The sequence below is a fragment of the Metopolophium dirhodum genome, chromosome 8 (genome assembly GCF_019925205.1).
Source record: "Metopolophium dirhodum isolate CAU chromosome 8, ASM1992520v1, whole genome shotgun sequence".
NCBI lineage: Eukaryota > Metazoa > Arthropoda > Insecta > Hemiptera > Aphididae > Metopolophium > Metopolophium dirhodum.
This window is the reverse complement of record NC_083567.1, coordinates 8,170,945-8,223,797: the sequence shown is the minus strand read 5'-3', so window position 1 is coordinate 8,223,797 and position 52,853 is coordinate 8,170,945. Positions and strand designations below refer to the sequence as shown.

Sequence of the window (52,853 nt, the reverse complement as noted above, 5' to 3'; positions counted from 1 at the left end):
AGCAAAAACCCATTCAAAAATTTGCATTATTCTTCGGACAAAAATTAATTTAATATAGATACTTTTTAAGTTAAAAGTTAATTTGAAAAAAAAAGTAACGCGTTAATTAACTTAATTAAAATTCACTTAACGTTTTAACTTAATTTTAACTTTTAACTCGTTAATGCCCAGCCTTGCAGTAATACCTACATATTCAAAATAATTGGGGGAAAAGTAAGGGTACAACAAACATTTTTACAAGAAAAAAAATGTTCAAACCATCAATCAAATATTTCATATTTTCAGGTTATTCTGAACCACCTATTATACCATCGGGGGGTGCATTACGTCAAATAAAATGGCGAAACTTTGCATCAAATAGAAGGCATGAAGACGTATTTACATCATTGGCAATCATGAAAAATGAAAATGAGTATAAAGACATTCTACATGATTTAAGTTGTGAACCATTTTATATTCATTACCATAGTTGCGAACAGATCCATCTCTACAGAAGTTACTGTCAAAGTACTTCTTATCCTAAGATCATAATTGATGCAACTGGATCATTAATTAAGAATTTTAAAAAATTTGGAATGAATAAAACTAAAACAATTTATCTATACGAAGCTTTGGTGTACGATGAATCAAAACTACACAGCTTTTCGGTTTCAAACATGATAAGTGAGCAGCATACAACTCTTGCTATCTATAACTGGCTAGCAAACTGGTTAAATTTTAATGTGCCTTCACCTAGAGAAACTGTTTGCGACCAATCCATGGCCTTGTTGTCCGCATGTGTGAAATGTTTTACCCAGTATTCTTCACTAAAACAGTATATCAGAGTTTGTGCTAAGTTAGCATTAGGTAAGGTATCGCCGGATCCAATTTGGTTGCCCAATTGTTTCATACGAACAGATGTTGCTCACTTTATAAGATTAGTGAGTAAATGGATTCCATTGAAGAATACTCAAGGTAGAGTTAGAGAAGTAATTCTACGCAGCATAGGAGTTATAATTAAAAACCAATCTATATCGGAAATATATTCAATTGTTTTATCCCTATTTGTCGTGTTAACAAATGAAACTGATGGAGTTGATGCAGTGAGAGGTAGAGACACTCCATGTGAGTATCATAAAAAACAATTAATTGATATAACATCCACGGGTTTTATAAATTACGAAGAATGGTATAATCAAGTGTTATCAACTATTGACTCTGAGGAAGACATTCATGATTCAATTGAGGAAGTGGATGAATCACAAAATTTTGATCTTGATAATGAAAAAAATCCATTTCAGAGTTGGGCTGAGGAAATATTTGAAAAGAGCAAAGAATATATTCAAGAGGGTAATGGCATTAATGCTATGTATTTGCCCACATTAGTGCCATTAATAATTAAATGCATGCAGTTTTTACCTTTGTGGTCAGGTTTAATGATACCTATTTTTAAATATGGAAAAATGACAGCCAGTTCTGCAGGAGTGGAATCAAGCTTTAAAAAACTAAAAGTAGTAACTTTCAAAGACATAGACCTTCCTACAAATATTGATTTGTTTTTAGAAAGACACATAATATCTCTACGAGGAAATTCTCTTTTGCGTTCTTCAAATTACACACATACCATTCAAAGTGACAACTTTAAAGAAGTTATGCTGATTGATCAAACTAATGAAGATGACTTTATTGCTATTGACGAAAACAATATTAATGATATTATAATGGACACTGAAAATGAAATCACAATAAACAAATCAATAACAGTTAACTGTGATGAGAATACTGCTAAAGAAGGGTGGGATAGAAAATCTAAAAAGCAACGCATAACAAATTCTTACTTAAACTCTAACACACATTTGCGTCATATAGACTTAAATAATTCACGCAGCATTACATCGTTACCTAATTTAAAAAATGGTTCAAAAGTAACTGATCTAAAAAGTAGGAATTTAAAAGGTTATGGTAAAGTTGCACTTAGTAATACTTGTGCTTTTGATGCACTGGCTTTAATATTCATGGTGTCTTATTGTACAAGTAAGCGATATTCCGAAGAAATAAATTGTCTGGAAAACCCAAATGAATTTCTTTCTTTTGTTTCGTCAATTGTTAAAAAAGGAATCAACCCTACAACTTACAAAGAAAGAGCTCAGATATTATTAACTTATCTCGAACCAGAAGCAACCAAAATTGACTATGACATTACATTAGTTTCTTGCCATGCAACAACAGCATTTGTCATACAAAAGCTATTTCAAGATATACCTACGGCATTTGATTATATATTATGTTCAAACCCTAAATGTGACTACTCAACGGAAAAACAAAAACCAGTGACATACATCACATTCCACACAGAAAATAATCTAGATGGTTTACAAAATTTTTTATTAGAAAGATTATCGATAGACTATTTGACTTGTGGAAATATAAACCAATATCAAACAAACCCATGTAATGGTGATAAAACTATAAGGACCGAAGCATCTACAAAACATTTAATTATAGAAATTTTAAAATGGGAAGGTACTTACAGTAAATACATTAACTAAAATATAACCTATAAACACTATATACATTTATTTATGTTATCATATTTTTTAATTGCAGGAGATATTACTAACTATAAAGATCAATCAACAGAAGCTGCTCCACAGCTACAAATACCTCTAAAGGATATCCCACAAGTTCTAACACATTAGAACACAGCATATGAATTGCGAGGTGTATGTGACTATCGGAAAGGGCTAAGTAGATTGCGCACATCTGTTGGTCACTATGTAGCGTACTGTAAAAGAGGGCCTAACAATTGGGAATTATTTGATGACACTACCAAAAAGTCAAAAGCAGTCAATAAAAATACAGTTGTATTGTGTGAGCTTCTCATTTATACAGTATAATAAAATAAATTATCAAAGCATTTGTATACCATAAAATGTACAAATAAAATATTTTGATTAACTGAATTCAAATTGTATAGGTACTACATTAAAATAACTTAACAATATATTGTTATCTATTAAAAAAAATTCCAACCTCCAAGTGTAACCAATTTTAAAAAATAAAATTTAATAAGATTGTTTACGAAATTTCTATTAAACGTTTGAAAAACTCTGTGTAAAGTTCTAATAAATACTTAAATATAATACTGCAGGAGTGTAATGAGTGGGGAATAAAATACTTCATACCTGTACTTATACAATAGGTGCCTATACCAATGGAGGTATTTTATGATTCAACCAGCTTCAGCTGCCTGAGAAGAGTCCGAAAACTTATTAAATTGGGATAATAAAGCAAAATTATATGTTAATTTTGATTCAACGTGGATGCGTCTGAGTAAAACTAAAGTTAAATTAATTAAAATATAAAATGGGGAACTTTATTTCAAAATTTTCTTAACCAGAAATTACGTTTCGAAAACCTTTAATTTAAAAATATAAACTTGGTGCAACTCAAATTTAACTTTGTACACAGTTTTGTATTATTACCAAAATAAAAATCTTAGATTTAAAAAGAAAAATTTTTACGAATTCTCAACTCAAAATAATTTGCTAACTTTCGTGATTTTTGAACTACCTTTGAAACAATATACTAGGAGCCTTCTATTACATTTTCAAGCTTTTTTAACCAACAAATAAAATTTTATTGACATTTCTAGAAATAAAACTAAAAAATAATGGAAAATGAAAATTTAATAAATAAAAAAGTTTAGATGGTGGAGTGAAGTGGTACGCGGGGTTACCCCACAAAATGTTTGTCCAGTACTCCGCTTGTCTATACTTATAACTAGGGCTGAGATTTCGATGCACTTAGCATTGTTTTTCAAAGCTTACTGTGCAATGCTCGTCTTGTCACAAATTTGTTTTATGTACATTTGAATAAGAATAAGAAAGTTTATTTTGCATTTTTTTGGGCATCTAACAGTAGATTATAAATTATAGAAAACTGAAAAAGTATTATAATTGAGGTAGTAACTAAAATATGAAATTTAATTTTAAAGTTAGATAAAATTGTGGAAATTGGTTACGACAAAATTATATAGGTAGATAAAAACAAGTTAAAACATTTTATTTAAAAAAATATTTTATTATTCCGCAGAAAAAATGTTAAAATGTAAACCTTAAACATTGAATGAATTATACAGTTGTTTATCTTGGGTACCTATGTAAACTTAATAATTATTGGTATATGAATATTTAATATTATTATCTACATTTTCGTATACTTGTAAATTTGACGTTTTTTTTTTAAAAAATTAGTTATATTATTTACTGCATGGGCTTCCACGATAAAAAATTTTTTGTAAATCAAATTGTCTAAAAATATTGTTGTACTTTTATCTTCTTCTGTAATGCCGTTAGTTTTTTTTCTTCGTGTATTTCAATATTATTGTTATGATTACACGGCGTTATGGATAGGCAATTTAGCTATACCTCTGTCATGGTTCTATTTGTCCGGTATCTCCCGTGTTAGGCCTTATTCAACAATAAAATACGACTTATAAATATAATAATCATAAAAATATAAAGTAATTAGTGTTCAAGACGAATGTACACATTAAATTATATTATTTGTTTTATTGTTATTACTTATGATTATGTACATTTTTTTTTATTTCTCACATTTTTATTTTTTATAACAATCAGAAAAAAATTTGACGGTATTCAAAGTAAAAATTTACATGTATAATTAATATTTACATATGTTATGCTTCATTGTTTATTTGATAATATGAGCAAATTAACAATCATTATAATATTAAAGTTTTTCAACAAAACGAAAATTAAACAAAATGAATTTTAATAAATTATAAACTTAAATTTTGGATTGATGACACCAGTCAACATCTCTTTTTGCATCCCTCTTGTCTTCTCAACTCGTTGTCATCTCACAGATGCAATCGAGCGCACCATATGGCGGTATCGGTGTACCTACCACACTATTTGCAACAGCAACAGCAGCATAACGTCCTCCCGAACTTGAGGAGCCGCCTCCCCACTGCCGATAAGAACGATCTACGACGACCTTGCCGGGGTTTTTCTGCTGCTGCTGACTTTGCTTGGACCGCAGTCGTCGCTGGCTCCAACCCATCGCCATCACTTTTGGCCACGGCTATAGGAACTATGGTCGTGCTTTCGGTTGCCTCGTCCGGAACAAAATCGTTAACATCAGCCAGTGCATCTAACAGCTGGATTCTAACCGGTGCCACGTAAGAATCAAGCTGTTCAGTCACCGCTGACTTTACTTGGATCGTAGTCATCGCTGGCTCCAACCCGTCGCCATCACTTTTGGCCACGACTATAGGAACTATGGTCGTGCTTTTGGTTGCCTCGTCCGGAACAAAATCGTTAACATCAGCCAGTGCATCTAACAGCTGGATTCTAACCGGTGCCACGTAAGAATCAAGCTGTTCAGTCACCGCTGACTTTACTTGGGTCGTAGTCATCGCTGGCTCCAACCCGTCGCCATCACTTTTGCTCGAAGTCAATGTCGTCGTCGTCGGTTGTTGATCACGGAGCTCACTGATAGCACATACAATTTTTGGCCTCACGGTCAGTGTAGGGTCGTCTACCGCGTCATCTTTCGTCGTGTATTTATTGTCGTCCACCATATATACGTTGTCTGTCGATGGATAATCGCACTCCTGCAAGATTCCAACAGGAGCTTCCAACAGTTCGTCATTTGGACACAGGGATAGTAGTGGTGCTAAATCTAACGTCCTCTGATCGGCCTCCACCTGCAATGTGGATGTCGTCGCCGACGGTTGTTGGTCACAGAGCTCAGTGATACAGACAATTTTCGGCCCTACGGTCAGCGTAGGGTCGTCTGCCGTATATGCTCCGTCGTCTGCCATCATGTGAGTGTTGTCTTTCAACGGATATCCGCTATGGGTGCGGAACTCGTAATTCTGCGAATTTCCAACAGCCGGGTTATTCTGCACTCGTCCTGACGTAGTGACGTTGTTTTGCAAAACTTTTTTTGATTTTTATAAGGTTGACTCCTCAGCGTTTTTTTTTTACCTCACGCAAGGTTATAGAAAAATTATTAAACAATAAGATATAAGTAATACATTCAAAAGTTGATTATTAAATTATATTTATGTTATAGAAAATAAAATAATTCGTTAAGCGGTTCGTTACGAAATATAAACTGATTCAAAATATGTAATCGGTCGTATGAATAAACATCCAAACGAATATTTCCATGACAACAAAATAATATAATATTGTTCAAAATTTAAAATATAATACACGGCCAATTTAATTCCAAAGACATTACATATGTAAATTTCAACATAATTAATATTAACATGAATACTTGTATTATACAAGTAATATAAGTGGAATACTTAAAAGCACCTTTATTGCACGTCACAATATTTTCAAAATATTTAGATTTATTTTATGCTATTCGCTACCACAAATCTATTAAAACCGTATGTTTGTATTGTATTTACTATTGACTAGGTAATAATAACATCTAGCAAGATCGTATAAAATAATATTATAATTTATAATATAGAAAATTTAGTTTTTGTCAAGAGTTAGTTCAACCTGGTACTACTGATAGAAAAATAAATTACTTACAGAAATACCATATAGGTACCAATATACCTATAGTAAAATATGTTTAGGCTGACAGATCGTTTTAAAACAATGATTTATTTAACCCCGATGGTATAATAGGTGGTTCAGAATAACCTGAAAATATGAAATATTTGATTGATGGTTTGAACATTTTTTTTCTTGTAAAAATGTTTGTTGTACCCTTACTTTTCCCCCAATTATTTTGAATATGTAGGTATTACTGCAAGGCTGGGCATTAACGAGTTAAAAGTTAAAATTAAGTTAAAACGTTAAGTGAATTTTAATTAAGTTAATTAACGCGTTACTTTTTTTTTCAAATTAACTTTTAACTTAAAAAGTATCTATATTAAGTTAATTTTTGTCCGAAGAATAATGCAAATTTTTGAATGGGTTTTTGCTTTGATGTATCATTTTAAATTTCCCCAGTAATTTTCTTGAGCGTAAAGAAAAACTATCTAATAATCTATATTTTGTATCTGGAATTTTTTATTTTTGTAAATTAGCAAATTTTAAATTTAAACTAAGTTAAGTTAATGATATATCATTGTATAAGAAAAACGATTCTGAGCGGAGACGGTATGTCAGTCTAGGTTTAAGACATATTATACATATTTATGGTATTAAAAAAAAAATTGACCTATAATAGGTACCTATACTAAATTCCAAATTAATCATATCACAATATCCATTAGGTACTTATAACGCGTTATACATCAACAACAAACCGTGATACTATCATAGATATATAATAGTACACTTTAGAAGTTTCAAGTAACCACGAATAATATTATACAATCACAACAAAATAACTAAAATAGTTATTCTAGGTTTTTTAATATGTAATTTCGTCCAAATTTGTACTTAAAATTACTATAAAAATAAACTGTGCTTGTGTATTATTTTGATTTTTTGGTAACAGAATAAACTACTTACATGGAATCTTGTTTTAAATTTTGAATCCTTAGCTATAAAAACTGAACATTTTATAATTTATTAATTACAATGATTGATAATTTTCGATATTTTGATAAATTTTGTCAAGATTTGATCTTTAAATGCTTATAAAAAAAACTGTGCCAATGTATTTTTCATATTTTACAACTGCTATTGTAACAATATATCAGGAGCCTTGTATACAATTTTTACACTTTTTGGCACAACAGTCAAAATATTTTTAAAATTGTATGGTGTGTAGGAAATGCTAATATAATAAACATTCAGTGAAATTTTCATGTATCTACAGTTATTCGATTTTGAATTACAACAAAATAAAGAAATCGCTACATGAGAAATCGAGTAAATATTAAATGTTGTAAAAATTTGAATTTCAAACGCTCATAAAACTTTAATTTGACTTTCTCGTACACATTTTTTTTTTGATAAAGGTAGATAATCTTATAAGGAATCTTGTATTACATTTTAAAATCTTAGATTTAAAAAGAAAAATTTTTACGAATCCTCAACTCAAAATAATTTGCTAACTTTCGTGATTTCTGAACTTTAAATGCTTATAAAAAAAAACTGTGACTAAATATTTTTAATATTTTTCATCTACCTTTGAAACAATAACTAGGAGCCTTCTATTTTATATTTTCAAGCTTTTTTAACCAACAAATAAAATTTTATTAACATTTCTAGAAATAAAACTAAAAAATAATGGAAAATGAAAATTTAATAAATATTGGCATAAACATTTTTTTGATTTTCGCAAAATTTCCATTTTGGGCGGTGCTGGCGAGACGCGCGAAATATTCGAACGTGGTTTGTTCGCGGACCAGACACGTGCGAATTTCGGGGTATATCGTGCAAATTCGTGCTAATCACGTGCTAAATATTGGCATAAACATTTTTTTGATTTTCGCAAAATTTCCATTTTGGGCGGTGCTGGCGAGACGCGCGAAATATTCGAACGTGGTTTGTTCGCGGACAAGACACGTGCGAATTTCGGGGTATATCGTGCAAATTTGTGCTAATCACGTGCTAAATATTGGCATAAACAGTTTTTTGATTTTCGCAAAATTTCCATTTTGGGCGGTGCTGGCGAGACGCGCGAAATAGTCGAATGTGATTTGTTCGCGGACCAGACACGTGCGAATTTCGGGGTATATCGTGCAAATTCGTGCTAATCACGTGCTACATTTTGGTATATCGAGTTTGTTATTATTTTTAATTTTTCACGTTGGGCGGTGCTGGTGAGACGTCTCTCCAGCACCGCACATCATTTTTTGTCATAGAGTTGTATATTTTGTCATGCAAATTTTGGCGATAGTCATGCAAATTCATGCTAATTACATGCTAATTTCCTGTAAAAAAAAATTGTAAAATTTTTGAATGGGTGGTGCTGGAGAGAAGTTCGTTTAACCGTCGCCGACGAATTTCGACAATTGACGATTGCCATAGATATTATAAAATATATTATTTACTATGATAAATCCAAAGAACTTATATATTATTATATAAGTACTCAGTATACCTATACGGTATATTTATAAATCGTATGTTCTTTTACAGAAATCTTTGTGATATGCAATGCACCTATTCTGGTTTTCTATTTCAATTATAGTTCGCATGCCAAATTTAACTATACAAACTGGTCCGCAAGTTTATAGACATTCTAATACATTCTCCCGGCAGTGTCAATAGACACAGTGTTTGAGAAGTTATATTTTTTTGGTACCTAATTAATTTACAATATGAATTATTATAAGTTACCTGTGTAGGTACTTGTCCAAAACTCAGCTACCTGCAAATCATTGGTTTTTATGGTATAGCCTTACGAAGTTCACGATTTTCGGTGTTCTACGCACCCGTACAACGCTTAAAGTTTACCGAGCTTAAGTATTACAAATTAATTTTTTTTTTAATCTAGGTAAATCAACGTTTTAAAATTGATGATGCAAAAATAATTCTGACACCCACCCATAGTGGTTGTACATGACAAGTCGAGGGATGTTTTTGATTTTAATTGTTCGAGCAAGCGCAGTGTGGTACACCGGGTACATATGAAAATATCAAACATTTCAATTAATTATAATATAATACATATAACTTAAAAATAAGACTGACCGCCAAGTTCAGACTTCCCTGTCGTTTTCAGTTAAAACTAATGATTTCAGGCAATTATTTTTTGCAATATCGTTCTTAATTCGTTGTTACTTGTAATATATACATACCTATACCTATACCTATACCTATACCTATACCTATACACCATAACATTTTCCAAATATTTTGACTTATTTTGAGCTGTTTACGGACATTTTCAGTTTCCATTTTATTTTAGTTTTTTTTCTATAAATATCAATAAAATGTTAAAAATCCTTAGTCACGGTTTTTATTTATAATCATTTAAAGTTCAAATCTTGTCAAAATACGGAAAAATCACGAAAATTATCAAATTATTTTAAGTTGAGAATTTATAAAAATTTTTCTTTTTCAATCTAAGATTCGAAAATGTAATACAAGATTATCCATAAGTTCATCTACCTGTATCAAAAAAAAAAAATGTCTACAAGAAAGTCAAATTAAATTTTTATGAACGTTTGAAATTCATATTTTTACAACATTTGATATTCACTCGATTTCTCATGTAACAATTTTCTTATTCTGTAGTAATTAAAAAACGTATGACTGTATATACTTGAAAATTTCACTGAATGTTTATATTAGCATTTTCTATATACACGATCAAATTTTGAAAATAATTTGTCTCTTTTTGAGCTGTTTACGGACATAGTCAATTTTCAATTATTTTAGTTTTTTTTTCTATAAATATCAATAAAATTTTATTTGTTGGGTAAAAAAGCGTGAAAATTTAATATAAGGCTGCTGATATATCGTTCTAATAGCAGTTAAAAAATATTAAAAATACATAGGCTCAATTTTTATTTATAAGCATTTAAAGTTCAAATTTTGACAACATTTATCAAATTTATAATTTAATAATTATTTTGTAGTTAAAAAATTATAAAATGTTCAACTTTTATAGCTTAGGATTAAAAATTTAAAACAAGGTTTCACGTAAATAGGTTATATTATATAAATTACTTTATTCACTATAATATCATCAAATATACTTGGTAATATCATAGGCTGACGGACCGTTTTCGCTCAGAATCGTTTTTCTTATACAATGATATTATATCATTGAATTCAAATTTAACACCATCCATTACAGTGACCCACTTGTAACCTACTGTACAGCAGAGCGACATCCACTTACCCACCTATTTTTAATTGACCCCCCTTTTTATTTAATTCCTGATAAACGAATTTTGGATAAGTACCTACCTACATAATAGGTACCTGTCCTGGCTATGTTGTACAATTTTGAACTTCAAACGCTTATCAAAATGTAATTTGACTTTCCGGGAAACATTTTTTTTTTTTTTGATAATGGTAGAAAAACTTATGGGGAATTTTGTATTAAATTTTCTAAATCTTAGATTTAAAAAAAAATATTTTTCGTATTTTGTCAAACTTTGAACTAAATGCTTATAAAAAAAAGATATGTGGCTGTATTTTTCAACTGCCAATGTAACAATATATTATTAAGAGCCTTGTTTTAAATTTTCAAGGTTTTTGACCCAACGAATAAAATTAATAATTAATAAAAATTAATGACTCTATCACAGCTGTAATAACTATAATAAGTTGTTGTCTGTATAGATTGCCAAAAAAAAAGACAAGGGGGCATATAAACCCTAACCCCCCTCCCCACGACCACGCCACTTCTTGTATCAACAAAAACATGGGTTATTTGGTAGGATAACATTTTATTTTTTGCCTCCCACCTACCTCGGACATCACAAATAAATTGTTGAAGAAATAAAAAAAGTATTTAGTTGGTTTTACAACAATGGGTTGTTTTTTTATTAAGTATTTTATCATTTATTTTATTTGAAGCATTACATCATCAATTTCAAGTAGGTAGATCTAAGATACTAGATAGGGATAGGACTCTCTACTCAAAGACTATCTATCTAAAAAAAGATATTTACTTTAGACTTATACAATTATAAAATACTAATAATTTAAGTAAATATATTAGTTATATAGTGACACTGTAGTAAAATAAATAAATGAATGTTGGAAAACTGGTCGAAGAATGGGGTAATATTTAATTTATATATATAATATATTACGGTTACATATATATCGACATTCGACACTAGGATATTCATATTCTACATTGCAGGAAATATTATGATATTATTAATTGCATATATATATATAATACCCCTTATACAACATAATTTGCAGAAAGGCACCTTTATCTTCATACCTAATTAAAATTAGCATTGATACTAAAAATAATAAATATGCTGATGAGTGTTGATAGATAATAATATTGATAAATTATAGGTAATGAGTTATAATTATAGATGTATAGGTCATACATTTCTACTTTTTAGTTAGGTAAGTATAGAAAAAATAAAAGTGATTATAATCTCAATACCTAACGGATATTGGATATGGTTATAAAGTTTTTATTATTAGGTAATATGCATAATATTTTATCGGTTGACCGTCAAGACCGATTATAATATAGTGTCATTGTGATACATATAAACTATCAGTGGCTTGGCGAACTTCATTAACTTATGAGGCACAATAATTTATATTAGTAATTATAAATACTTATATAAATAATTACGTATTTACTTAAATGGTAACTGAGAATGATTGGCTTAGTCTTAGTGTGTACTTAATAAATTATTTATTATATGTGAAATGCCCCTAGTCTCCAGGACACCCACCACCCTTTAAGCTGAGGCTTAAAATAAAGTCCTTCGTCATGCCAATATAAACTATTTAACTGCAGAATATCATATCTCAAAAATCATAATCAATACCTATCTATATAGGTATCAATACCTACCTATTTAGTTCAGAGATCATAAGACGATTGGCTAGATATACCTTTACAGATTTACGTCACGAGAACAACCTCTAGTTAATTAAGGTTTTGTTGGATATTATAACTCATAAATTATAACCACATATTTATAAAAAAAAAATTGATATTGTTTAAACAAATATCATAATATAAATCATAAATCATATAATAACATAAAAAGTTCAATATATTATAAAAATATTTTTATGAACCTATTTATATTTATTAGCTAATAATCTTTTTTTGCGATTTAATTATTATTTAGTTGATTTATTTATTTTCTATAAATAGTAGTAGGTACCTATTCTTTCCAGCTTTTATTAGTTTTCTGGGTAGTTTTTCTAGACTTCTTATATAGCCTTGTTTTCAATTTTCAATCTTTTTTACCCAATAAATAAAATTGTATTGACGTTGTTCATAAAAAAAAAAAAATTGAAAAATTTGAAACTGAAAATCAGACATTAGGGGCATATTAAAACCTCGGTTACACTTAACCCACTGATTTTACCGGCCGAATTCCGCGGTTTAACCTATTGTAATTTGTAATACGGGCCCTCATTCCTTAATGTGTTGGCTTTATTGGCATGTCACCGGTGCTCGATAGGTTATCGATGAACTGAGCATCCAAAAAATTAGAAAACTGAATTTTGTATTAAAACTATTTTTTTTGTTTATCATATTAAACACAGGATTGGCGCTAGTATGAATAATAAATGCTATTAAGTATTAGGTACAATACAGTTTGTGTTAATTCTTATTTCACTTTGATACACACTTACTTCAATATGTAACAAGTTAGGGGATTTCAAAAATGTATATTATGTTCGTATTTATGGGTGTATTATTATATATTTCTTAAAATTTTTAAATATGTCACTACTGAAAATGTCCGTAAACATTTCAATACAAATAAAAAAAAAGAAAAAATTATAGTGTATAGAAAATGCTAATATAAACAACCAGTGATAATTTCATGTACCTACAGTTATTGTTTTAGAGTTACACCAAAAAACCAAATTCGATTTTGGCAAAAACCAATTTTGCGTACAAATTGTACTTTATTTTTTTGTTTGTTTTTATCGACGCTTTTGAAAATTATTGGGTATTTTGAATTTTGATTTCCCCGATGCACCATCTATATTCACTTTCCCATCAAACAAGATACCGAAGTTGCAAATCGAAGCAGTTTTACTGTCACCGACGGCGATGATGGACACAGAAAAAAGGTGGGCAAGTGGGTGTTGCTCTGCTGTACAGTAGATTACAAGTGGGTCGCTGTAATGGATTGTACTATATACAAATTATATTATATAGTTTTTAAAAAAATTAAAACGATATTTTAAAATCAAATTTATAAATGTATGTACCGTTGGTGGGAGTTTAGAAATTATCACAGGAGGGGATAAAATAAAAGTTAGGGGGCTTAGCCTCCCCAAAGCCCTCCCTTGTTACGCCTATGATAATCCCCCTTAATCTGATCCAATATGTAAAACAACTTTATTAAATAAAATATTACAAAGCGGACCACGTGAGTTGCCAATCAGTCAAAACTTACTATTCAGTACAATGTTAATGTATATAGTTATTTGTTAGAAAATACATATAGAATCGTAACAAATAAAAATGAGAAATATCTAGATAAAATAAAATAACTATACTGGCTATTGCTCTTAGTAGCTTTAAGATTTTTCAAGTTTTTTCTATGCAAGTATATTAAAAAACCTTAATTTTGGTTAATGTTAATAGCCTTCTGCCTTTTAGGAACTATTTTACCATGCATGGGTTTATAATCCAGTGAGTCCACTCGTTCCGTTTGGATCCACAGGACACTCACACGTTTGTTCATAGTTCATACTATCCTATCTTACAGTGTTGGGATTAGATAAGTACTTTTTTATCTAGATAAAGATGAAGATAATATGATGATAATTTATCTAGATAAAGATAAAAGATAACTAAATTCAAATCTATCTAGATAAAGATTAAAGATAAATACATGTTTATCTAGATAAGATATATTTTTTTTTTAATACCTACTATAAAGTCTAACTTTTGAGAGTACAGCTTAGATACTACTTAGGACTTCAATATTATATAAGCACCGGCTATATTATATTTAGTTAGCAGTGAACATTATTATTAATCAATAACTAAGGTATAACTGAAAAAACATTTTCAAAATTAGGTATAAATATCAAGAAAAAACTATTTTAAACAACTCGTCATGGTAAACTTTAATTATTATGAACCAGTTTTAGTATGTATTTAAATTTTTTTTAGTTATTGTTATCATATAAAGTACATCTAATATCATATCTATGTACATTGCACAAGTACAATAAATAAGAGAACATTTTATTTTACGTTATGATCATGTCATAATGATAATATAATTTTTACACATGTGACAAGTGATATGAATTATTTATAAATATAATATTTATAACATTAACTATACAACAAAGATCAATTATTTATAAAATTAATTTATAATATTATTTATTCAAACATCTACAACACAACACAATTTCAAATGTGCAGAATTCCGGATAAACGATATAGACTGTTACTACTCATTAGTTATTAGTTTATTACTGTTAAAGTGATAAATAATAATTATATAAAGATATATTATATTATAGCTTCGATTACTTAAAATATCAATCGTACCCAAACCTAATTAAAAATTCAAGCCCATTGCAGTTGGTTGACACAGTTGACCCGTATTGGCCGTATTAGTACAATACACGTCGGAACTAGGAAAACACAATTAAATAGGTACGCGGTATAAAGCTCTGACTGAGTAGCTTACTCTACCTAAAAATAATTTATAACTTATAAGTTATAAATTAAATCATTATAATCATTTTTCTACTAATTTACTGTTGACAAGTCACCAACATAAAATAACAATGAAATGTAGGTATATTTGAGCACTATAAGGGGCCCCTAACGAAAATATCAATAATAAATAATAGGGACCTAATATATAATATTATTATGAACATAACATTTTTTTACTGAGACGACAATTCAAATTTAAAGTATTAATTATCAAAAAAAATAAATTGACAATAAAAAGTGTATTTCATTTTTTTATATACATATCGATATAACGATATCGAATTTATTACTTATAACTTCTGGTCTTTATAATTGATAATAATTATTACGACCAATGACCAGTGCCGCAATCACCTTCGTGGGGTAAAACTGTGTGACTCCCTGAAAAATCGGCATAATAAAATACATTTAGGGGCTCTAAGTACTTTATGAACTGATTTGAAAAGTGTAATATCTTTTAACCCTGGGAAATAAAAATCCTAGTAGAGATAATATCTACTGACGAGGTATAACACATTTACACACAATAACTACCTCCCAAAACCACCCAACTTTGAGGAACAATATCTCATCAACGGATTAACGAAAAATGAAAATTTGAACGTAATAATTAATGAAAAAAATAGTTTTATTCAATTATGAAATTTTAAGTATAGGTTACCATTTGAAAATCAAAAGTTGATGGTGGTTTACCTAATAAATATAAGGGTGAAAAATATAAAAAAAATATTCAATTCTAGAACAGCGTAAATCTACAATTTTGAAAAAAAAAAATTTTGAAAAAAGTCAATACTTTTTCAAATAATAAGTGTTGTTTGATAAAAGAATCACCCTGTAGAGATGAATTTTATTTATCTAGTTAATTTATCTAGATAATTCTCATCACTACTTATCTACATTTTATATAGGTACCCACCTATATTAGATTCGTTAGTAACAATATTATGTTCGTTATAAGTTCTTGTTGACTATTGATTAATATATAGTAATTTCAAATCAATAAATTAATTAAGTTACCTATAGGTAGGTAGGTATCCAATATCTAGAAAAATAATACTTTGTACCTAGATAGTGGATGGCTGCTTTAGTGATTTCCCTTAATTAAAATACCTATATAGGACATGGGTAATTAAAATGTATTTTTAACACCTAATTTAAAATATAATGGTTTTATGAAAATACAACAAGATTAAAAGACGAAAATAACAAGTTACTATAAGCATGCATATTGGTGCACACGGATTCCTATATTAATATAGGTATATTATATTATGTACTAGCCGACCCGTCACAGCTTCGCCAGTGATTGGTTGTTTATTTTGCCTTCGGACGATGATATGACGTATAATTTTTTATTCAAATTTTATTGTTCAATGTGATCAGCAAATAAATATAAAAAACGGTTAATGAAAACGTATTGAAATGTTTCTAGCAGTATTAATGGTAAATATATTTTTATAGCAGAACCCGTGCACTTCATTACCCGTAAAAAATCGAAAATCTTAAAAAAATTATGATTGTTCAACTACTTTTTGGTAACTTGCTGCTATAAGTGCAACTCAGCTACCCTGGTTACAAAGGACAACTCTTTCACCAATCACCTTGGTAGGCAATGTTCAATAATTAGATTTAATGCAAACTAGCTTGTACTCGATCTGCCCAAATAACCAATGGTAACCGATACTAAATAAACACTGATTTCTACTGTTAACTGTAACCGATGGAAACTATTAATAAATAAAAATAAAATTTGAGGAACCTCAATGTCCCTGTTTAAGCACCTCTTTAAAATGAAAATTTAGGCAAATCCTTTCTTATTGCACGGCGAAAGTATTAGAAGAACCACTCTTCCAAATTGCAAGTTCATACGTTGAGTAGTTTTTGAGATACAGCGATCAGTGAGTCAGTGGTATTACTGGTATTTGGATTTTAGGTATATAATATATAGATTCCCTTCTCCCTCCCCTCCGACAAAAAAAAAATGAAAAATCGGGCGACGTGGTGACACTCATGAAGGTATTTGGAACAACTCTGTGAAAAAAAATTGGAAAAATATTAATTAGTGTAGTCATAAAATTGGAACATAAAAAAGGCCTGTTCTCTTCAGTGCCGCAACTAGGGATAAAAGGGCCTAGGTGCGAGTCAAATTTTGGGGCCCCCTATTCCAAACTTTTGTCTTACAAAATTGCATAGCACCAAAAGCGCAATTGAGGGTGGTTATTAGCAAACTCTATATATCATAGTATTTTCAAAATATTTTGACTTATTTTGAGCTGTTTACGTACATTTTCAGTTTGCAATTTTTTTTTTTGGTTTTTTTTTTCTATAAATATCAATAAAATTGTATTTGTTGGGTAAAAAAGCTTGAACATTTAATAGACAGCTCTTATTAATATATTGTTTTAAAGACAGATGAAAAATATTAAAAATCTATAGTCATAATTTTATTTTTATAAGCATTTAAAGTTCAAATATTGACAAAATATGTAAAATTCACGAAAATGTTTAAATTAATTTGAGTTAGAAATTCATAAAAAAATTTCGTTTTAAATCTAAGATTTTTTTGTAATACAAAGACCAATAACTGTATAGATACATGAAAATTGCACTGAATGTTTATTTTATCAATTCCTATACCTACTTGATAAAACTTTCAAAATATTTTGACTCGTTTTGAACTGTTTACGAACAATTTAAATTTAAATTATTTTAGTTTTTTTTCTATGAATAATTCTTCTTCAACGATATCGATATCACGAACTTCTTTTCAGAAATTTAGGTATCAATTATCGTACGATATAAAAATACCGATAATCGATGTACAGCAAGCTAAACTGATTTTAATGCCGAAGCTCTTGAATAATATATTTCAAAACAATTAATTGTTAATATAATACCCACTAGTTACTACCTAGTCAATTGAGTATTTGAGTATTGACATTATGATAGTCATAGAGAATAGAGATATCGGAATATCGATATATCGATACCTAAATTTTTTTTCGATATCGCGATTTATTATCGCACAGTTTAAAACGATATCGATATTCAAAAATATATCGTTGAATATCAATGAATATCAATAAAGTTTTATTTGTGGAACCAAGTTATAGTTAAAAATGTATAGTATAAAATATTATCTTAATAAGTATTAAGTATAATCAATAACATAATATTAGATGTTAGACGTAAAACGTAGCAGGTTTCGAAAAATTTCAATATTCATCATACGTTGTAAATTGGCAAAAAAGTTCATATTAGCTTAAAATCCTAAACCCTTTATGTCTGAATAGGCCCCCCTAAATATGATAATAAGGCCCTTTTGGCCAGCACCCCCGCAAATTGCGGCACTGGTTCTCTTTTATATATATAAGGATTAGATAAGTTTTGGTTTTTAATTTTTCAAGAACTTTATACTTACATTTACTAACAAAAGTGGTTCTAAAACCTTCAGTAGTTTTCTTGGTTAGCGCGGTCGTAGAAAACCCCTTACAATTTTATATAGTAGTATATAGATGATATGTAGATCATATAGATTATATGTATTATGTATATAAGTGCATAATATCAAATTTATATTATATATTATGTTGTAAATCTTTTCTATGGTATACTGGTATATTAATTAACATATTATTGATTTGATAAATCACCATCATGATAATGTCAACTATTGAACTATACGTCTATATACAAGCTTTGATCTCATCCAATTAAAATAATTTAATAATATATTTTAGCAGCCTGACTGCATGCATTTTCGTTTCTTAATTTCCTAATTTGTTTCATATTTTAGTCACTAATCAGTATAATCACCAAATCTCTAGATCATAAATTCATAACATTATACATTTATACCTCATAACATCATATACCCTACTTAATACCCTTACTTATGATCTAAGCGCCAAATTAACTTATTGTTTTTAACTTTAAACATAGTAAAATATATATATTTTTTTTCAATAAAGTGCTGATGTTGAAGGATCTAGGAAAAAAAGAACGAATAAATAATGTTTCAAATATAATATAATATATATATGTATAATTTTAATAGCTAAACATTAAATAACTGCTAACTGCACTGTCTGCACTATTGCAGTGTATACTGTTCACTAGTAAAGTATATATATTATATATATATCAGTTAATAATTAAGCTGTTTATTGAACATGCAGATTAAATTTGAGAAGTTGATAATTGATAATTATTTTAAGTTTAATTAAGTACCTATTTGCAAGTTACGACCTTCTTTCTCTTTGCTATTCGCTCCCACCTCACAATTAAAATGTGGAAAACTCGAATTGTGTCCTGAGATATTTGATCTCTATTTCCCTAAATAAAACTTGTAATAATTTGTTAATACTCGAATTGGGCTCGCAGTCGCAACAGGTGTGGTTATTGAAAAATGTAATCTTAAATTATTATATTTATTGTAATATATTATTTACTTACTTAATTTATATTTCACTTCGGAGTTCAGCCACACAGACATACAGCAATGCAAAAACAAAAGAAAAAAAAATATTTTAAGAGAGAAGATGCTTTGTTAATTTGTTAAACAAGTCTTCGTTTTTTTTTTTAGGGGGGGGGGGGGGGGGTTGTCATTGGGCCATCACACTGAGTACGCATATACTAGTTATCTCATCCATGTCAGAAACACCGTGTATACTGTATAGGTACTTCAATAACGTAATATATTATTATTTTTATTATTATTATACAAGTTTTAATTTTTAGAAAGATGTGTCATTTAAATACCTAGCTATCTTCCCTAATTAAGTTATTAATCTAATAAATTATACCTATAACGCAAATTGCAAATATTAATTATGGACAAAAAATGTTATAACTACCTAACCGATACCTATTATGAAAAAAAAATTCAATAATAATTTTATAGGTGCCTAGTACTTACATCAGAGTAGGTAACAGTACATACAAAATTATTTTTGAGGCTTTATAACCAACCTCCAAGTGGTGTCTCATCCTGAGTAACGCTACTACGCTGAACTAACCTAAACTATAGTTTTCCCAAATAAATAAGCATGGACCCACCCAACACATTTACTCAATAAACTATGCAGGGTACAGGTATTTGAAAAAAAAATACTTCAGGACCCAACTACTTATGTCACGTTTTGAATTTGGGACCAACTCGGGGTTATCCACTTATCCCTAATAAATTATCGTCGCATCAGCCAGTCAGCCAGTGTAAAATATTTAAATACGTCAAAAAGTATGACAGGTAGTGAGGTACTTGTTAGTTGTTACGACTTTTATATTATAATTATAATCGCTATTGACTATTGACTTTATGTTATACCTATACAGTAATTATTGGTATGTAATAGTTATTTGTATTATAACATAAACAAGATATCCCCACCATGACAAAATATATATTTTGTCATGATCCCCACCATTCTATGAGAAGACTATGGTCTATGTTATGCATTTATATCTAATTAGTATTTATGTTTCGCCAACCAATATATATACCTAAGTGTGTACTGCAACATGTTCATATTTTGTTCAGTGTGTTTACTGTCATAGTTTACGTTACCTATACTCGTATAATATTAGTGTAACATTCTAACATAAGCCCATAAGTAAACTTAGTTGTAATACCTATAAGACTTTGTTTTGTTCATTTAATCAAATTAATAAATATAAAGATGGCAAATCCAAATGTGAAAATCCAATATAATCAGGTAAGTACCTCTTTTATAATCCATAATTTTATACAAATATTTATTAGATACTTATTATCTTTATACCTAGCCATCATGGCACATCTTTTTAGACTTAATAAGTTTAATTTTATGTTTAATTGGAATAACAATTTGTTTTTATTAATCTTTTAATAAAGAATTTTTATTTATTAGTTAATGAATTCTAAATTATAATACTCACAAGGTAGGTACCTATCAAAATAACTTTTACCAGTTATATTGAAAAATACATACCTACTGGGAATTTTAACCCTCCAAAGTACTAACCAGATCTAATTTGTTACCATAATTCACCCTCAGGCCTCAATGTTGAAAATCAAAGCATTTTACTGCTACCGAAGATTTTTTTAAATATTCTATTAACAAATATACCTGACATAGGTAATAATTATATAGCTATGTGACATGTTTGTATTTCACAAATAAGTCATAACTGTATTTGAGTAATTCTCTATTGTTTAAGATATTTATCAACAACAGTTTTGTAAACTCAGTAAGTGGAAAAACTTTTGCTACAATCAATCCGGCTAATAAAAAGACAATTATCAATGTTGCTGAAGGAGATAAAGTAAGATAATATTATTTAAATCAGTGTAGTAAATATTTTTAATAAAAATATAATTTAATATTATTAATTTATAAACATTAATAGTGTCAATGGTGTGTTGGTTAAATTATGTCTAAATGATTGTCTAATCATTTAAAGTCTTTACAGAACATAAAAGACAGAGATATTACTATCTTATAAGTTATAATATAAGTAATGACTAATGGGTACATCCATTACTTATTAGTTATTACCCCAATTATTAAAGATAGTGTACCAGGCATGCCCAACCTTTTTTAACTTGCTGGCCACATTTGAAAGGTAATCGGATAAAAAAGTCCCGAAAAAAACGAATGAAAATATATCAAAATTGAATTATAAATATGTCAAAAATTGTATTAAAAAATACATTAAAGTTACATAAAAAATCATATAATATCATAAAAAATAGAAGGGAGCTTATATAATAATAGTGTATATATATATATTAATATATATATTTAATTTTCAAGTTCCTTATTGAAGATCATATTTTTGGCTTTTGCTATAATTTAGTAATTTACTTTTAAGTTTTAGTGTGATGATAATATGGCATATATCAAATGTATAGATAAATATAAAAAGTTTCAGATTATAAATGTTTTATCATAAATTGAAAGGTAATTAGCAGAAGTAATTTTTATAAAAAATTAGTTTGTTATATTAGGAATTCATTCTGGATGGTTTTTCAAATATAGTAGACTAATAAATACATACAAAATTACTATAGATACTTACATATAATTTGAACTTTGATTAGGAACATTTTTTTTTTGATAAAAGCAGACAAACTTATGAATAATCTTGTATTACATTTTAAAATCTTAGATTTCAAAAGAAAAATTTTAATGAATTCTCAACTCAAAATAATTTGCTAATTTCCGTTATTTGTTAAGATTTGAACTTTAAATGCTTATAAAAAAAAACTGTGACTAAGGATTTTTAATATTTTTCAAATGTCATTGTAACAATTTAGTAGGAGCGTTATACACAATTTTCAAGAATTTTTACTAAACAAATAAGGTTTTATTGACATTCATAGAAATAAAAACTAATAAAATTGGAAAATAAAAATATCCCTAAACACTAAACAGTTCAAAACAATCAAAATATTTTGAAAATTTTATCGTGTATAGAAAATGCGAATATAAAGAACTAGTGAAAATTTCATGTTTATACACGAAATTACATTGTTCATTTGTTTAAGAGTTATACCAAAAACCAAAATCGATTTAGTAAAAGATCGATTTTGCGTAAGATTCCAGTTATTCATTAATTTTGCTTTGTTTTTCACGGCGCTTTTGACCCTCCAAAATACCAACTAGATTAACTTTCCTATTAGAAAAGATACTTTTGAAGAAAATCCAAGCACTTTTGTCTTTTACTATCCTAAAAGGTGATTACAGACAAACAAAAAAAAATAAAAAACACACATCATTCATCATTGTAAAATCAATACATTCATCGTTTACTCAGAATCTCAAATTATTGAATATCTTGTTTTACCATAGGAAGATGTTGATTTGGCTGTTAATGCAGCAAGGGCTGCTTTTCAACCAAATTCTGAATGGCGTACAATGGACGCATCTGCTCGAGGCAAACTGATCTATAAATTCTCAGAATTGATAGAAAAAAACAAAATTAATTTGGCAAATTTAGAATCGTTAGACAATGGTAAACCGTATAGTAGTTCTTTATTAGACGTACAGTTGGCTGTTTCAGTTCTTCAATATTATGCTGGATTTGCTGATAAAATTCATGGAAAAACTATACCATCAGGTAGGTAGTTATTTATATTATAAATATATGAATCAAGGCTAATTTATTTTTAAAGGGGTATCAAGGGAGGGTGACTTACAAACTTTGAATGTATGGGCGTATATATTTACTGACACAGTTATACCTCGTTAACATTGATACTATTACATCGTAGACTTTTAAAACCTAGTGTTTTGTACGATACAAACATTTCATTATAATATTGTTTCTATACTTTGTATATAATTGAAATCAACCTTGCATCTAGTGATATCGAAGCTGGGCAAGTAAACCATTTTTTAACTAGTTAAAGTTAAGTTATCCTAAAATAAAAAATAACTAAGCTAAGTTAATGTTAGTTTTAAAAAGTTACTGAATTTGAGTAACTAAGTTAAGTTACAAATTTTCATGAAAATAATAACTAAGTTTAAAAAGTTCTTGGCAAACTGTTGTTCAATTGTTTGTTAATCTGAAAATAATATGCATGGGTATGTATTAGAAACCAAGTACTAACTAGGGACACAACTGAAATTAGTGAAGTTCTTCAGTACCTACTCCGGCGGCAACGGTGTTTTATATTTAATTTTGGGACAAAGCCGATAAGGCGATAAGGTATAGTAATCGATATATCTAGAAGAACCCCACTCCCCTATGAGCGTAAACCAGCTATTCCCGGTCAGCCGCCGCTAATATTACACAGGCCTATGCCGTGGAACGATATTAATTGATCTATTAATTAGTTGTGTGGTACTCGTGTCGAGCACATTAATATATTACGAAAAACGTCAAATATGCTCTTAAAGCATGATGAACATAAAAATATGATCAAGCAAGTAAAAATCGAACAAATATGCAAAATTATATTGGTAAATTTTAATTCTCTGAGTGATGAAATTAATTTCTATCTTAATCCTCATTAATTTAAAAAACTATGATAAATGGATAAATATCCGCTCTCTACTAATAGTATATCTATATGAATAGAGTCCAAAAAACATAAAGTCTACATGTAAAACATCTAATGGTATTATGTGTAACATAGTAAGTAATTACTAATTTCTAAAGATTAAAAATGTTCACTTGCACTGTTATTAGTTATTATTTGTTAAAATATTACCTTTTATAGATGGACCATATTTTACTTTCACCAAACGTCAACCTATTGGAGTAGTTGGATCAATTATACCATGGAACTATCCAATTGTTATAGCCATAGTAAAATTGGGGCCAGCACTTGCTACTGGATGTACTGTTGTATTAAAACCAGCTGAACAAACTCCTCTTACTGCTCTGTATTTAGCTGCATTATCAAAAGAGGTAAAATTAAAAATATATACATAAATACATTATAATAATATTTAGTATAGGTAATATGAAATATTCTATACCTTTTAGACTGGATTTCCCGATGGAGTCATTAACATTGTACCTGGGTATGGTCCAACTGCAGGTAAAGCTATATCTAGCCATCCGGATGTAAATAAAGTGACCTTTACTGGATCGACAGAAGTAAACATCAATTATTAAATAACTGTTTCCATGATTTGAATTTAATATATTTTTGTTTAAAATAAGGTTGGAAAATTAATTATGGAAGAAGCTGCCAAGTCTAATTTAAAACATGTTTCATTAGAATTAGGCGGTAAAAGTCCTCTTGTAATATTCGATGATTATGATGGTAAACATTTTGAAAATTGTTTGTGCATTTTTAATTTATAAATACAAATATACTGTATTATATATTATTATTATATACAGTCGACGAGGCTGCTAAGATTGCTCATGATTCGGTATTTGTCAACATGGGTCAAAATTGTTGTGCTGCTTCTAGAACATTTGTTCAAGAAAACATTTATGATGCATTTGTCAAAAAAGCCGCAAAATTGGCATCTGATAAGAAAGTTGGAGACCAATTTGATGCCAATACACAAATATGGCCTTTAGTAAGATTTTAAATTAATAATAACTGCATTTAAAGTATTCGATGTAGGAATATTTGTTATGCATACTATTTGTCAACCTACTTTAATAAATCATGTAAAATTATACCAAATATTGTTTTACTTAATTACATTTTCAGGTAAGCGAAGAACAATACAACAGAGTCTTGAGTTATATCGAATCTGGTAAAAAAGAAGGTGCCAAATTAGAAGCTGGAGGATCTAAAGTAGGTGACACAGGTTATTATGTGTACCCTACTGTATTCTCAAACGTGACTGACAATATGAAAATTGCTAGAGAAGAAGTAAATATACAATTTTATATACTGATTTTAATGATTTTTTAGAAAAGATGATATTAATTAATGTACCAAATATAATTTTATAATACTAACCACTAAGTACATCTTATAAAAAGCATAATGTGTCATTTGTATTTGTTCAGATATTTGGACCAGTTCAGCAGATTATTAAATTCAAAACTTTGGATGAAGTGATAAACCGAGCTAATGACACTAAATATGGATTAGCTGCTGGAATATTAACTAAAAATATGGATACTGCCATGAAGTATATGGACAATATTAATGCTGGTTCAGTTTGGTAATTATTTAACTGTAAATACAAACAAAGTGGTTTTGGTTTTTTGCTGTCTCGCAACCTAGAGTAGCGCATAGGCGTAAATATGGTTTAAAACCTGGGATTTAATTTATTATTATACTTGTGAGGTTAAGGAATAGGAAATATTTAGGGGGCTTCAGGAGATTGTTTTTGGTGTACCCCTCCCCCTATTTACGCTTACAGTCAAAAGTATACTCCATCACCATTTTATGGTAAAATTATCTATTGGTAAAATATTTTTAAAAAGACCCTAATAATAATATACATATAGAAGAATATTACTTTCAAACATTTATTGCAGGACTCAATATAATTTTCTTAGCCCAAACAAGTGGCGCTTAAATACCCATTTAAGTTTAAAATGTATATTGTTTACTTTACACAACACATATTTCTGGCCCGTCAAAATCTTATATAATAAATAATATAAAATGCTAATAACTAATAAGCTAAATATAAGTAATTATTAAAAAGTTATTTTATAAGGTCATAATTCATAATATTATGTTATTCTCAATACCAAGTATCAATATTAATATATTACCTATGTTTGTTTATTGGTGACATTTATGAAGTTGTATCAAGCATTTTGATTTTAAATTTCTAATCGAGTTCAAGTCTCAAAATGAGTTAACTATACCGGGTATATCTATTTTATGTTTTGTACACGCTAGTGTAGTTATTTTTAAAGAGACATACTTTTTTGGGTTACGAAAAACTTACATTTTTAATTATAATACACAATATTGTTTATTACAAAAAAATATCTCTTAACACATTGGTTTTAACACTATGTAAAGAAGGTAGGTAGGTTTTTCTAGAGCAGTGGTTCCCAACCTTTTTGACACTATGGACCACTAAGAGAACTTTCGGTGTGTCATCTCAATTTTCGACCTTGTTTTTCTTATAAACACAAATTATTTTATTTCGCTCATTTTAGAATTTAGAGTTTCTGAATAAACAAAAAACAATGAAATTCCTTATAGCTTATAATCCTTCTTATAATAATGTTTATAATAAGACTGATCAATATATTGAGAAAAGTTTAAAACTATTAACAATTTAACACAAATTACTACTATAAAAAAATGTACATCAAATTAGTATATATTTTATTATAACGTCTAATGGACCACCAATCAATGTCTCGCGGACCATGGGTTAGGAACCACTGATCTAGAGTCTACAAATATTTTACATGGTGTATATTAAAGCAATAATTCAAATACTACTGATACATATAATTTATTGCATTGGCAGTTTTACAACATTAAATAATATTAAACTATTAAAAAAAAAAAATAGTTATCAATTTTGTTCATAATAAATTGCAGGATTAACAGTTACCTTGTCTATTCAGCACAAATCACATTTGGAGGATTTAATCAATCTGGACTTGGCAGAGAATTGTAAGAAATTTAAATCCTACATATTTTTATATGACTAATTAATTAAACCACTGTTGTGTTCACAGAGGAGAAGATGGTTTAAAAGAGTACTTGGAAATCAAAACTGTCTCAATCAGACAATAAGCAAATACAAAATATATATACATCAATATGTAATTTAAATATTCCTTAATTTTATTATTAAAAACAAACCTTTGAATTTTTTTTTATTTGTTTATTGATATTACCTTATATTTTTTTATTTATTTTATAATTTCAACGCCTGACCGCAATTTTACAACACATATAACATATACATAAAGACATTTTGGTACAATGACAATACTTAAGTTATATATGAGTAGTAGAGTAAAAATAAGTAATATAAAGCATTACATGTAAAAGAAAACAAGAGAAAAAAGAAACTTATAAAATAAAATAAATTTAAATTATTACACAAATAAACATATATATATATATTCTATAATGTTTACAATTAGGCATTTAGCAGATATCTAATCAATTAATTACATACTATTTTACTATGGTTTTAAAGTAATTAACTAATATTCTATTACTCAGATATTATTTGAAAAATAACCAAATATATAAGAAACTGCTAATTAGAATCCATAGACCTTTGTGGCAGGGGAAGCCAACAAATATTTATATTGTTTTTCCCTATAAGCTGAATAGGAAACTGTTGGTTCCATGCCCCAAAATTAATAAGCTTTCTAGGAGAGAGCATAAAAACGCTCTCCGATCTGCATTATGGCCAAAATGTTTTTAATTTTATATATATTATAAGACAAATATTCCGGTCGACAATACTATAGCCAATAGCAGCTAAATTATGATTCAACCAAAATAAATTGAATCGAATACAGTCATCCAAGATATTATTCGGTTTAAATATTTTCTATGAAAATATTAATTGGTCTAAATATATTGGCAAAATTATTTTTCAACTTTTTATAGCCTCTCCAAATTTGGTTGTTTTAAATTTTGTAAATTTTTATATTTTTATAATGAGTATAAATCATGTATACATTGGTAAAATAATCTTGTGAGCCAAAATCAAAATTAATTTGATTTGAATTTGCATAAAGTGGATCTAGACTAAATCTTTATGATCAATAGCTAATAGGTAATTTCAGTTTCCTCCATTAATGATCTTGGTATTATCTACTCAGCTTATCTATGTTTTAGTCCTCACAAAAATGCAATGGTTAACAGAGCACTTAAAGTCCTAGGGTTCATCATACGCAATACAAAATAATTTGAGGCAGTTGGATGCCTTTGTACTTTATACTATGTCCTTGCCCGTTCTCTTCTTGAATTTGGATCTGTGGTTTGGCATCTGTATTTAGTTAATGACCAGCTGTGACTCGAACGTGTCCAAAACAAATTTTTAAACTTTATTGCCTTCAAAATGAATATTTACCACAAACCTCATGATTACTCCAATATAAGACAAGTTTTAAATATCCCTACTCTTGCCTCTCGCTGTGATAAAGCAGATTTTTTAAACTCAATTCTAAATGGTTCTCTGGACGTTCCTGATCTCATTGCTGCCATTCCTTTCAGAGTTCCTTCTCATTCTTCCAGAAACCAATCCCAATTTAATGTTTCAACTCATAAGACCTTATGGGCACAATCATACTCTACATCGCATGCTCAGAGCTGAAAACGACCAATAGTCCTTAGGCTACTATTTCTACTTTACTTTTACTAAAATACTACAAACCATAATACCATATTATATGTACACTGAAATATTGCTATCTAAATTATTTCTGTATTTAATTATGTAATTATGTAACTATCATCACACCTAGAGATGGAGAATTTACGTAAAAAAAATATCGGTAAATTTACCGGTAAATTTTACGGTAAATTTACCAATAATGTTGTAAAAATGGTAAAATAGCTAAATCTTAGAGCCATTGTTATTTTTTACTATTATACATTAGTAAATACTAAATACGATTCGTATTAGGTACTAATGTTGTATACCTACTTGTTAAATCTAGTTCTTTCTAATAATAACAATAATTAACAAAAAATTTAAAAAATGAATCTAAAATACCTATTGTTCTGTATTAGACATTAGTAATTAGTACATTTTATGAAATATGAATATTGAATTATTCATATTACAATTAATAAATAATTTAAACTAAACTAAACTATCAAAATTCACATTACCTTTATTTCTTTTTAAGTCAAAACATTTATATTTAGACTTAACTTTTGTATTGATAATAGTATATTATCAATATCACATTATCTGCATTCTTGGTATCTCCCTATAAAATCTTTCCTAATTACCTACTGATATTTAATGTTCTAATATATATTAGGGGTGGCAGAATATTGATTTTATAGTATATAACAAACTATATAAACAATAACAAGTATATAAATTATAAATATTACAAATGATAATATCACAGAAGTTCCTTTTTCGGTTTACCTACTTTGGTCCAACCTGTTTATTACCTATAGATTCATCTTAAACCGTGATTAGTACTTTATTCATTATTGTATTGTTAACATTTGATAAAAAATATATCTCTTTACAATTTAGACTAGGCGTTTTCGATTTCATTTGATTAGAGAGGTCACACAACATTTTTTTTTGGTAAAAAATAATTTACCGGTAAAAAAAAATTGGTAAAATTTACGGTAAATTTTTTTACCGGTAAAAAATTACCTGGTAAATTTACTCCACTCACATCTCTAATCACACCTACATCATATTATTTGTAAACTATGTAAAATTGCCGTTTTGGTGTTTAATAAACAATAATAATATATAATTTACTATTATTTTTAACATATAAAATATATTAAAGGTTATTTGTCTTTTAAAATTTGTATTGATTTTTGCATACAATTCTGCACTAGTACCATATTGTTTAAATTTGAATACTATAATAACAGTTTATGGACAGTTTTTAAGGTATAATATTATAATATAGTAATAAGTAATAACGTAAAAACACAAGAATTAACGATCAATGTAATATTTATTTGTGGATTATTCACTTTTTCATAGAATTTTTTTCTGGATTAAATATTTTATACTACATTTAACTGAATTATTAATAATATATGATTATTCAACTGGCGGTACTCCCAATTCTTCATCAGTCCATTCTGAGTAATCAGGATATGGAAAATCTCCCTATAAAGATACAAATCAGGTACAAAAATATATTATAATATACAACCAAGTCACATTAGAAATACATACAAGCAAATGCTCAGGTTCAGAGTAACATTTATACAAAACAAATGCCAAAACTATTCCCATTGAAACGTCGGCAATAGTATTATTCCTCTTATCTTTTGCGGTAAATGGTATTTGGTCACGATAGTGGAAATCATAGTTTAAATCTAATACATAGCTAAAACAAATCAGTAAATATACATTATTTACATTATAATTACTAACTAAGACTTAAGAGGGTGCTACAATGGCATGCATTGTCTTTATCTTACAAACTCATAACATAACAAATTGTATGTTCTGAATATTCTAATTAACTGATTAATATTGGAGCGAATTGACCTATAATCAAATTTAGAAGTAAGAATATTATCTAGTGAACCTGATAGGTTTTTTTTTAGGGTTTAATTTTAAAGAAAGTTATGAGTATCTTAAAATTATTAATGGTTTGTGCATTTTAAAATACTCATAACTTGCTTTAAAATTAAACCCCCAACCCCCCCCCCCCACCAAAAAAAAAAAAAATTGAAAACCTATCAGATCCACTAGATAATATTCTTACTTCTAAATTTGATTATAGATCAATTCACTCCAATATTAGTCATAACAGAGTTAAATAAATTATTCAGAACGTGCAATTTGCGTTTGTAGGACGGAGACAGCGCATGCGGGCATAGCATTCTCTTAAGAATAATAATGAAATATTAAAATTTTTTATGTTAATAATAATTTGTAATTATTTTACTTGTCTCAACGGTATTAAGTACATAATAATTTTTTTAATCTTTAAAACTGATAAAAACAAAGTAACATAATATTTAGTCATTAGCAGGTCTATAAATAATTGATAAGTTTAAGTATTACCATTGATTATAAATACTTTTTTTATAGTATTTACAATCAATTGTATTACTCATTCTAAACATAATGGGTAGTGAAATAGGTAGTTTTAGGGAAGATTCTGGATACAAGACCACCTAAAACTACCTATATAGGATGTCTTGAGGCTTGCCAGGCAGACATTTTTTATGAATCCTACGTGTTACGGTGGTAAGTAAAATTAAGGTTGTACGTACTCGGAGTTCAGTGATTCTCTTGGAGCTACCGACTTGGTCCGGGCAGACGACACATGCAGAGGTCGAATCTGTTTTAATAAGCACACATTCCTGAGAACGGTTTTTTTTAGCAAACTTAAACCGCTCATAGTTTCGAGTGATGAATGCCAATGGTCAGACGCGTATAAATTTCAGATAACGAGAAACAAACTTACAAAGCCGTATCCCCGCTTGTTCTAACTCAGATTCAATGATTTGTACTGACTGTACTTGGTCAGTAGCCAGTACCACAGAAATATAGTATACTTATTATATCTGAATTCAGTTGTTGTAGTCCTCCGCAATAAAGTTGTTCTAGTCTACTCTCCGACATCTTATCAATTAGTTATCCGATTAAATAAATTTTAAACAGCTGTGAATGAAAAAGCGTGCAAGCACTTTATTATCACTACTATGGTTAACTGATTAACTCATGTTTCGTCGTGAATCAGACCGAGAAACCGAGAATATTAATTATTCTGTGATCAGACGATCAGCATCAGTTACTATTTTTATTCGTGGTCTTGATGAACCAGTAAACTACTGTAAAATCGGCTATCGCTCATTAACATAATAACATTCAAGTGATTCAACATATTATTTTACTATGCGGCAGACACTAATGAGTTATGATTAAAAAGTAAATTAGTAAATTCTAGAACATTAAACTCGTAAAATAATTTTCCATGTCCTCCTTATCGACATCAGAATCGGTTTTGGTGAAAGAACTATTTGTTTCATCCAAAACACCCGTACAGGTAATTATATATTATAATTTATAGTAGGCATGTACATTGTACAAGGTGCTAAAGTATTAGGTAGTTAATGTGTAAAGTCGTAAAGAAGATTATTACAAACACTATTGCCTTGACAGTCACAATAAAATATTAGTTTGATGTATATAAATTTATAAATTATTCACTTAATGAAATATTTTGTATATTTGTGTGAGTTTTAAATATCCCACTTTAGTCGCATTACTGTCAATACTGTTTAGTTGTTTTGTGCAAGCTATAGTTGTAAACTTGTAACTGATAGATCATACAACATTTATTGTTAAAGTAAAGTTATCATTATTTACTCGTTAAAATTGTGTGTACATAATATATCTTAATATAATAAATTAGTGTACATTTAAAATACCTAATACATCTGAATAAAACAAAGTTATGTTTATCATTATTTTTACATTACATTTATCTATTAATTTCAAAATCATAAATTTTTACATATTTGGCTTTAGTTATTAAATTTAAAATTTTTTAGTGTCATTTAACACGAGCTGCCAAACATCTAGAATTAGATAATTCAGTTTTAATATTAAATGGTCTTGGAAAAGCCATCAACACAACAATTGATGTTGCATTGAAACTTCAGGAAAAATTTCACAACACAATCAAATTGGATATACAAACTTCTACAGCTGATATAAAAGGTATGTGTTAAAATATGTTGTATGGAAAAGTTTAAATTACATTATGTATGGTACTTACTTGTCATCTCATGCATAATATTATACTCTGTTCAGTGAGAGAACATACCGATTCTCGATTGAAACCGCGGTTCACCCATGACAGGGTGCCGTGTGGCGATAAAAATGGGAGAAGAACTGAGTTTTGTTGGTCCGAGGCGTGTTATCTCGCTGAACAGAGTATACTTATTCTATATTGTTTTAAATCATTTTTTATTTTAGATATTTTGGAGCCACTAAATGAAGATGATGATTATGAAGCAAGAACACGTTCACTATCTTCTATACATATAAAAATAACTAAATAAAATGTTATTCGCGTTGCAAGAATTGGTGAGATGGTTGGGGCTGACGGTCTTCGAAATGTTGGTGCATCTTATTGCGCTGTTGGTTTTTACAGTTTTTTTGGCACTACGATTAGATGATGTCGCTTTTGCATCAACTATACCAGGTTCCTATGATATATGGATAGTGTTTTCGCCATTATTTGTAGCAGACGCGCTATGCACATACTTTAATATCATTGTTTTGATACGTCTCTACATTGAAGGTCACATCAAAGAAGCTGTTACAAGAACTGTATGGTCATCTGCCTTATTGTTTGTGTGGTCTTTATTTAAAGTGTTACTTTGCAGAAGACTAGCAGGGCTTTCAAATCTGGATTATTCAGAAATTATGTCGCCCATATTCATTGTGTTACAACTCATTGCCATACGTGCGTGTCAGCTACATTAAAAACATGAAATATATGCCCTTGTAAATTTAAAATATAAATAAACAATTTTTTTTACTTTACTCTTGTTGTTGTTTTTTGATGAATCGTAATACTATATTTTGATATAATATTATACTACAAGTCCCACTGTATTTCTACTTATTATTTTTATGGGGCAATATAATTTTCTAAGAACTTCACTATTTATTCATTTAAACCACTTTTCATGATTATTTTATGTTTAAAAATAATTCTAAATAACATGCATAATATTATTTTAGGAACTTGAAAATATGTTGGCAGTTTTCGACTTTGATCAGACAATAGTTGATGGCAATTCTGATATAGTTGCTATTGATTTAATAAGTCCTACCAATCTCGTTCCAAACAGAAAAGATTTCCCAAATAATTGGACTCAATATATGCAGCGAGTATTTGATATAATAAAAACTATTGAAATTCCAGCCGAAGAAATAATAGATGTCGTATCTTTGATGAGGCCCAATGATGGTATGCCAAAGTTGATGAGAGCGCTTTATGAAAACAATGTTGATATCATAGTGGCATCTGATTCAAATTCATTGTTTATTTACAACTGGTTAAAACACAATAAGTTGTTGGATATAGTTTCATGCATTTATACAAATCCAGCTACAATTTCAGATAGTGTTATTAAAATTGAACCTTATGCTGTTCAAAACAAATGCAATTGGTGTACTACAAATATGTGCAAAGGAGCTATTATGGAGGAACATGCATTGAATACAAATAAAAAATACAATAAAATATTATATTTCGGTGATGGTCAAAATGATTTATGTCCAGTTTTGAAATTGACTAAAAATGATATTGCCTTTCCAAGGTTGGGTTACATTTTGGAAAACTTGCTTAAGTCTCATATAACACCAGCAAAAGTAATGCCATGGTGTACAGGTGATTATATTTATGAGTTCTTAAAGTCTTCTAAGCTAATTTCAGCTTAGATCAATATGTAAGATTGTTTTCCAATAATTATTAGCTTAGCTAACTCTAACAAATATTTATTACGTTGTATAAATAATAAAATATATTGTAATAACGTTAAGATATTTACAACTTTTTATTATGTATTTCAAATAATGATGTAAAATACTCTATTTGTTCAGAAACAGAACTATTCTTCAATAAATATTTTCAAACAGAACAATAAAAATTAAAAGTATATTATTCTTAGAAATAATAAATATACCCATGTTTAATGTTACTTCAATAATCTAGAGCAGTAGTTTTCAACCTATTTTTTTTTTTACAGCGGACTGAATCTGAAATACGCTACAGATAAATAAATTAATGAAGATAAAATTTTTCTATTAAATAAATTAAGCTGATCACTGATCACATAAAATATTCAGTGACAGATATATTATTTACCAGACTAATTCAATATTGGTGAATATTTTAGTTTCTTCAGTAAACAAATTAATTTTGCAATCATGGTAATAGGTTGTTTATTAAAATTATTTTTACTTTTCTTATGCATAAATTGAGGGAACCTAACTGCTCTTTCTGTAACAATATATGCTTAAATTGTAATAATTTTCTAAAATTATCTGAATACATTAATGTGATGTATAATATATTTGTTACGTAAACAGTTAGATCTAGTATCACTTATTCCCTTAAACTGAGTTAACAAAATGTAATTTCTAAACAAAAAAAGCAGGTACCTAAGTGGGTGTCGCTCTGTTGTACAGTAGGACGTAGGTTACAAGTCGGTCACCGTTATGGATGATGATAAATTTGAATTCAATGATATATAAACTCAGTGTATACGAAAAACTATTTTGAGCGAAAACGGTCTGTTAGCCCATAATATTACCAATACAGGTAATTTTATATACATTTATCTACATACAGATAAAGATAGGTACAAGGTAAATACATTTTACATTTATCTATATTAGATAAAGATAATTTAACTTTTATCTATATAATATGGTAGATAAGCTAAATTTTATTATATTTAAACTAGCTGATCCCATGCACTTCGTTTCCCTTAAAAAATGACAACTCTTTAAATTGTGATTGTTCAAATCCTTTTGTATGTAACTCGCAACAGTAAGTGCAATTCAGCCACCCTGGTAGGCAATCCGACCACGTCGGATCGCGGACTATTTGCAAAGGTATATCAAGTAGACAATCCACCCGCCGATGAGCGGCTATAATGTGCAATATGCGACAATCCGATTTGATGCATGCTTGATTAACCAATATACAAATAAAATACTAATACGTCATTAATTATTATTAATAATAATAATTTAATTGACGATCAACCAATTGCAACCAATTATTTTTATTATTGTAACTTTAAAACCCATAGCAACCATTTATAAACAAAAATTTCCACCGTAAATCTCAAAATCCTCGTTTGAGCACATCCCCGGGTGGCAAAATTGTAAATAAGGCCCTGGCCTGCGCAGTAACACAATAATATAGTGTATAGGTTTCATATATTGTACTCGCGTATTTTTCGTCGTAAGATTATAGTAAATTTGTTGGCTAATATATAATAATGATTTTTTTCTCGTAAAAAATTTCTTTGTTTTGTATTAGTTAGTTTTTTTCTGTTTTTTCCTGTTTGTTTTTTTTTAACTTAAAGTTTTCTATAGTCATGACGTATGCACCAGAAAACTTTAATAGAAACGGTACGTGTGGGGGGTACAGAAAACGATAGCCGCATTGTGCACCGAAGAATACGTAAGTATAATTTGATATTATATAGAAAAACGATGCTGCAAGCCCTCCGTGTGTGTGTCACACGTTCGTCGACGATTTAACTATGAATAATTATTAACTTTAATGTTTATTTTATTGCAGGACGACAATCTCACTGCTATCAGCGTAACTTCAATGCTGGTCGTCACCGTGGTCGGAACTTTGGCTGTGACCGTCTTAGCGCTGCTGCTCTGCCTGTTGTGCGCAGGCCTCGCGATGACTGCGTTCATCGCCAACATCGTGAGGAGTCCTGCAGTGCAACGGGCAGTGAGAAAGCGTTTTCCGGGAGCAGCCGGAACGGTAGACGGAGAGATGGCGTCGCGTTGCGTGTCCGTCGCGTCGAATTGCGCAAGACGGGTGACTGTGATAATAGCCTTCGGAATTTGGTTTCTCCTTCCTCGCTCAGTCCGTCGGCACCGGAATGTCTATGGTAGTGGAGTTGATCAGACTCTCCAGCCGACCTGAAGATCAGACGCCGCTGAAGTCGGTCGCCGGAGGTCCGATTGCAGCACAGGTCGTAGACACCACGGCTGCGGACGTCGCTCCGCTACCGGACAGTGCGGAGAACTCGGCACCCGTCACCACGGAAAACGGCACTCCGCTGCCAGTTGGCAGCGTCGAGAAACCGTCCCCCGTGGAAGCCGTGACTACGGAAAACGGCACTCCGCTGCCGATCTGCAGTGTCGTGAAGCCGTCAGCCGCGCGGACACCACGTACGTGCATTTACTCATAGGTATAATCGGAAATTAAATAATGTTTTTTTTATATTGCCCATAGACCAAGCACATATAAATATTGGAAAAAGAGACATGCCTTATTTTCGAAATTCGACCAAGGTATTCTGATGGACTAGCGTATGTAAAAAAAAAACATTTATATATTATATATGTATCATATCATGTTAAAAATAAAAATGATATATATAATAATCGTATGTTTGGTTTTATAGAGAGCTTTTACTCGGTCTGTCTCGAGACACTCAGCGCCTAAATATGGCAGAAAAGTGTGACCGGGTGAAAGTGGCTGTGGACCCGTTTTGCGGCGCCGGCGGAAATATAATCCATCTTGCCCGACTGTTCGACAAAGGTACTGTAATATTTTATGCATTAAAAATAAATAAAACCGTTTTCGTGGATATAAAATGTGAACATATTATTTCCACTTAATTGTCCATTGTAATTACCGAAATGTAATAATTGTCTATAATGTACCTACCTATATATTATATTATTTTATAATAGTATATTAAGTAGGTACCTTTTATCTGTGGCTTCTAATAATTGTTATATTTTCTATTTATAATAGTCATTGCTGTAGATATTGCCGTAGACAATATAGTGATGGCCAAGCAAAATGCCGCGATGTACGGCGGTACCTGAGAAGATTGAGTTCGTTGTTGGAGACTTTTTCAAACTGGCAAATCAGATAAAGGGCGACGTTATACTCACATCGCCACCATGGGGCGGTCCAGAATACAACAAAATGGATGTTATCGAAAATGTGTTTATGGACAGGTACTTCAACTCGACGTTGCTGTATGTCCGGTCCAATAATGTAAGTTATAAGTCATTATGTATTTAATACAATAAAAGCATAGTAAAAAAATAATTAATATACTATATTAATATAGTACCTACTTAATTAATTTAATATACCTAACCGTATACTATATACATATAAAAATATTATAATAATATATTATTTATGTTTGAATTCATTAGAAGCTCCCAAACCGGTCGACATCCATCTGCATAACTGTAAGAGTTGAAAACGTCTATATTTAAAAATTGGTATAGTATAATATTTATCTAATAAATTAATTTTCTTTACCATTCCGCAAGAATGAGCGGTATAGTTTGAAAACTTACCAAAGTTATCTGGTGGATGTCGATACGTTGGTGAACAGACGTCGCACATCGGTCTGATGTACCTATGGAAAGTTATTATTGGATCGGTCATAACATTACGTTGAAAAGTTATCTGTCCATAAACTTATTTTCAGATTTGTAGGCCAATTCCGTTGCCATTTTTTAATCATTCTTTGTTTTTATTAAGGTTGAGGTGTAACAGCATTTTAGGGGCTATTGTAATTCCCACTTCCAGGACTTTATCATACATACAGCCGACAGTCCGATGACCTACATTTTTGTGTATTCTGGTCTACCCTATGATGGCCGCGAAGTAACGATCACGTCACCGTTTATCAGATTGCCCAGTTTGAAAGAGTCTCCAACAATTTCATCGGATAGGTACGCCATAAATCGTGGCATAGCGCTGGGCCAGCATCATTTTGTCATTTTGTCATTATCTACAAAAATGACGTCCCAATTATTAGAAGCTAATAATATAGGTACTTAATATTTATTATAATATAAAAAAATATTAAACTCATTATACCCAGTTATTACGATTAAGTAGAAATAATATTTTTCAAATAATATCACAGTGTCTTTGTCGAACAGTCAGCTGTACGAAGTTTCCGCTGTGCCACAAAACGGGCCGACGCCGGTCGCTGAACATGGGAAGTCCTCAAGTCCACCCAGCATCGTATTGATGAATCAACAATACATCTTACATCTTACATCTAACATTGCAATCTTATAATTATTCACCTGAATGCATGTAATCCTGTACAGTTAATTTATTACTACCCATCTACAAAGTCAACACTGTATTAATAAAAGTATTTATTGTAAAATAAAATTGAGTTCTATATTATTTGTAGGTACTTAAAAATTATTTGGGTATAAAGGAAACATATTTTAATCATACAAAATTAGATAAACTAAAAGACAAAAATAATAAGTAAATACGTCGTGTTAAAAATAGATTTTAATTAATATAGGTAGGACAGGTACCTATTATGTAGGTTTAATCCAAAACTCGTTTATCAGGAATTAAATGAAAAGGGAGGTCAATTAAAAAAAGGTGGGTAAGTGGATATCGCTCTGCTGTACAGTAGGTTACAAGTGGGTCACTGTAATGGATGGTGTTAAATTTGAATTCAATGATATAATATCATTAAATAAGAAAAACGATTCTGAGCGAAAACGGTCAGTCAGCCTATGATATTATTGATATTACCAAGTATATTTGATGATATTATTGTGAATAAAGTAATTTATATATAACCTATTTACGTGAAACCTTGTTTTAAATTTTTAATCCTAAGCTATAAAAGTTGAACATTTTATAAATTTTTAACTACAAAATAATTATTAAATTATAAATTTGATAAATGTTGTCAAAATTTGAACTTTAAATGCTTATAAATAAAAATTGAGCCTATGTATTTTTAATATTTTTTAACTGCTATTAGAACGATATATCAGCAGCCTTATATTAAATTTTCACGCTTTTTTACCCAACAAATAAAATTATATTGACAGCTCAAAAAGAGTCAAATTATTTTAAAAATGTTATCGTGTATAGAAAATGCTAATATAAACATTCAGTGAAATATTCAAGTATATCTACAGTCATACGTTTTTAAATTACAACAAAATAAGAAAATAGTTACATGAGAAATCATATTTGTATAATATGATAATATATTTTAGACGTTTCAATTACCCACGAATAATATTTTTAAAATAGGTTTATGTATATATTACGGTAAACGGTCACTTTGTACGGTCCATTGTTCAAAATGTCTAACGCGGACACTTTGTACGGTCGGGTAAAAAGGTACATTGCAGAACGCGGACACTTTGTACTATTATATACATAAAGTATATATATTATAAATATAAGTTATATACCGAAGTTAGCAAGTAAATAATACTATATATTATATATGACAAATTTTACTAAAAATGTTATAAATACATTTTATATAATCTGGGGAATCTCATGGGTACATATACATTTCACAATCGCGATATCTACGTTAAATACTTATCATTTGCGTTTATCTTTGAAATGCATTTCACTAAGACACACTGTCACATGATAACTGTCACAACCGACATGTTCACGAGTTAGGTGTAATAAACGTAATAAATCGAGTTTATAATGACGTCCAGATTCAAGGTTGCTTTTTTCATTTATGCCAGTCTGTATGGCGACAAATTCAGCAACTTGGATTAGTAAAATTGTATAAAGAAAATGAACGGATTTCCAAAGAATGTAGAGTGATGACTTCATTGGCGTTTTTACCTATTGACGACATTTTGGTCGAAATTAGTCATAGAAACAATTTACTTTTTATTTTTAGTTTTTCGCTATTTTAATAATTTACATTATAATTTATAATATTATATATACTTACTACTTAGGTATATAACTTATATTTATAATATATATACTTTATGTATATAATAGTACAAAGTGTCCGCGTTTCGGACTTTTAATGCTCGACCGTACAAAGTGACCTAGAACCATATATTACAAGTAACAACGAATTAAGAACGATATTGCAAAAAATAAGTGCCGGAAATCATTAGTTTTTAACGGAAAACGACAGGGAAGTCTGAACTTGGCGGTCAGTCTTATTTTTAAGTTATATACTTATATGTATTATAACGAATTGAAATGTTTGGTATTTTCATATGTACCCGGTGTACCACACTGCGCTTGCTCGAACAATTAAAATCAAAAACATCCCTCTACTTGTTATGTAAAACCACCATGGGTGGGTGTCAGAATTATTTTTGCATCATCAATTTTAAAACGTTGATTTACCTAGATTAAAAAAAAAATTAATTTGTAATACTTAAGCTCGGTAAACGTTAAGCGTTGTACGGGTGCGTAAAACACCGAAAATCGTGAACTTCGTAAGGCTATACCATAAAAACCAATGATTTGCAGGTAGTCGAGTTTTGGACAAGTACCTACACAGGTAACTTATAATAATTCATACTGTAAATTAATTAGGTACCAAAAAAATATAACTTCTCAAACACTGTGTCTATTGGCACTGGCGGGAGAATGTATTAGAATATCTATCAACTTGTGGACCAGTTTGTATAGTTAAATTTGGCATGCGAACTATAATTGAAATAGAAAACCAGAATAGGTGCATTGCAGATCACAAAGATTTCTGTAAAAGAACATACGATTTATAAATATACCGACATACCGTATAGGTATACTGAGTACTTATATAATAATATATAAGTTCTTTGGATTTATCATAGTAAATAATATATTTTATAATATCTATGGCAATCGTCAATTGTCGAAATTCGTCGGCGACGGTTAACAATTCTAATAATTTCAGCAATACTATTGTATTATAAATATAATATATTGTATATTTTGATTTTAGTGAACAAAAAAATAATAGGCCACAAATATAAACGTACAGTTCGTTAAACCGTATAAGTTGTAACACAAACTCGCAAATTTCGTTTGATCAGGTTTTTTTCATTAAATATTTCGATACTTCCAAGTTTCAGCTCATCGAAGTGAGATGATTAGATGAAGATGGATGAAGATAGCTTTTTCTTCGGCGATGGCGGCACTCTAGCTACGTTTCACCGGAAGAGTAGATGTTTACGAGTAAGTTTGTTTTCATATTATTATTACCTACTATTTTACATTTACTTTTTAGACTTAAATTAAATATTTATTGCCACGGACAATCTGTTAACTAGGTGACGTAGAAGCATTTATAAGTTTAATCCCAATAGCGCAATGTATAAAATACGCGAGACCGTCTTCGTTTCACCACGCCAAGTTTAATACGCACCTTTTTGTATGTTATACTATACGCCGGGTATCACCTTAGGTTTGCGCGAAGTATTTAAAACAATATAATGTTATTAATCTTTATATTTTATATTTTTATATACATAAATACATTTTTTTTTTTTTTTTTTTTTAATTTTTATTAGCTTTTAGTCGGAAACTATGACAGCTCAACAATTATACATCATACATATTATAATAAGATATTGTACATTATACATGATAAGAAAGCAATTAAAGTTAGAAAGGTATATACTATTTAGACAGATAAAGAAATAACAATGCTATTAGTATGGAAAACATTTTACAGAAATAGCTACGTAGATAGGGAAGTTTTGGGGATTAATGTGTGAAGAAATGAAGAGAGGAGAGTAATTAGAGGACTGATTAAAGAATTGAGATTAGTGATAAAGTTAGAAAATAGGACGGAAAAATTATCTGTGAGAGAATCTTGAGTCCGAGTGGCTTCAGCGTATGATTTTGGTCTGGAATGAGGGTTTAGCGCCGGAACTTTGACTGGAGGAACATTGAGGAATCTTGAGTTTTTTTTTTGAGCACTTTGGAGAACAGGACAACCCCTGAAGTTGGCGGTGTGGTCACCGGAGCACAGGGCACATTTAGCCGGACTATTCCGATCTTTGGAACATTCATTTGTGTGATGATTTGCTCCGCATTTAACGCAGCGCGCGACGTGGTGACAATAGTTTTGCGTGTGGCCGTATGATTGGCAATTATGGCACTGAGGAGGACCGTGGTTCTTTTTGTGTGGTTTTTCTATAATAACTTTGGTATTAAGTAAAGACGAAATTTTAGTGATATCCACATTGTTTGTATCTTGGGAAACTTCTATAAAAAATAGAGGTAAGGGGCGTTTGTTTTTATCTAATATGTTTTGAACACGTACGACAGAATGTCCCAATTCAGATAGAGCAGAAACAATATCAGTTTCAGTGGTAGAGAAGTGTAAATTTCTGATAACAAATCTGACTGGACGAAATTGACGAGGTTTGAATGTGTGGAATTTAGCGTCAGTGTCATTTAAATGTTTCACAATTATGTTGAAATTTGACATACCAGAGGGCTGAACAATGAGATATGAAGTTGACGATTTGCAAGTGAATCCATTCGGACCGATAAGATTCGTTAAGAGGTTTTTGAATGATGAATAGTTTAAGATATCTTTGATGTAAATTGGTGGTGCTGGAGAATCTTCACCCAGATCGGGAATGTGTGAGTTGCCATGAGTAGATTTGGAAGTATTGGATGGCGTTTCATTTTCGTCGGAGTCGAGAACGGCATATCTGTTTGGTGTGACGAAAAACTTTGATTTTTTTTTATCGCCAGGAGTAGGTGATAAAGACGAATTGGACAAATTACGTTTAGAATGATTTGAGTTGGAGGGAGTAAGTGACGAAACGGGACTCTTACTCGGATCTGGGGTTTTCACAAGAACGTATTTATCGCCGACCTTGGTCAAATGAATCATTTTTAGGTCTAAGATAACAACCGATTGTTGACAATAAAATCAATTAACGAGCGTACAACGGAGATAACGGAACGAACACAGTGCGAAATACGTGCGTTCATGATGAGCGCAGCGGCCGAACTCGATAAATACATTATACAGCTCATATATTTTATTAGCAAACTTACACCTTTTTTAGTGTAGTTTATACCCTAGATAGCAATAGATATAGGTATTAAATGTCTTGCAATTATATATTTTACTATAATTATTAATTTCATTATAATATAATATAACAATACACTCTAAATTAAATTAGTTATTATCAAGACAGACAGTCTTAAAACAAACTCTTTTCTGGACGTTTTCAAAACGTATTATGCTTAAAAAAAAAAATTGCACAGTTGTCGTAGCAGTCAGTTGCTAGATCAACCCGTGTGACATCAAATAGGAATTATTCTTGTTTTTTTAAATAGTTTTTTCGAAAAATAAATATAACATGTATAGCTCATACAATTATGAATTTATGGTTAATGGAAATGCGGATGTTTATACTTCATAGATATTTTTTTAGTTAATAATCGTGTAAATAATTTGATTAAACAATCAGGTACCTACTCATCACTAGTATCAATTTTATTATATTACGTGTAAAATCACCAACACAAGGTGCAGACTGCATTAAAAAAATTAAAAACATAAAATAAAATATAAAATAATGTTGTAGTAGAAGCTGGAAACTGTGGTTTATTTTAATTTATAATCCAATTAATGTAACCGAGAATGTAACTATTAAATTCATCATTGAATGATTACTCAGAGATCACTTTGGGATAAATGTAAATTAAATTAAAAATAATTAAAAAACATTTTGTGAAAGGAACAAGATTACTGCTAATATTTAAGTCTTAATTAACAAATTATTAACAAATAAATACAAATAATAGATATTTTAATAGCTTTTTACTATTAACATTCAGTGTAAATATAGTTTCTGATAGACTTACCTATATGTAATAAAATAATTATTCATATCAAATAATCCTAACAATTTAATGCAAGGATTCTCATAAATTGATCTTACAGCAGCCTTAAAACACCAAAAATACATTTGTACATCATTTACAAAATTTTAGTTCCCTATTATGGTGTAGGTAAAACACAATTTCGTATACCTATTATTATTTACTAAATACCTAGAATTAAATTAAACTAAAAATAAACATATGATTACATACTGAGTGCCTATTATATAATATTACCTATATATGAAAATTGAATCTTTATTACGAATACTTATCGTTTACACAGACCAAAAGAAAAAATAATTAAAAATATTAAGAAAAAAAAACACACACCATTGTAAAATGAATGCAGTCATCGATCCGCTCAGAATCTAAAATTATAGACTTGGAGTTTTCGAAATATAGTTGGTATTATAGTATTTGATGAATTTACTGTATACGTTTATGGCTTTATGTTAACTCTAAAATCCAGTAATACCATTTTTATTTAATAATTCATAAAATACAATATGCTCTTATAAAAATATTCTTGTGCTTCTGATATCTATTCACCACTTTAATCAATAATTAAATTGATAAACGAAAATAAAAATTTAAATAATACCTATATCATATTATTATAATTCAAATTCAAAATTATATACTATTTTGGTTTATTGTCATATCAAATTTCAATGAACAAATTGTTCCTTAACACAGAACTCTTTGATATAAAAAGTTGCATTATATTATATCCGTGGATTCATCATATTGACGTACCTAGTATAATATCTATCATTTGTTTATTAAATCTATGGCAAATCTCAAAGTCGTTGCAGAAGACACAGTCGATTAAAAATTCTAAAATTTCAATAAGCAAAGAAGATATGAGCAAAAAACTTACTGCGTTTCGTATAATTTTATTTTTCATAAATCACAATATTCTAAGTTCTGGCTGTATTCTGGAGCGTTTCCTTATGGGCGTCGCAGTTCACACACGTCACGGATTCCGCCGAAGCAGTCGATAATTAAAGTAAGTTTGTTTTTATATTCTTTTGGGGCTTAAATTTACTTTTAAGACTTAAAACAAATATTTAATGTCACGAAAAATGTGCTATCCAAGTGTTGTAGGCGCATATTTTAGTTCCGGACTAGAAATGTATAAAATACGCGAGATATAAACGCCGTCGTCGTTTTTCCAGTCCCTGTTTGTAGAATAAATTATAATTAATAGGTGCATACCTATACAGGGTACTTAATATAAATATATAAATATTTTGGTTTAATTTATAGAAATATATGTTATGACTTATAACTGATAATAGTCATAAGATACAATTTTAATTAATAACTGGTAATTTTTTTCTCCAAAATACAACGTTATAAGTTATAGGTAACTATTAATTTAGTGTCACATACTTAACTTCTATTGTTCACCTAATATCTATATTCTATATCATAGGGATTAGGGATGTATAACCATGTACACATAAAAGTATATTCACGGAATGGTCAACTGCCTATTCTGACGTGTGCGCACTTATGAATATTATACCTACTCATATAATCGTATATAGCTAGGTATATAAATTATAAATATACCTATATAAATAGTGTAATACTACATACACGAATGTGTTACCTATTATGTCCCTAAAAGTTCAACAGTTATTATTATATTTATTTATTTTTTAAATATAAGTAGGTACATTACAAGAATCTAATTAAAATCACATTTTTTTTTATTTTTTTGAACATAATGTATTAAAAATTATTAATTAATATATAATTTATGGGTATAGTACTAAATAAATTAATGAAATATAACAAACACAACTACTATAATTATTAGTAATAATAATATATCCACGTATAAATTATTAAAATACAAAACGAACAAACGAAAAATGATTCTGAGCAAAGATATCGTTAACTAATAAATAATATTGAGATTAAAGTAATTTATTTTTTTGAAAATTTAAAACAAGGCTCCACGTAAATAGGTTATATATAAATTACTTTATTCACAATAATATCATCAAATATACTTGGTAATATCAATAATATCATAGGCTGACTAACCGTTTTCGCTCAGAATCGTTTTTCTTATACAATGATATTATATCATTGAATTCAAATTTAACACCATCCATGACAGTGACCCACTTGTAACCTACTGTAGAGCAGAGCGACATCCACTTATCCACCTTTTTTCTGTTTAATATTCTGGGTATTTTAGATTGTACTTTGTAATGTGTAATCATACAGTTAAATTTATTTAAAATTTTTTTTTGGTTTCCTAAAATGCATTTGCCTGCGGGCGCCAACACCCTCCTTTTTTTCTTATATTTCTATTTTTTTACGTACCCATTATGTTCGATACTATAACTTCAGTCTTCAGTTATAGAAAACAACACTTGACAATATGGAATTACTGTCGAATTTTTTTTTTAAATATTAAATAGCATCTGATTGACTGATGTGCTATAATGAAACTCAAAATATAACGAATACACTACCTATACACTTATCTAAATTCTATTTTATATTCGTTTAAATTGGACTTTTAATTTTTCTGGCCATTTTATTAAGCTTGTAATATAAGTGCATTAAATCGTATTTTTAAGGCATTTTTCTTATTTTTAACTCACATATTTCGTTTCATTCTGGTTATAAAGCTAGGTGCCTATTTTTATAAATGTCATTAATCTCAATACTTCCAGAGTCCAGACTGAACTTTTGGATCGGAGATATAAAGACGCGCGCTGCATTTTGCTTGGCGGAGACGCACAGCTCTCACACTAGACAAAATATTATACATTCAAAGGGAACGCGTTTCGCCGGAAGAATAAATAATTACGTAAGTTTTGTCCTACTACTCTGTTGACGCGGTAGACCTAATGTAAATATTTATTGTCAGACAAACTTATATACCCGCTAGACGTAGAGTAGTTTTTAAAATCCAGTTGTTATAGGTGTACAAAACTTAGGATATTATGAAAAATACCTTAAATTATAATACTTTGCATACAACTGTTAATTTATTGTTATAGTAGAATAATTTTTAAAATTTGAAATCAATGATTAGGGCATTAGGCAATGCTTTTAAAAGTAGGAAGATAGGTTTTTATACCTACCTAACAAAATAAGAAAATACATAATGATCAATGTTATTTAATATGATTTGTAAGTACATAGCAGATTATACCTATCACTTGATGACGATTATTTTTGTTTTATACGTTCTTCGTAATTCAGTTCCGTCACGATAGTTTTAGTTTTCGTTAAATGTGAAACATACATTTTCTATGCATACAGGATACGGGCATTAAACATTTGGGTTTTAAGAGAACACCTCAAACGTACGTTTTATTTTGGGGGTTTTACGGGATATACCTATAGGAAATTTTCTTCAAATTTTCACATTTCACTATTTGATATTGTGATATTATTTGTACCTAGGTTAAGTTTCTGTTTTAGAATCGATCGATAGGTTACCTAGGTATATCACATTCTTTAATTTAAATTCTGGTAGTCGAGTATTGGACAAGTACCTACGTAACTTATAATTCGTATCGTAATTTAATTACTAAAAAAATATAATTTCCCCAACAGTGTCTAGGGCCACCGGCAGCAGAATGCATTATAGAATGTCTATAAACTTGTGGTCTAGTATATGGTTAAAATTTGCATGCGACCAACAACTGGGGGCTTGTTCTGGAAAATTTAAATGATCTAATAAGGTGCATCTCATTATTTTAATCAAATTAATTTTTAAGCGATTGTTGTGTTAATCAATTTTTTAATTTATTTCATTCAACACACTCGTCTCAGTTTTCTAGTACCTCTAGATTTCTCACAAAATTCATATCGATCATCTCACAGCTTTCATATTCAAAACCAAAAAGGTGGATAAGTGGATGTCGCTCTGCTGTACGGTAGGTTACAAGTGGGTCACTGTAATGGATGGTGTTAAATTTGAATTCAATGATATAATATCATTGTATAAGAAAAATGATTCTGAGCGAAAACGGTCAGTCACCCTATGATATTACCAAGTATATTTGATGATATTATTGTGAATAAAGTAATTTATATATAACCTATTAACGTGGAGCCTTGTTTTAAATTTTCAATCCTTAGCCATAAAAGTTAAACATTTTATAAATTTTTAACCACAAAATAATTAATAAATTATAAATTTGATAAATGTTGTCAAAATTTGAACTTTAAATGCTTATAAAAAAAAATTGTGCAAATGTATTTTTAATATTTTTCAACTGCTATTAAAACGATATATCAGGAGTCTAATATTAAATTTTCACGCTTTTTTACCCAACAAATAACAATTTATTGATATTTATAGAAAAAAAAACTAAAAAAATTGAAAACTGACAATGTCCGTAAACAGCTCAAATAGAGTCAAAATATTTTCAAAATTGTATGGTGTATAGAAAATGCTAATATAAACATTCAGTGAAATTTTCAAGTATCTACAGTCATTCGTTTTTTAATTACAATAAAATAAAAAAATCGTTACATGAGAAATCGAGTAAATATCAAATGTTGTAAAAATATAAATTTCAGACGCTCATAAAAATTTAATTTAAGTTTCTTCTAGACATTTTTTTTTTGATAAAGGTAGACAAACTTATGAGTAATCTTATATTACATTTTCAAATCTTAGATTTAAAAAGAAAAATTTTTATGAATTCTCATCAAAATAATTTGCTATTTTTCGTGATTTTTCCGTATTTTGTCAAAATTTGAACTTTAAATGCTTATAATTAAAAACTGTGACTAAGGATTTTTAATTTTTTTCATCTGCCTTTGAAACAATAAACTAGGAGCCTTCTATTAAATTTTCAAGCTTTTTTACTCAATAGATAAAATTTTATTGATATTTATAGAAAAAAAAACTAAAAAAATTGAAAACTGACAATGGCTGTAAACAGCTCAAAAAGAGTCAAAATATTTGGAAAATTTTATGGTGTATAGAAAATGCAAATATAAACAACCAGTGAAAATTTCATGCATCTACGGTCATTTGTTTTAGAGTTACACCAATAACCAAAATCGATTTTGCGTAAAAATTCCCGTTTTTCCTTAATTTTTCTTTTGTTTTTCACATCGCTTTTGAAAACTACTGGGAAATTAAAATTTTGACCTCCCCAATGCACCAACGATATTCACTTTCCCATCGAACAAGATACTGAAGTCGAAAATCGAAGCATTATTTCGACTACTTATCGTGTACACAGACACAAAAATAAAAAAATAAAAAATAAAATAAAAAAAAAAACAAAAAAAAAAACACACATCATTGTAAAATCAATACATTCATCGTTTCACTCAGAATCTAAAAAATATGTATTTTTATCTTATTTCAATCTTTTTCATCGAACACCAGAATATATTACAGATCATAAAGATACTAAAATTGTATACTAGATAAGTTTCAATTAGCGAGATGTAGAGAGAGATGGTGATGGAGCGAGATGTAGACGGATGAAGATAGCTGTTTCTTCGACGACAGCGTGTGCTACAGTACAGCTAGGTTTCACTGGAAGAGTCGATGTTTATGCGTAAGTTTGTTTTTATATTATTTTGGTCTTATATTTACTTTTTAGATTTGAATTAAATATTTATTGTCGCGGAAAATCTGTTAACTAAATAACGTAGAAGCATATACGTTTACTACTACCTACCAAAGGCGCAATGTATAATAATAATAAATTATACGCCAGTCCGAACAATCCAAACGCTGTCTTACTCGTAGTCGAGTTCTAGTTGATAACTGACTTGTGAATAAATGTAATTTTTGTTAGGTTAGGTTTAGGTTTTTTATTATAGTTAATTGATCAGGGGATGTATTGCCCGAAAATTTTCAATATTTGTATTGTAACTGTACTGGTATAACACTATTCGGGCTATCAATAAAGTCGTGTTCAAAATTAGAAAATTGGTGAGGTATGATATTTTTTTAAGCAATTCTTTCGAGTCGTAGGGAATTCGCTTAATGATATTTAAATATTTTCACCGATAATCAAGTACGATGACTTGTAGGTAACTAGAGACTGAGTGAATAGGAATTAGGAAGTGTGTGATATGGCGAAGATAAGGAAATGGGTCAACAGGATTTCAGAATGTTTGGTGTATGAAAGGGAAAGATGAAAAAGAAATGTAAGGTTAGGGTGGGTAAGTGGAGTGAGAGTAGCAGATATGAGAATAATAAGTAAGGTGTTAAGGTACAAAAGAGGATAGAATAAGGAATTAATTAATTAAGGGTAGTGTAGGGTAGTGTACATATTGTAGTGAAAACAAGAGAGAATAGGTTTAAGTGGTTCGGTCACTGTATGATGAGAGATAGTGAGAGTGGCTATAGAAGTTAATTTAGGGGAGAAATGATGGACGAGAAGACTGAAGAAGAGATGGATAGACAGAATACCGATCATATGGAGGTGTAGAATGAGAGTGGCTGAACCTGTATATAGCTGTGGGAGACTGGGGAAGAAAAAGTGTAAAGGTAGAATAGTTATGTTAACAATGCCGAATACGTAGGTAAAGATGTTGAATTGCAAAGGCCCTATTGACTCTTTGGCTTCAACTAACCATAGGTTTACCTAACTAACCTTCTTATGACTCATTAGGACGCTTTGAATAAAAAGATCCTGAGTTGCAGGTTGCCGAACTTAAGTGTTTGATTATCAAGTTGATCCTTTGATTGTTGACACCTTATCCATGTTATGGATGAAGCCCATAGATAATAAATAGGGCTCGGATTTATATGTATTTATATAACCAAAGCATGTATTTATACAACAAAAATATGTACATAAATATTTGCTAAAGAATTCAAGATATGTATTATAAAAAAAATTATAATAATAATTAATTATAGGTATAATAGAATGAAATAAAAAATGTATAATTACCTGAATATTTTGATTACAATTAATAACATTCATTTTCAAATTTTCGAATTCAAAAGATCGCCGATTTTGTAGTAAAATGTTTATAATAATTAATAATAAAATAAAATGTAATGAAAATTATTTATTTATTTAGTTATCTAATTATCTTGATTACAGTTATAATAATAACATGCACTTTAAAATTTTCGAATTCAAAAGTTCGTCGATATAATATATAGTCATGATAACCTTTCAATAATTCTGAACTCTGAAGAAAAGACATTAAACAGTATAATTGTCTAAATATGTGAGAACAAATTGAATAGTTGTGAAATATGTAATAACATGTATTTATGACAAAATATGTAAACATATGTAAAATTAAATATAGCTCGTTTTATCAAAAATCTTGTGAAACAAATTTATCACTTGCCGAAATTAGTTTATCATGTCACAGAGAAAATATGTATTTACATATAAATCCGAGCTCTAATAATAAAGATATGGATAGTCCACGCCTATGTTAAATACAATTAAATCTTTATTATCTATGATGGAGCCATACCCAGCTCACTCGTGTAAACTTGTTGCCGGTTGGGATGTCAGCGCACTATTTGTTTTCCATATTTGACCCACGCGTAGCATACCAAATGTACGATTAAGAAAACACTAAAATGATTGGGTCAGAGAGAGAAATAAATGGTGCGCTAAAAATCTGACATCCTCTTAGTGTTATCGAGTTGAAGAAGCAGTTGATTGTTGACAATTTGACATTTAATATTAACTGTGGTAGGTATTATGATTGGAAGTAAAAGTAATTAGCAGGGCTGTGAATTTAATGCAATGAAAAAGTGTTAAATATTTGCCTGCATGTATGCACTAAAAACAGGCAAATATATGCACTGAAATATTCAAAAATATGCACTTAAAATTCAAAAAAATACTGAATGAAACGTTTTTATTAAAATTTTTTTAAATTAATAAATTATAATTCAAATTAGTTTACAAGAAAAATTCTTTATTTACACACTTGGTAGATAGGCATGTAGGTAGGTAACGGATGAACCGAAAATATAAAAACATTTTAAGAAAATAAGCATAAATACGAAGAAATCATGAAAACATGCAATTATATTAACTAACCAAAAAAAAAAACGCATATTGGTAACGGTG

The 52,853-nt window shown here is 29.3% G+C and overlaps 4 protein-coding genes across 13 annotated transcripts; 2 read left to right on the top strand and 2 right to left on the bottom strand.

The window, feature by feature from the left end:
- Window positions 1–4,601: 4,601 nt before the first annotated feature.
- LOC132951188 (uncharacterized) lies at window positions 4,602–6,021 on the bottom strand. The gene has a single exon (XM_061022952.1). The coding sequence runs from the start codon at window positions 5,831–5,833 to the stop codon at window positions 4,916–4,918; it is 918 nt and encodes a 305-aa protein (XP_060878935.1). The 5' UTR covers window positions 5,834–6,021; the 3' UTR covers window positions 4,602–4,915.
- Window positions 6,022–20,807: 14,786 nt separating this feature from the next.
- Window positions 20,808–27,560, top strand: LOC132951289 (aldehyde dehydrogenase 1A1-like). The gene is made up of 11 exons (XM_061023095.1): window positions 20,808–21,020; window positions 21,505–21,609; window positions 23,139–23,406; window positions 24,512–24,702; window positions 24,781–24,894; window positions 24,961–25,063; window positions 25,144–25,328; window positions 25,466–25,630; window positions 25,771–25,928; window positions 27,281–27,355; window positions 27,421–27,560. Exons 1-11 carry the CDS (start codon window positions 20,985–20,987, stop codon window positions 27,476–27,478), a joined length of 1,458 nt encoding a protein of 485 aa, XP_060879078.1. The 5' UTR covers window positions 20,808–20,984; the 3' UTR covers window positions 27,479–27,560.
- Window positions 27,561–30,347: 2,787 nt separating this feature from the next.
- LOC132951292 (uncharacterized) lies at window positions 30,348–31,973 on the bottom strand. The gene is made up of 3 exons (XM_061023107.1): window positions 31,646–31,973; window positions 30,594–30,747; window positions 30,348–30,524 (listed from the first exon to the last, which is right to left on the bottom strand). Exons 1-3 carry the CDS (start codon window positions 31,771–31,773, stop codon window positions 30,456–30,458), a joined length of 351 nt encoding a protein of 116 aa, XP_060879090.1. The 5' UTR covers window positions 31,774–31,973; the 3' UTR covers window positions 30,348–30,455.
- Window positions 31,974–32,097: 124 nt separating this feature from the next.
- Window positions 32,098–39,356, top strand: LOC132951290 (transmembrane protein 203-like). 10 transcript variants are annotated; one of them, XM_061023104.1, is made up of 8 exons: window positions 32,098–32,421; window positions 34,131–34,782; window positions 35,141–37,319; window positions 37,384–37,460; window positions 37,556–37,692; window positions 37,912–38,160; window positions 38,662–38,956; window positions 39,053–39,339. In XM_061023104.1, the coding sequence occupies exons 1-3, from the start codon at window positions 32,350–32,352 to the stop codon at window positions 35,146–35,148; spliced, it is 732 nt and encodes a 243-aa protein (XP_060879087.1). In that variant the 5' UTR covers window positions 32,098–32,349; the 3' UTR covers window positions 35,149–37,319; window positions 37,384–37,460; window positions 37,556–37,692; window positions 37,912–38,160; window positions 38,662–38,956; window positions 39,053–39,339. The 10 variants fall into 10 exon arrangements, with proteins under 10 accessions (XP_060879087.1, XP_060879083.1, XP_060879084.1 ...); XM_061023100.1 differs by having other exon boundaries at window positions 34,131–37,319; window positions 38,328–38,956; window positions 39,053–39,351; XM_061023101.1 differs by having other exon boundaries at window positions 34,131–37,319; window positions 37,924–38,160; window positions 39,053–39,350.
- The last annotated feature ends 13,497 nt before the right edge of the window (window positions 39,357–52,853 follow it).

Excerpts from the sequence above, each read along its gene's own strand:
- LOC132951292 (XM_061023107.1), bottom strand. The coding sequence starts at position 31,773 with ATGAGCGGTTTAAGTTTGCTAAAAAAAACCGTTCTCAGGAATGTGTGC. Across the intron at positions 30,748-31,645 it reads AGAGAATCACTGAACTCCGA|CTATGTATTAGATTTAAACT; the intron begins GTACGTACAACC and ends GATTTGTTTTAG. Across the intron at positions 30,525-30,593 it reads CTGAACCTGAGCATTTGCTT|GGAGATTTTCCATATCCTGA; the intron begins GTATGTATTTCT and ends GTATCTTTATAG.
- LOC132951289 (XM_061023095.1), top strand. The coding sequence starts at position 20,985 with ATGGCAAATCCAAATGTGAAAATCCAATATAATCAG. Across the intron at positions 21,021-21,504 it reads TGAAAATCCAATATAATCAG|ATATTTATCAACAACAGTTT; the intron begins GTAAGTACCTCT and ends CTATTGTTTAAG. Across the intron at positions 24,703-24,780 it reads TAGCTGCATTATCAAAAGAG|ACTGGATTTCCCGATGGAGT; the intron begins GTAAAATTAAAA and ends TATACCTTTTAG.
- LOC132951290 (XM_061023103.1), top strand. The coding sequence starts at position 32,350 with ATGTCCTCCTTATCGACATCAGAATCGGTTTTGGTGAAAGAACTATTT. Across the intron at positions 32,422-34,130 it reads CATCCAAAACACCCGTACAG|GAACTTGAAAATATGTTGGC; the intron begins GTAATTATATAT and ends ATATTATTTTAG.
- LOC132951188 (XM_061022952.1), bottom strand. The coding sequence starts at position 5,833 with ATGATGGCAGACGACGGAGCATATACGGCAGACGACCCTACGCTGACC.